General features: G+C 32.4%; 3 protein-coding genes across 3 annotated transcripts; 2 read left to right on the forward strand and 1 right to left on the reverse strand.

The window, feature by feature from the left end:
* The first annotated feature begins 3,153 nt into the window (after positions 1-3,153).
* LOC127733716 (helicase POLQ-like) lies at positions 3,154-34,751 on the forward strand. Its single transcript, XM_052243030.1, has 18 exons — positions 3,154-3,217; positions 3,423-3,746; positions 4,086-4,264; positions 5,192-5,392; positions 5,792-5,867; positions 7,091-7,188; positions 12,320-12,421; positions 13,435-13,589; positions 15,224-15,463; positions 16,556-16,697; positions 17,057-17,161; positions 18,115-18,331; positions 18,798-18,955; positions 21,340-21,438; positions 23,267-23,440; positions 31,813-31,926; positions 32,187-32,321; positions 34,234-34,751. The coding sequence occupies exons 1-18, from the start codon at positions 3,154-3,156 to the stop codon at positions 34,393-34,395; spliced, it is 2,745 nt and encodes a 914-aa protein (XP_052098990.1). The 3' UTR covers positions 34,396-34,751.
* Positions 26,872-30,108, reverse strand: LOC127735754 (complement C1q-like protein 3). The gene is made up of 3 exons (XM_052246043.1): positions 29,968-30,108; positions 29,161-29,211; positions 26,872-27,293 (listed from the first exon to the last, which is right to left on the reverse strand). The coding sequence occupies exons 1-3, from the start codon at positions 30,053-30,055 to the stop codon at positions 26,887-26,889; spliced, it is 546 nt and encodes a 181-aa protein (XP_052102003.1). The 5' UTR covers positions 30,056-30,108; the 3' UTR covers positions 26,872-26,886.
* An 11,242-nt stretch (positions 34,752-45,993) lies between the features above and the next one.
* On the forward strand, positions 45,994-48,357 carry LOC127735753 (alpha-D-galactose-binding lectin-like). The gene is made up of 2 exons (XM_052246042.1): positions 45,994-46,768; positions 48,083-48,357. The coding sequence occupies exons 1-2, from the start codon at positions 45,994-45,996 to the stop codon at positions 48,226-48,228; spliced, it is 921 nt and encodes a 306-aa protein (XP_052102002.1). The 3' UTR covers positions 48,229-48,357.
* The last annotated feature ends 19,845 nt before the right edge of the window (positions 48,358-68,202 follow it).

Consider the following 68,202-nt stretch of genomic DNA (forward strand, 5'->3'; position numbering starts at 1 on the left):
ATATCCTACAGTTTATACTGGAATGGAGCAAATATTGAGACAATTGCTTCATAACATGTTTAGCTGTGCATTTGTGCAAACTTGATGACATTTTGGCGTTTAACTGTTCATACTTCTTTATACATGTACCATCATGACAATAAAGTTAAAACCATGCACAGTGATGTAGATCAAAAGAAAAAGTGAGATAAGTTTGTCAGAAACAAAGTTTAATTTATTATATATTCATTTCCAACAGGAAACCTTAAATGTAAAACTTGCCAAATATTAATACTGCATATGCATGTACCTTGATGTCAGCTGATGTGGAAAAGGGACCATGTCGAAGAGTTGGTAAAACCAGGCGCAAAAGTAGTAGTGATTTGAAAGATGAAATAAATCGACAGAATAAGTATTTCAAAAGTGAACCAATTCTACAAACTGAATGTGAAATAAGTAAATGTGAACTTAATGATAAAAAATCACCAAATGACAATTCTTCATGGTTTGCAAATTCTTTTAATAACGAAAGAAAGAATCACGGGTATGATATTGTTAGACAGCCTTGTGCCAAAAACAATACAAAAATTCAAAGTTCATCAGTTGTAAATCCACAAGATATTACTGATTCTGGTGGTGATGCTAACTCATTAATCATGTTAACCAAAGGTTGTGATAGTAAAATCATCAATTTTGACCAAAGTCATCATCAAATTAAAGTCAATAACAGCATGAACAGTACTGTGGTTATTCCTGAACCAACGTCAGCAATGGGAAAGGTGATAAGAAATTCTGATACAATAACAGAGCCTAAAGAGTTAAAGCAGGTAACATTAATGGTTTATATTTGGTTGAACATGCATGAAATTTATTGGAAATATTTCAGAACCACCTCCATGTCCTCTTGGTAACATTGTGTTTGCTTGTCTGAAGTGAGGGGGTTGTCATTGTTATGATCCGCATTTGAGCCAGTTCAAATAAAAAACTATGTAATTCAATTTGCTGCTTCTCCATTTATTATAAACATTCAGCATAATTTAGAATTTTGGGTAAGAGCAAAGACTTGTCATCATGGTCATCATCAGATTAGAATCATAACAATGTTTTGAGTAGGGTGAAATTTCTTCCTTCAGAATCATTATCCAGATACATGTACATGTAGCTAGAGGGTTTGAAATCCAACTCAACATGTACAAGTACATGTATATCTATTTGTCATAAGCTTATTACATCCTGAACAGATTCTTCAAAGTAGTTGTGACTGGACTTGCAAAACTTGTTTGAAGTACATTGAATCATTGTATGTATAAAAAGTGATGCCTTGTTAAGGTAAAAATTGATTCATCCAAGAAAAACACAAATTTATATATTGAAGAAATCAAATTTATCCGCTGCCATGGACAAAATTTACATCTTCTTAACCTTTGAAAGTCATCAATGACCTAACGAATATCCAATGAAAATGTCGTAATATCATCTCATGGTACTGGATAAGCCAATCTAATTAACACAGATTTTCGTATCACTTTTTCGTATCAGAAAACTGATCTGACAATACTGATAAACCATGCATTCTGCTTAACTGACTTGTTTAAATTTTAAACACAGCTTTCTTACATTTTTGTACATTTAGTAATTAAAGATGTTTGTGTGTCAGTTTAACTCAGCATGCTCAGCAGACCTGTCAACTTTCATGATTTATTTGGGATGTCCCCCATGAGAGGTGTTGACCAGAATTTTGAAATTCAATATTACTTTAACACTGATTTGAACACTTCAATATTAATACAGGCATTCAAATGAGTTACATGTAAAAGGTATTCAGACACATAGATACTCATGCAAACAATACAATAGTAGATTAAAAATTCTTATGACAATATAAGAGGAGCATCAGTCCTTTTGCGCCTAAAATCCCCCATGGAGATTTTGAAAAGTTGGCAGGTATGTAACTGGTATTTGTAGATGTGTTAGTAGTTAATAAATAATAAACACAATGGGAATAGTACAATTTTTGTCATATTTTATCCCTGCAGAAACAAAAACAGAAAGTGTTTGAAGATGAAGCAGAAGATAGTATCCTTGACAGTAGTGACTTCCTGTTGGCAGACATGGATATTAATTGGTGTGAAGGTCAAAATGGTATATACTATATTATATGTATTTAGGATGAAAAATGGAATACATATAAACAAAACCTTCTATGTGTTCAATGAAAAACCAGAAGTTGGAACCAAAATATATATTGTATTTATATTGTTCCTATTCATTGATTAAATTAAAGCTGTTCATATATACTTAAGCTTGCTGATAAATTAGATTATATGTTAATATTAATTAGATATGAACATAAATAATTTTTAAAAAATAGATAAAGCATTCAAAAGTTTATTTCAGTAAAATTTCAAACAAATTAAAAACTATTCACTTTACATGCTTTAGTAAAATGTATATAAACCATTGATTTATTATTTTCAATATATATTTTAAGACTGTGACTAAAAAATTGAAATATCCACGCATATATAATATATTTTTATGATTTCAAAGTTACTAAAAAAGAAAAAGTTCTGGTTGTGCATTTTTTATTTAGCCAGATGATGCTTGATCAAGTCATTTACTGTATTTAGAATAACTGTGTTGACAATTTAATGAATTGAAACTTTGACCTTTGATTTTATAAATCTGCACTGATTCTGATTTTCTTATCCTGATGATTGTTTGTACAATACTTCAGTTTTGAGATAGTCTGTTTTACCGTGTCTAATTTAATTTTACACATAAACGTCACATGATAACATCAGAAATCTATGCAGTGTTGGGATCAGTACAACATCGTCTACATGAAAACATCAACATATGGATGATATCACCTTATTGTAGGTTTTCTTCAAGGTGAGGGTGTCAAAATAGACTGTGTGGTCAACATTTATAAGATGGAAATCTAATTAAATCATAAAATTTCATAATTTGACTGTTTAAAAATCTAGGCATGTGCATAGAAAAATGTCACTTGATATGACTTTTTTAATCTCTAAATTGAAACAACAACTATTCCAGAACTCCCCTATCGAAATGAAGTTTGATACTGTTAATATGAATAAACTGAGATGTGAGCCCCGGGGGTATGTCAGACAGAAACAACAATACAACATCTAGAGGGCAATAGACAATATGTCAAGCTTTAATTTTCCCAAAGGTTGTGGAAAAATAAACAAACACTATCAAAGACATACCAGTAATCCCCAAATAACAAAAGATTCTGTATCACACATCCACGAGTTATTAACTCAAACCTAGACTTTCTCTAAGATTCACTGCATTACTGGCATATCCCATTTAGGATTTTGACAAATTTTTATAGATGAAGTTTCTAAAACATTGCTATAGTAATAATAACTTTCAATACCAGGTTACATGAAGTTATGTTTTTGTTGTTGTAGAAAAGTTTGAAGGGAATTTAAAAACTGAAAAGATAGATATTATCAAAGAGCATGCTAAAACTGAGCGAGCAGTTCCTGTTACACCTCTTAATACTCTTAGAGACAGAATCAAACAGAGACTTCATAATAATGCAGGTGTAAAAACACCTCAGGGACCAGGATCAGTTATACAACAACAACAAGAGGAACAACTACAGAAAGTCCAGGAAGAAATGGAAAGACTTAAAACTAAGGGAAGTTCTTCAGATATTGGTCCATTTTATGGTCTTCCTTCCAAAGTTCAACAGCTTCTACAAACACATAGAGGAATCACAAAGCTTTATGGTTGGTTTACAAATGAATATGGTGTTCATGCATTCCATTATGATCATGATGATGTGCATACCAAAATACTGTTTTATAAACAACTAAGTCATCATTTATTTAGGTTTTACAATTTTCAACTCAGTTTGGTACATAATGTTTTAAATATTATACAAACAAATTTTTGGACCCAATGCAGGCAATGAATCAATAAAGAAAAAAGTATCCTTCTTCCTCCTGTATTATAGTAAAAAAAAACAAATCTAAAGACAAGAATTACTTCAGTTGCATCATATAATTAACTTTCCTACTATGATATATTGTTCATGTACATTTAATGAGGCTCTTTTCTTTATACAGATTGGCAAGATGAATGTTTGAATCTACCAGGTGTGAGAGAAGGAAGAAATCTAATCTATTCCTTACCTACTAGTGGTGGGAAAACATTAGTAGCTGAAATACTGATACTTAAACAGATACTTTGTCAACAAAAAGATGCTATTATAATACTACCATTTGTATCTATAGTACAGGAAAAGGTATGTTCTTTATAGATTAGAATAATAGTGGAATCACCATTTGTTTCAGGTTTACAGGAAGAGGTATGGTTATTAAAGATCAGTGTAATAACAAGCTCTACCCAGGAAAGGTTGATGGATGGATGGCTATCCATAACAGTCAAAAGACTTTTTAATTGGAATTAATGCTTCTCTGTCATGATTGTAGTATTTAGAAAAAAAGAGCAAACATTGGTAAGCTCAGAGTCTTAATGATACATGAAGATGGGGTGATATCAAAAATGTAGATTTGCATGTCAGCACAGCATAGAGCAAATCCTAATAGTTCTCTTGTAATTACTAAAGATGTTTTTGTTAAAGTAGATTATATTTGAGCATTTGTCTCAGGATTACATGAATGACTGTATTTTTCTTCTGACATTAATATTGGTTCAACTATGGCTTAAATTTTATAAGAAGGGATGTCAGATATAAGAGGGTTTTTACAAAGTATATTATGTTTGACAACAGCTGAATTGGACTTTGCAACTAATCAATATTGGTTCTACTAATGCTTGAAATTGATAAAGGTAAAGTAAGAAAGAAATGAAAGTTCTAAGAACTAACAACATCATTGTACATATTGAGGATGTGTCATTTGCCATGTATATTGTTCAAATTTACAAGTACCATTAAGACCTACTGACTGAACAATAAAAAAAAAAAATCCTGGAATGTTTTGGATATTGTACAGTATCCAACGTTTTCATAAAAATGAATAATTTGTTTTAGTCAATTTTGGTTCATCTGGTAAGGTTAAAATTAGCACCCACATAAATAACCAGCTATGACATATTTTCTCCAACATTTTTTTAATTTTCCTTATACATAAAAGTCCTGATTTGGAGAGGTCAAACATTGCTTTATTAGTTAAATGATTATATTCTGTTTTGTTTTCATTTGTCTTAGGTTAGAAGTATATCCACATTTGCATTAGAATTAGATTTCTTGGTAGAGGAATATGCAGGCAGTAAAGGAAGATTTCCCCCGATGAAAAGACGGAACAAACGATCATTATATATTGCTACAATAGAGAAAGCTCACTCACTCATTAACAGCTTAATAGAGAACAACAGATTAGATAGTCTAGGATTAGTTGTTGTGGATGAAGTAAGTGTCTTTGGTTATTTAGTACTGGTGAAATTTGCCAAGTCTTGTCCATTTAAACAAAAATGAACAGCTGGATCTTATTGGTGATATATTTATATCATTATTTCCGAAATGGTCAAGTTTTCTGGCCATTAGCTTTATTTTTATGATAACTCTGAATCAGCACATTTTTCTCAGCAAAATTTTACATGTCAAAGCTCCTTATTATATGCTTTCTTATTTCATCTGTATATCATGTTTATACTATACTATCATTGTCTATATGACTCACTTTCTCTTTGATGTTAACATTAGGTATACTCACAGTTCTTCTTACTTGTAAAAGTACAGTCATAAAAGTTGCATTGGCTGTGAAATATACATTACCTTATGATATTTTGAAGAAATTAAATTTTACAGCTTCACATGATTGGAGAAGGTGGGAGTCGAGGTGCCACTTTAGAGTCAACATTGCTGAAAATTATTCACAAGCAGAGTAAGTCATTGGTATTTGGTAATGGAATTACTGATTGGTACATTTTGGCTTATTCAAATATTGATGTATAAAAACATTGGCTATAATTATTGTAAACCAACTTATTTTTGTGGATACTTAATTTCGAGTTTAGCCCTTTCTAGTCCAATTTGCAGCGATTAAATTCGCGGCTTTCAAAGGACAAGGTTCACTTTAGGCCAAAAATGGCCTTGTATTTCAACTATATCATATAATTTCATGATGACCAGAATTTGGTTCTTAAATGGATCTATTTCAAGAGATTTACTGCTTTTTTAAAAGAAATCTCTTCATAAGAGTACATTTTTGGCTTCAAAATCAGCATATTTTGGATATATGGTCAAAATACAATGATTTTGTGCATTTTTTGGACCTAAAAGCTTGAGGAAACCCTTGGCTGCAAAATGTTCTTCAACCAATAGTTGCCAATGATGATATTGAATCCCTTGTCACAAAAACTTTCTGGATCTTGGGTAGCGGCCAAAGTAAATTATGCTTAAAACTGTTAAGAATTATTGAAAATTTGACCAAAACTGATGTTACATGTACCACTCAAATAATGCATACTTAAAGAGTCAATACTTCATCATTTTTAATATGATGTGCCAAAATGAAGTTATTTTGTATTAATAGTTATGTCATAACTATATTTCTATATGAAATTTGTAGTATTATGGCCTGAATAAAAAAACATCAAAATCTTAGGGCCAATTCTAACCCTTCGTGAACTTACTCCTTTACTTGATGCAGTTAAATAAGATAAGATTCAAGTTTTACATATTTCTGGCAATTTCTATTTGCGTATAATTTGTATAATTATGAAAAAATTTCCAATATTGAAGTTTTAGTTATCTACCAACTAATTAAGAGGGCATCTGTAAGGGCTGTGTTTACATTTGGACATATAATGTAGATTTAGAAGTAAAATTCTTGCATAAGTTTTCTTTCTGTCATTGAAATCATTCTAAGGAGCCTAACTCGTGGAAGGATTAACTACAGAAATTATCTGAAATGAGTTACATCACAAATATAATAGAGAATGGAAAAACACACATGTATTAATGTTGATAAACATGTTTTTCAAATGATTGTAAATGGAATTTTGGTATAAATTTATTACTGCACAATTGATACATTCAGATTACAAAAGTTTGTTTTGTTATGTATGTTGTGAATGTTTTCCTTTAGATTTTCCTATTCCTTAGGTAATACACAGATCATAGGAATGAGTGCTACTTTGAACAATATTGAAGATTTACAGAACTTTCTGAAGGCTGATGTTTACCACAATGACTTTAGACCTGTAAGATTTTAAATAAGAATGCACTAATTAGGCCATATTAGATAAATTATCTTGTCCTCAGACTAAATGAAATGAATGAATTAATTTTATCATGAGATAGAATGGTCACTTGTTTCAATATAGAGAGAGGAATTCAAATACACAGTTCTATGTTAATTTTTAGGCAGTTAAGCTGCCTTATGCGAGCACCCTAGATTTGTGTTCTACCCAATAAATGCTGAAATACGTGCCATTGTTATTATCTAGCTGGATATAATGTTATTTATAACTAATTGAATAGTTTTTTCATACTTTTAATTCTGGATTACAAAAATATGACCAGAAAAAACCTTAAATGATCGTCGAACCACCCAAAAGTTTTGAAGTTGCACATAGGAAGTAGAGCACATTAGGAATCCTTATGTAGTTTATTATCCCCTGTGCTTTTGGCAAAGATGTCAAAGAACAATTGTATGAAATATTTAATCGCCGAAAATCTTTAAAGACAAGTAGTTTAGATTTCCCAAATGGCAAAAGTCGTAGGAATATTGTTTGTCGTCAATACGTGTTACAACTACGTCAGTAGTCTATTAATAAGTTCCACTGTTCATGCTGTTGGCGGCAATTTCAAATTAGAAGACGAAATTTTCGTATCTTTTCAATTTGGAGGCAGGGGTTCAAATTAGCGGTGGTCCGAGGTCCGCGACCTTCCACTTTTGCAATCGGACTCTCGACTTGGTTACTAGCTACGCCCGACGGACCTTTCACTTGAAAGAAAATTAAAAATAACTTTGCAAACCTTTTTACCAAAGTCTCTAAATAAACGATCTCAAAACGTATTTTCATCTTTATTATTCATGACAGCGATGTTCATTTTGTTCAACCGCTAGCTTTATGCAGATAATCGCCTACAAGTAATGTGTAAATTCGAGTAAAATCGTATCTGACTGACAAAAACAACATTGAAAAACAATGGATGCCGTGTAGACAAGTACAATATCGGGTCCGATTCCGGAAGCGGATAAGGGTAATTCCGGGTTTTGGAGATCAACTACAAATAAAATTTCAGGCAGGTGACAAAATACATCTATGCATGGTAAATAAATATAAACACTAGAAATGGAAACCAAAAGATATATGTAAAAGAAAGAAAAAGCAAAAAATATTTGATACAGAAACTCAAAATTACTTTTTGACAAATCTTAATGTCAAAATCCAATACAATGTGACAGCTGGGAACAGTATATCTAACAATATATATGTTCCTGGTGACAGTATAAATCTTCTTTATCAGTGATAAATGTTGATAATGCATGTAAGATGCTTTTAAAGTATAAACATATTACTGCAATTTTTTTCTCAATTTTGAAGGGTCAGTTAACATAGCTGGAAGTTTCTTACTTTGTTTTCGCAAATAGTGCAACTAGATTATATGATACCTGAATGTAAGCAATTCATATGATATATAGGTGGAATCCTTTGGGTCACTCTACCCCCTCCTGTTTGATAACTTTGAAACGGATGAGATCCCCACCCCTAAACCATATATATTCATGTATGGGACTATATAACTAATCAAATGAAATATAGGGGGAAGTCCCTAGGGTTACTCCACCCCTCCTGTTTGAGAACTTGGAAACAGTCGAGATCCCCACCCCTAAACCATATATATTCATGTATGGGACAATATAACTAATCAAATGAAATACAGGGGATTCCCTGGGGTCACCCCAACCCTCCTGTTTTGGAACTTTGAAATGGTCGAGATCCCCACCCCATAACCAAATATATTCATGTATGGGACAATATAATAAATCAAATGAAATATAGAGGGAGTCCCTGCGGTCACCCCACCCCTCCTGTTTGAGAATTTGGAAACGGTCAAGATCCCAAGACAAGACAAGACAAGACAATTTATTTAAACTTAAGCACACGTATGGTGCTACAAGAGGATAACAATTATACATTAACAATTACATATATACTTATACATTTACAAGCAAGACACACAACAAATAAATAAGTGATATCATACAATAAAATTGAAATAAACCATAGTTGGTTGATTTGTTTGCAAAATTCTTAATTGCAACGTGGATATGAAGTTATTGTAACATGCTTTGTATTATGAAAATATTTTTTCAATATGTCTTAGAAACATGCACACTTTTGTTAGCAGTGGCACGTTACAGTGTGATAATAGACCAGTAAGTTTCAATTGGGAAGGATTTTGTGTGTAATATGTAGGTATATATCTTTCTCTTAAAGACATAATTTGTTCATTGGAGCATACAAAAAAATAATGATCCCATAAACCATACATATTCATGTATGTGACAATATAACAAATGAAATGAAATATAGGGGGAGTCCTTGGGGGTCACCCCACCCCTCCTGTTTGAGAACTTGGAAACGGTCGAGATCCACCCCTTAACCATATATATTGATGTATGGGACAATATAACAAATCATATGAAATATAGGTTGAGTGCTTGGGGCCACTCTACCCCTTCCTGTTTGAGAATTTGAAAACGGTCGAGATCCCCACCCTAAACCATATATATTCATGTATGGGACAATATAACAAATCAAATGAAATATAGGGGCAGCTCCTATGGTCACTGTAAACCATCCTGTTTGAGAACTTGGAAACGGTCGAGATCCTCACCCCGAAACCATATATACTCATGTATGGGACTATATAACAAATCAAATGAAATATAGGGGAGTCCCTGCAGTCACCCGACCCCTCCTGTTTGAGAACTTGGAAACAGTCGAGATCCCGACCTCTTAATTAAACCATATATATTCATGTATGGGACAGCAGAACTTATCAAATGAAATATAGGGAGAGTCCTAAGGTTCACCCTACCCCCTCCTGTTTGATAACTTGGAAACAGATGAGATCCCCACCCCTAAACCATATATACTCATGTATTTGGCAATATAACAAATCAAATGAAAAATAGGGGAAGTCACTGGGGTCACCCCACCCCCTCCTGTTTGAAAACTTGATAACGGACGAGATCCCCACCCCTAAACCATATATATATTCATGTATGGGACAACATAAAAAATCAAATGAAACATAGGGTTAGTCTCTAAGGTCACCCCATCCCCTCTTGTGTGTGTTTTAAGAACTTGTAAAAGTTTGAGATACCAACTCCTAAACCATATTCATTCCTGTTCGTCATTTCAAACAGATTTGAATGACATACAAGGTCAATCTCATAGGCATCACATATGCATATCACTTTACTAGACCTAATCAATGTGTACTAGACTTTGCCCAATGTCAGGCGACCATGGGAATGAATAATTATGGCAGCTTTGTTTGGGAGACTTCGTAACAGCATTCTGTTACAATTATTTCTTGTTTATTATAAAATTTTATTGATGCAAAAAATGAGCAGGTTTAAAGAATTTACCTTAATTATATTTTGAATAATTTCTGGTTCTATAAAAAATTTCATTTTAATATGGCTCATTTTAAAGAAAACATATCTTTCAAGCCCAAGAGTGTTTGACCAACTTTATTATAATCACCTGTCATTTTATTCCAAACTTAGACATCATGGACTTGGGGTGAAGGCGGGGGTCATTTACATTTACTATGGGCAGGTCAGTCAGACCTCACCTTTGATCCCCGTAGTAGTAAACATTTGTCTGATTTGTGTCTCATAACTTTTGCACTGTAGAACACAAACTCAGTTTTCTTTCCAGGGAAGCAAGTCCATGCATACTATTACAAGCTCGTACTAAGTCAACTTGAACTACTAACAGTCAACTAATACCAACGTTAACTATCAACTAGAACAACTGCAATCATTTCGAACTTGTACCACTGCAGACACATGACCATTAAAAATATACTTGATATATGCGTTGCTTTTGAAAACCTTGATAAAATATGAATTATTTGCCTTAATAATTAATTCATTAAATGAACATAAATGCACAATATATGAATGTTTAATGTTTGTTCTTTTAAATCTTAAAAAAAATGAAGCAACATAGCCACAGTTTTCATAATTATGTTTGCCTTGGTTTTTGGTTAACTGCCTACAGCGCTTACAGTGCTTTGATTTATTTGATAAAACTACCAGTAAAAGATTTATTATGCAGTATCTTCATCTTAGAACCAGTTATTTACCATGTATATGGCCATATATATGTAAACCTCAGATCTGTGTACGGCCTCAAATCTGTGTCCGTTTCTCAAATCTGTGTCCCATCGTGACGTCAATCGCTAATCTATGTCCGTTAAAAAAGATACAGGCTCAAATCTGTGTCCTATTTTCAAATTTGTTTTCAATCGTGACGTGATTCGCAAATCTATGTCCGTTAAAAAAGATACGGCATCAAATCTGTGTCCTTTTCTTAAAGCTTTTTCCAGTTTGTTTCGCCATGCGCAAATTTACGCCCGTCTAATAAGTACGGCCTTATAGGATTTTTGTTTTATTAAGTCATTTCCCAAAATTCAATGTTAAGTTGGGATGTGTTCTCCGTGTGTGTGCTTAAAATTTTTACATGCGAATGTAATTATTATATGATTTACATTTTATTGTAAAACTACAACATTTTCAAATTGTTTGCTTTTCTTGATCCCGTGTTTATACATAAATTTGAGACAAAAATGGCCATAGATTTGAGTTAATAAAGGACATAGATTTGAGACAATACAGGACATAGATTTGAGACAATAAAAGACATAGATTTGAGACAATAAAGGACATAAATTTGGAACGTCTATGACGCAATATTAAAAAGGACATAGATTTGCGGGAAGGACATAGATTTGAGGCTGGACATAGATTTGAGGCTTACATATATTTACTAAAAAGAAAGAATAATGGAGACACAGACAAATTTAGATAAAGGAAAGACATGCTCAAAAAGAACAAGTTTATTTTACAAACTTGGAAAATTGCTGTAACAAAAACACATGTAGTGAGTTTTTAGATGAAATATACTTTCATTTATGTTATTCATTGGTCTGAAGACAAGAAATAAGTTTGATCATTTATTAAGTATCCCCTTTAAAAGTGATATCAGCCTGGAAGCTGTTTCTATCAAATTGAATAAGTTACTTTTACATTGTTTGCTTGTTTTTTAGTAGCTGAATGCTTATAGTTATACATTGATTTTGTAGGTGAAACTGACAGAGTACATAAAGTTGCAGGACAACATTTATGAGGTGACTTCTAAGACCACAGAAGATTTGGTAGCTCACAGCAGGGTTGTGACATTTCCAGTAAGTTACTCATTAATGAAGGTAATCTGACTATACTAAAAGAAAACGGAAATAATATCTATTGTGGACAATTTCTTAACTTTCTGTGGTTTATTTTCATATTTTTATGCCCCTGTCGTCAATTAAGTGTTACCCTTGTCTCTCCATTGAAAACGAGGCTATTTTTAATATTACTTATATAAGTAACTTTTCTAAATATTAATTTTATAGGTGTCCAAGTATACAGATTTTACTAACTTTAACAAATTTTCACAGTCATCTGGTTATTTTTCTCTTGAAATATAAAATCTAATCCTTCTGAAACACTAAATGCCTTATCTTTCATATCAACGCTTCTGGGTCAAAGATTGGTCTCTCGGGACTATTAAAATATCATTTACCATGAAAATCTTGAAGGTAGACAGATATAAATAGATAGAAACTTGTGATTTAATTAAGACTTGAAGTTATTTAAAATTTGTAACCCAAAACAATTACATATGTTCCTTAAATAAGTGTTATTACTTATTCTTTCAAAGATGTATAAAATGACTTATTCAAGTAATATTTTTGTCATTATATTTAAAGTAACCCTTTATCTCTATACTCGTCTAAAATTTAATAAATTCTTAATTTTATGATATAAAATGATGTAAAAATTCATGAAATTCCATGCTTTTATTGAAATTTAAAATAACTCTATTGAGTAATTTTATAATTTTTAAAAACAAAAATTACCTATATAAGCAACTAACAAAAATAACTTGTTTAAGAAATGCCCTTGACTGTTAAAAGCAGTCATTCTATTTCACAATAACTTGCTTTGATCACTTCTGTCGTACAGCTTTATGACATATTAAAAAATACTGAGAATCACAGAGATAAACAGGGCAGCTGTAAATTACAAAGAATAGATGAAGAAGATAATCTTGTTGGTTCTAAATGGCACTGGCTTCAGAAAGTCTTGTTTTTCTCCATGTAGAAACTGAAAATGTTTTTAGATGTATAAATTTTTGTTTTTAATATAATTACAGTATTCTTCTGAGCAAACCAAAACAGATCCAGACCATTTAATGGGATTGGTATTAGAGGTTATACCAAAGAATTCATGTCTGGTATTCTGCCCCACAAAGAAAAACTGTGAAAATGTGGCCATGATGTTATGTAAATTGTTTGTTAATAAAAGCAGGTAAAATGTTGTTTTTGTAGTACTGTCATTAGACTACTAAATATGTGACCATAATTTTATCTATAACATATGAAGAAAAAAGCATTTAAAGTTATAGATCTGATACTACAGTCAAACCTGCTATAAAGGTTGCATCTAGCAAACTTCACAGCTTTAATTTAAAAATTGAAAGTTATGGTTATGATACCGTTAAATGTTTCAGTTTATGATGATAAGCAAAGATCATAAAGTCAAATGTATTATTTTCAATATGATTTTGCTGGAAAACATGTGAGTGTTAAAATGAGGTTATTTGGATTTCATGTTGCCTTATTTTTAGCTCACCGGGGCCCAAAGGGCCCCATGTGAGCTTATGCCATCACTTGGCGTCCGTCGTCATCTGTCGTTGTCGTCGTCGTCTGTCTGTCGTCGTTGTCTGTCGTCGTAAACTATTTCAAAAATCTTCTCCTCTGAAACTACTGGGCCAAATACCTTCAAACTTTAACTAAATGTTTCTTAGGGTATCTAGTTTAAAAATTGTATCAGAAGTTTTGATCCATCGACAAACATGGCCGCCATGGCTAAAAATAGAACATAGGGGTCAAATGCAGTTTTTGCTTATATCTCAAAAACTAAAGCTTTTAGAGCAAATCTGACATGGGGTAAAATTGTTCAATTGATCAAGATCTATCAACTTTGAAATTTTCAGACAAATCGAACAACCCATTGTTGGGTTGCTGCCACCGAATTGGTAGTTTTAACAAAATTTTGCAGTTTTTTGTTATTATTTTGAATATTATTATAGATATATATAAACTGTAAGCAGCAGTAATGTTCAGCAAAGTAAGATCTACAAAAAAGTTAATATGATCATAATTGTCAATTGACACCTTAAGGAGTTATTGCCCTTTAAAGACAATTTTACACAATTTGTTCATCAAGTTTGCTAACATTTCAAAATCTTCTCCTCTGAAACTACTGGGCCAATTACCTTCAAACTTTAACTAAATGTTCCTTAGGGTATCTTGTTTATAAATTGTATCCGAAGTTTGTATCCATCGACAAACATGGCTGCCATGGCTAAAAATAGAACATAAGGGTCAAATGCAGTTTTTGGCTTATATCTCAAAAACTAAATTTTTTAGAGCAAATGTGACATGGGGTAAAATTATTTAATTGGTCAAGATCTATCGGCCCTGAAATTATCAGATGAATCGAACAACCCATTTTTGGGTTGCTGCCACTGAATTGGTAGTTTTAACAAAATTTTGCAGTTTTTTGTAATTATTTTGAATATTATTATAGATATATATAAACTGTAAGCAGCAATAATGTTCAGCAAAGTAAGATCTACAAAAAAGTTAATATGACCAAAATTGTCAATTGACCCTTAAGGAGTTATTGCCCTGTAAAGACAATTTTACACAATTTGTTCATCAAGTTTGCTAACATTTAAAAATCTTCTCCTCTGAAATACAGGTGAGCGATTCAGGCTCTTGAGAGCCTCTTGTTTCATATGACTAAAATAAAGTATAATCTGTTTGTTTGATAAGAACTTAATGTGGGAAATCATTTAAAAAAGGAACCAATACTAACATCATATATTGTGAATTTAAGGTGTCTAATACATTAATACCCTGGGATATTTGTTTTAGAGAGTTATGTGATATTAAGAAGGCTGAAAAGAAGGTGTTATTAAAAGAATTATACAGTGATGGAGAACAGAGAATTTGTCCTGTACTACAATACACAGTACACTTTGGAATAGCCTATCATCATAGTGGACTGACAATGGATGAAAGACGACTGATAGAAGATGCTTACTCGGAGGGAACACTGTGTTTACTGGCTTGTACAAGTACACTGGCGGCTGGTGTTAATCTACCTGCTAAGAGGTAATGTTACCTGGTCTGTACAAGTACACTAGCAGCTGGTGTTAATTTTCCTGCTAAGAGGTAATGTTGACTGACCTGTGCAAGTACACTGGCAGCTGGTGTTAATCTACCTGCTAAGAGGTAATGTTAACTGGTCTTTATAAGTCTAACTAGCAGCTGGTGTTAATTTTCCTGATAAGAGGTCATGTTAACTGGCCTGTACAAGTACACTGGCAGCTGGTGTTAATCTACCTGCTAAGAGGTAATGTTAACTGAGTTGTAAAAGTACACTGGCAGCTGGTGTTAATTTTCCTGCTAAGAGGTAATGTTGACTGACCTGTGCAAGTACACTGGCAGCTGGTGTTAATCTACCTGCTAAGAGGTAATGTTAATTGTCATGTACAAATAAATAAGAAGATGTGATATGAGTGTCAATGAGACAACTATCCATCCAAGTCACAATGCAATGAGTAAAAAGTAAAAAGTAAACAATTATAGGTCAAAGTACGGCCTTCAACACAGAGCCTTCGCATTAGAAGCTGGTATTAACTTGGAATATAGGGTTAGTTTGCTTGCCGAGTGTTAATGTAAACTGGCTTGTACAAATACACTGGCAGTTTGGGTTAATCTTCCTATACAGAGATATATTTAATTTGGTTGCATTTTAAAAAATTTTGGTAAAAGTAATATAAGGGGATTAGATGGCAAGTGATTTAACTGTCTGTCAAAATATATGAAAACTTAAATTGCCGTAAGATGAAAAATGAGAAAACGCTATACTTTGAAATATTGCCTTACAGCAGACCCCATACACAAGTTGTTGTTTAGCTTCTTTATCATGATAAGAGCATGTTCTCTCCTTTCTGGAAGTCGGAATGTAAAGAATAGATCAATTGACAGCATACTAATTTACGTTAACTTTGAAAGAATTTTAATTATTTTTGCATTTAAAAGACACATGCAGTCATTTGGCAGTGGGTCGTAAATATTTTCCCCAAAAATGAAACAAAACAAAACTTACCCATAGATTTGAGTTTTTTTCTTTTCATCAGCTATATTTTCTCAGACATGGGTAGATTAAATGCATTCAAATAGTGTTTTTTTTGTTTCCAGAGTAATTTTACGAAGTCCCTATGTAGGAAGTACTTTTCTGAGCAGGACCCAGTATAAACAGATGACAGGAAGAGCTGGGAGAGCTGGTATTGATTCCTCAGGAGAAAGTATCCTTATTACTAAATCAACAGACAGGGATAAGGTAAAAATAACTTTCAAAACAAAGACATAATAAAACCAGCTAAAAGGAATTTTTTATGTTTTAGCTAGATAAATGTTTGACTATAGTAGATAATTCTCTGTTAAAGAAATGGGAGTTTCAATATAGATCTATTTTAATGGAATTTTGGTTATAGCATTTTGCTTTTGATTGAAAGAAAAAAAAAGTAAAATGCACAGGGGTGGTTGTAACAAGAACCCTTAGTTTTGTGCATATTATTTTAATCAATTTGTATTATCTTTATACAGCCTGTTCAATTTAATTGCAAAAGCTAGTATGTTACTTAAAATGAGGATAGATAAATCATTTATATATACACTAAGTTACACTTTGTTGTTAAGGTACAAGAATTGATTTCTGGACCAAATGAGATGTGTTACAGTAGTCTGATGTATGATGGAGGAAAGGGAATTCGTAGTCTCATATTGTCTGTGATAGGGTTACAGGTATGTCACTCAAAAGTTCATAGCTAATAGAATAAGGTTAAGTAAATAGAATAAGGTTAAGTAATATTTATTACTTACCCTGTTTGAAGCGTATTGGACTGTAGATTGGGCAAGTAAAAATATTTGAAATAGTTGGAAATTTAGTAGTAAATCAATGAAACATACATTGTAATTTGTATTGGCTGTATTTCAATAATACAAGATGCTTGAAGGTTTAGATATTCATTTTCTTGTCCTGATATCTGAAGTAAGTTACTGTCTCATGCTTATATAAACAATATCTCTTTTCAAATGAAAAGCACCATATTTTGTTTGTAAATTAAAACATTTCATACCACATAGCAATCACCTTGTCTGTCCATAGGTCTGTTTGTCCATCTGTTCATCTAACAAATATTTCTGTCACACTTTTCTTAGGAACCATAGAACAGAGTGATTTCATATTTTCAGATCTGTCAGACATCCACTTCCTGTTTGTCCATACTATAAATATTTCAATAGGTTAATAAACTTTGAATTTTTCTCCAGTACTAATGAACAGAATGACTTCATATTCGGTCATCAGCTTGATTACTGACGAGTTGTATAGTGTAAGCTCTTTCTGAATCATGTGGGACACCATCTTCCTTTTGCCAATACTTTGATAATTCAACATGCTGAATTGAAACAAATATTTTTGTCACACTTTAATCAAAAACTACTGAACTACTGAACTACTGAACTGACTTCACAGAAATGAGTCGTAATGTATGAGAGCTTTTTGGATCTGTCGACCACCTAAAATTTCCTACTATAAAGTAATGAATTTTGTAAACGAGAAAGCATGGAACTGAAAGCCTATCTAAACTGAACTCAGAATTATTATTAAAAATATTCTTTTCTGATTTAACCTTCCTAAAATGAAGACATGATCATTTAGTATAACAGGTTTCTACATGCATTTATTCTTCCAGGTTGCTAAGACCACCCCTGATGTGTTTGAGTTTATGAGTAAAACTTTGCTATCAACTCAAGGAACTACATGTGATGTTACTATGGTAACCAAAGATTCACTTCAGAAGTTAATTGATCTTAGTTTAATTGTCCAAAAGAGGTCAATGTCTCAAGGAGATGACAATTGTGATGATTTCCATTTGGAAGTAACACCCCTAGGAAGAGCGACATTTAAAGGTAAATTTTAAGATTCTTTTCTCTGTCTTATCAAGGAAATGGGCAAACATAATTGTAAAAGTCCTGATAATCAGTGGCTCAGTTCTTTATGGATTTGTCATTCTTTGAATATGATTTTTGGCATTTCATGTAGGTGAGAAAATCACAAATGAAAATACAAAACAAAATATCTCATAGCAAAAGGTAGAATTTTGAAATGGAAAATTCATGACAAATAGCTGTTGATAAAAAGGTGATAAATGAAAAAAAAACAACCATGAAATTAAAAGACTTCACAGCAGTTGTAACTTATCCTTTAACAATTTATTTCTCTCTTACCTTTTAAAAAAATGTGTTGTTTGGTCTGAAAACGTAAAAATTAGGACTAAGGAGCAGTGAATAAATGCTATGTTTATTAAGATTTCAAACATTGTCGAAACTTTCAAAATTGTGTGTAAATATATGTAAATGTATCTTTTTCTTTCAGGATCTGTAGATATTGATAATGCCTCACAACTGTATAACGATTTGAAGAAAGGTGAGGAGTCCCTGGTACTGGCTACCTATATACATCTCCTGTTTCTTGTCACTCCTTATGATATGGTAGATATGGTCAAACCATCATGGATCATTTATTTCCAGCAGGTAAATACTAAAAATTATACAGAAATCAGTGGTTTTCATGGGGCAAGTTTTGTTGGTTGTGTATATCAGCAACACAATTTGAAACTTTTACATAAGTTATCAGGGGGGATTGTGCCATTTTACACCTATTAGTTTTTTTATCCAAATTATTTTTTGGAGTTTCTCTTACCAAAGCATGGACTATGCTGGTACATTATTTGGAGGTACTCCATTTTATTTTCACAACTCCTCCATGACCACTTATAAAAATTTATTGAAAATTTATTGAAACTTTCTCATAATATTGACCTTATAATACTAACGCGTACCATCTATATTTTTTTTTAATCAGAATAATTTTCTTCCTTTCTTTCAGCAAATCATATGCACAATATAAAACACATTTTGTATCCCCTTTTCTGCTAATGCCCTTATCAGAATTTATAGAAATTTTCTCAGAATCTTTTTAGTTTTAATGTCCAAATTATTTTTGGGGTTTCAGTAAGCAAAACATGGTTTCTGCAAGGGGCAGGGGGTATCATTTTGGGAGCTTTGTTTGCAGATCCTCCAGTTTAATAAGTAAGATTTTACAATTTTAGCTAGAAAATTACCCTATGTTTTCTTCATTAACAAATGAATCTTATTTCATGGTATGCACTATTTAAGTGATAAGATTTTCCTAATTGTTATGATAAATTTAGTTAATTATACCCCACGCAAGGAGTTGCGGAGGTATAATGTTTTTGACCCGTCCGTCCGTCTGTCTGTCTGTCCGTCAGTCCTGTTTCTTGTCCGTCAGTTCGTCAGTCCTGTATTTTGTCATCGCAACTCCTCTCAAAACACACAACAGAATTTCACGAAACCTTTTTAGATAATAAGGACATACTATGTAGTTGTGCATATCGACAGGAAATTACAATTCAATTTTTTTTCTAGGAGTTACGCCCCTTTTAACTTATTTACTTTAATGTACTACTGCAACAGTTTGTCATCTCAACTCCTCTGAAACCACACAACAAAATTTCATGAAACTTTGTAGATAATAAGGACATACTACGTAGATGAGAATGTTGACAGGAAATTACGATTAAATTTTTTTTCCAGGAGTTACGCCCCCTTGAACTTATTTGCCCAATATACTTCTGCAACCTTTTGTCATCACAACTCCTCTCAAACCACACAACAGAATTTCATGAAACCTTTTCAGATAATAAGGACATACTACGTAGATGTGCATATCGACAGGAAATTACGATTCAATTTTTTTTCTAGGAGTTACGCCCCTTTTAACTTATTTGCTTCAATATACCTCTGAAACAGTTTGTTATCGCAACTCCTCTAAAACCACACAACAGAATTTCATGAAACTTTGTAGATAATAAGGACATACTAGGTAGATGTGCATATCGACAGGAAATTATGATTCAATTTTTTTTCTAGGAGTTACGCCCCCTTGAACTTATTTGCTTCAATATACCTCTGCAACAGTTTGTCATCGCAACTCCTCTGAAACCACACAACAGAATTTCATGAAACTTTGTAGATAATAAGGACATACTATGTAGATGTGCATATCGACAGGAAATTATGATTCAATTTTTCTTTCTTATATAATTTTTTTTTCTTACAGTTATTTTATTTCTACAGTGCCAATGTGGGGATGTGGGGTATGTGAGCGCGCTCACTATGGTTCTTTAATTATTATTTGAAATTACTTGTTTTTGTATATTGGTGATATCAGAACAAGCAGTAGCGAGTTGTACTGTTTGTTTAAGCTTCACCATACAGTAATCATGTATTTTGTTTTCATGTCCATAAGCAATATTAGTTGCTTGTGTAGATTTTAAACAAAATAGACACAACCCTTTAGGATAAACATCTTTACTCTGAACTGTGTTCAAGAAGAATTGAAATTTGATATCATGCATTTACATACCTGGCATCCCCTCACTCAACAAAGTTGGAGATGCATGGGATATAGCATTTTGCAATTTACCGTATTTGTTAGCGAGAAGTTTGTAAGTCTTTTAGTAGATTTGGGAATAATTTAACTATTATGTAGTTTTTCAAATTTTCATTTTAGAGAAACAATTTTACTGAACAAATTTTATCTTAAAATTTTTATTGAAATTTAGCCACCAGAGTCTATACAATATATCTAAAAGCCCAGATAGCAGATACTGTCCACTGAGAGTTCATAAGAATTTGACTCTGATGTTTGATTTTTTTTTAAAGAAATGATGCATTACTTGGCATTGACATGGGACAATCAATGTTTTGTTTCTCAATTCAAGTTTATTACTTTTTTAGCAATTTAGCTTATAGAAAATTATATATCTTGAACAATCTTCAGGTTAACTGTAAGGTTTTTATACGTTTCTTTTTAAATGATTTCTTGTTTTAAGCTGTCAGCTTTAGATGGCATGGAATTGAAAGCAGCATCCTTGATTGGTGTGCCTGAGAGTTACATAGCCATGAGAGCTTCTGGACAAAGTTCTAGACAGGTAAGATAGGAAATCTATGAGGCATGAGGAAAACACTTTTGTGGATGTTTTTTAATTGTTATCAAAATATTTGAAAACTGTTTTTTCTCCATCCAATTTTTAAAGATCCTCTTTTCAATGGCAATATTTAGCTATGAATGATTATTGGTTGGTTTTTATACGACCGCAAAATAATTTTGCGGTCGTATATTGGTATGATGTTGGCGTCGTCCGGCATTGTCGTCTTCGTCCGAAGACACATTTGTTTTCGCACTCTTACTTTAGTTAAAGTGAATGGATCTCTATGAAATTTTACCATCAGGTTCAATACCACAAAAGGAAGGTTGGGATTGATTTTGGGGGTTATGGTACCAACAGTTAAGGAATTAGGGGTAAAAAATAAGCATTTTTGTAACTTCCAGACATAACTTGTGTGTTAGTGTATGGATCTCTAGATCTCCTACATTGTACCACAAGGTTCCATATCACAAAGGGAATGCTGGGATTGATTTTATGGGCTATTGCCTCAAAATTTTAGGAATAAGGGGCCAAAAAAGGGGCAAAAAACAAGCATTTTATCTAGTTTCATGACAATAACTTGTGTGTAAGTATATGGATCTTTCTGAAATTGTACTACAAGGTTCCATATCACAAAGGGAAAGCTGGAATTGAGTTGGGGGGTAATTGCCCAAAACGTTTAGGAAAAAGGGGCCAAAAATAAGCATTTTTCTAGTTTCCAGACAATAACTTTTGTTCAAGTGTATGGATCTCTCTGAAATTGTACTGCAAGGTACCATACCACAGAGGAAAGGCTGGGATTGAGTTTGGGGGTAATTGCCCTAAAGGTGTAGGAATTTGGGGCCAAAAAGGGGCCAAAAAACAAGCATTTTTCTAGTTTCCAGACAATAACTTGTGTTCAAGTGTATGGATCTCTCTGAAATTGTACTGCAAGGCACCATACCACAAAGGGAAGGCTGGGATTGAGTTTGGGGTGATGAATCATAAGGGGGTTCAAAATATTTGGGGGGGGGGATTTTTTTTCCTTTTTTTCCTTTTTTTTTCTTTAAAATTTTCCATTTCAAATTGGTTATTTCTGATTTATATGTAAAAGCAAATAATAATGATATGGTTTGAATAGGTAAATTTAAATTTTTTAAGTTCTTAGACCACATTCATTCTGTGTCAGAAACCTATGCTGTGTCAAATATTTAATCACAATCCAAATTCAGAGCTGTATCAAGCTTGAATGTTGTGTCCATACTTGCCCCAACTGTTCAGGGTTCGACCTCTGCGGTCGTATCAAGCTGCGCCCAGCGGAGCATTTTATTAAATGTGCATTTGTAAAATAATTCACTAATATCAGGAATTCATAAAATATGTTTCATAAGCGCTTATGGTTTATAAAAACATGATTATATTAGTTAGCATTGTTGTAGGATTTAAAGTATCATCAACATTAATTTCTCTCTCAATTATTTATTAAAAAAAAATAAGAATAATGAAATTTTAGCTTTTATTTAGAAAAAGAGCTCAGGCATTATTTTTCTTGATTTGCAAATTATTGTCGAAATATACACTTTGAAGCTGAAAGAGAGATTTCATTAAATTTGATCAAAATAGAGAACTCAAATGAAATTAAAAATTATCACTTCAAAGCTAACAATAATTGACATAATACTACTACATAGTTATGGAATTACTTTATCAAAGAGTTGCTTCAAAGCTAACAGAAATTCAGATAAGTCTACTGCTATAGTTATGAAGTTATGTTCATTCCTTGATAATCACTGTTCATCAGGTGATACATGTAGTGTGCACTTACATGTACTATCAAATGTTTATGTTTCAGAAAGTAAATGATTTTATATTAAATCGTTTCTACCTCACCCTGATGTTGTATGAGTTATGGAAACAAAAAAGTTTATGGGAAGTAGCAGATAAATTTCAGCAGCCGAGAGGATTCATACAGAATCTATTGTCTAGTGCATCAGGTTTTGCATCCTGTGTTTTTCATTTCTGTCAGGTAAAAGTCATACATATGATAGACTGAAACTCAGATCAGGAGATTGGGAAAGTTTGGTCAAGTATACATGTTTAGACCTCTGAACAGGAATTTATTAGTTTTTTAGGGAATGGAATAGAAAGATATCTTTTGAGTAATTTTTTGCACTATTTCATGAACCTGTGCATCAGCAGGAAGCTTATTACAGTAGATGAGTCCTATCATCATTAAAACTATCCTTCAGCTGTCAAAAAGTATCAGAAAACATGCTGTTTATCAATTTTTTCTAACCAGATATTGACTTTCATGTTCAATCATTGCTGTGGGTAATTATAAAACATGAGAGGTCAGAAAATAAATTATGCGATCATGATCATGTGATTACTGAAACCAGAGGAGATAGAAATTTATTTACATTTATGCATCTTTACCCTTCAATGTAATAAATTTTAAAGGAACTAATTAATTATCAAATGATCATGAACCAATAAATTTGAATCAATAATTACATTATGTAATACACTGGAAATAATGTAAACAATTGTAGGTGAAACATGTTGGATTCATTTGGCAGAAAAAAAAATTTTGTTGACAGGAAATAAAGTGAATCTTTAGAAAAATATGAAGTTAAAAAAACAAGTTACAGCGTATTTATTGTTAACAAAATGGAATTTGTACAGCTCATTGTTTTGCATACTGAGTACTTTTCATTATGATAATATGACATAATTTGATAAAATGTACTTTTCAAGAAATGCACTTATAATAAATAATATACTGTTATGGGGAATGATTGCCAATGAGAAAACTATGAATGGAAGGCCTAAGGAAAAGGATGCAAATAACTACAGGTCACTGTACAGCCTTCAACAATGAGAAAAACCCACACAATTATTTATGTTTAGATTGGGAAGGTACATGGATTTGTTTATTGTATATTATGTACAATGAACCTTACTTATCCAGAATGGCCTGTGTTCATGGTGTTAATGATTATCATTCTATTTGAGAAATCCTAATTAAGGTAGCTTGGGTGTCTTCCTCAATCTTGGATTTTGAAATAGCAGATAACAATCGATCTAGGTCTTTAATGAAATGTGCAAATTTCGAGAGTAGTAGGTAATTCATGTGTAAGACTTTTGATGTTGATATAGAAAATTATGTGTTTTATTATATTTTCCGGCTGTATTTTATTTTTGTTTTCAACTTTGCCACATAAGGGGAGATGATTCAGACAGAGTAACTTTCATAATAGAATGTGTTGTGAATTTACCTATTTTGTAATGTAGCAAGAAAATTAGTGCGGTGACCCCTTTTTTTTTTTTTTTTATATGAAAGCATATTATTAGAGCTATCCTCTCATATTCTATCTTAAAATTCTGTGATGTAGTTTTCTTTTTATCACACAAAATTGGGTTTTCCATGCATAAACTATTTAAAATCTGACAATTTTGCACAACCTGTAGTGTGAAAAAAAGCCCAGTGACCCATATTTTTTCTTATATTTTTGAAAAAGGCGTGATATGAACTACATTTTGACAAATTATTAAAACATTCTATGGATTTTAATTAAGACCCCCCCATCTACCTTAACAAATTAAGAAGTCATTAGATCAGAACTGTATGAGGACTGTTCATTTGACACATCAGTAATACCGATTCTTATATTGTTATTTTTGATCCTGTAAAGAAAGTCACAGGAGAGAGAAAAAGCAATCTCACATTCCATTGTTGTCAATCTATAGGTTCCGTCTGTGGTAAATAATTTCTTTGTAACATTAATAGTTTGATGTCATTCATCATGATTTATCAACTAAATAAATACTAGTACTTGTATATGAAAATAAATTCATAATAACAATTTTCATATGTTGCTACTGATGACAAAATGGAGGACAAGTTCGACATTGGCATTTTTCCCGTCTGCCATTCTGGGGTGATATTCCTTGATTGTTTGGCGAAGGCACTTCCTGTCACCTATGTACAATAACTAGAGAACCACTCAACTAATGCTTTTCAAATTTTTATATATTGTTCCTGATGATAAAATGGTGGTCAAGTGTGATATTTAAGATTTCCACTTGTGCCATTTAGGAGTTAAGTATAAAAAGAAGATGTGGTATGAATGCCAATGAGACAACTCTCCACAAGAAAACAACAATGAGCAAATCCCATACCGCATAGTCAGGTATAAAAGACCCCGAAATGACAAATGTAAAACAATTCAAACTAGAAAACTAACAGCCTAATTTATGTACAGAATAATGAACAAAAAACAAATATGTAACACAGCAACAAATGACAACCACTGAATTACAGGTTCCTGACTTGGGACAGGCACATACAGAATGTGGCGGGGTTAAACTAGTTTGAAGGCGCCAACCCTCCCCTAACCTGGGACAGTGGTGTAACAGTACAACATAAGAACAAACTATAAAAATCAGTTGAAAAAGGCTTAACCCATCAGATGGATACAAATAGAAATACATCTAACAAAAACACAAAGTGGACGTGGACGGGTACTTGTACATCCCAACAACAAAAAGACACTTAGCACAGATCTGAGAGTACTCGCAGTTACTGACAGCTAGTTCAAAGCCAATAACAACTTATCATGCATCTAAGACTAAATTATCAATCAGTACACATAAGGTCTTGATTGATTTGAAAATTGTGCTCTTTTAATCTTTGTGATATCTTCAGAATACTTGATTCAGTCCTTTTCAAATTTAAGTATGTTCTTTCTCAAGACAAAAAGGAGGTCAGGTTTTGTTTAGATGATTTCATTTTAGCGGCTTAGGAGACATTGTCATTGATAGCTTTAACAATGACACTTATTAATGTAAGAACAACACAGCTTGTTGTCAATATGGCATCCCCTTGCTTGTTTTGATTGGCTGCTGTCTTATTGATGTACACCACACATCTCCTTTTATTCATAATACATACATATAGCAAGAAAACCCAGGGTACAGGACCGAAAATAATATAGCCTAGCTTACCTATCACGAGAAATCTACCAGCATTTGAAATCACTTTTGTGTGTATCAAAAAGACCAAATGATTGCTTCATAAATTTACCAAAAAAATGTCCACAACAGAAAATATAATTGTCAATGGAAAGTAATTGACTGTTATTTGCTAATCTTTAATCTAGTTTTAATATGTGTTGACATCACAATAAAGTTAACTACAACAACAACAAGGCACAGTACCTCCAATTATTATTGCATATTTATTTGTTTATAATAAGTACCAGCGAACTAAAAAGTTAAAATTTTGTATGATGCCTTTTGGTACTTTGACTTGACCTTAAGCTCTAACCTTGACAATAATTTATGAAATTGTAACTAATAGCTTAGATGGCTACATAGCCTTCAATCAACAACTAGCAAGAACTAGAAGGCCTATACAGAAACAGATCTTCCTCTGATCGTAATGATAAATCAATGAAAATTTAATATCATTTATTGAGAAATCAGATTGCCTGAAAATGTGCTGTAATGATATGAGCCGCTAAAAACAGTGTAACTGGAAATAGTCTTTACAGCTATTTGATCCCCTTTCTGTAAATCCAATACCATACTGAGTGTCCCTGTCTGATGAGTTGAACCTTTTATATACACACTGGATACTCTGGTATTATTGTGCCAAATACTGACAGCCAAGGATTTTCCATTATTACTCGTAACAACTGAAGAGAATTGATATACTCCAGCAATAGGTGCAGTAAATATACCAGTGCTTGGATTGTAGCCATTTAGTTTGTTAGTAAAAACTTTGTCGAACTTTATTATATCATTTGTTGAAAGAGATTTTGAATTTGTTAAGCCAGCTGAAAAAGCAGGTATCTTGAACAGTGCACAGCCTTTATCTGCAAAAGTAATGCATATATATATATAATCGTTAAATATTGAGCCTATTTAAAATACAATATGTGATTGAAAAAATCTTTGAAAGTTGGTTTTTAATAAAGATTGTTGGTTTTTACAATGTTTTTGTAAAGTACTTTTACTAGACCATTGATATTTTTGTCATATTTTTATTATGATGTGAGCTTTTTAAAATATGTGCCGAAGTAGAGTTTTGTATTCATTTCATGGGACAATAATCAGGTAAAAGATTTGGTTTTAAGTAGTTTACCACAAAGTTTTGGTCACATCAGGATGAAATTTAGTGCACATTTCAAAATAAATACCAAATTAGTGTTATAACCCAGATTTTGAAGTTGATTGGGAATGTGATTGTGTGAGTGGGGTATGGTGTTCTATGGACACATAGTGGATTTTTTTAATAAAAAAAACTGTTTATGAGTTACTGAATATGAATTCTGTGCAATTATTGAAAGGATGTTAGTTATGATGTCCTCAAATAAAAAAAAAATCATCGAAATAAACTTTTTTTCCATTCTGAACACACTTGATAACATGAACATTAACCAATCGATGGGCATTTTGACAATAAATGTCTCTTCAGTGATGCTCATGGCCAAAGTGATTCAAAATCCAAACCTTATTTAAAAAATGAAGAGCTGATATACCAAAAAGGACAAAAAGTGTACTGTATAGTCAAAGCCAGGCAAGGAATCCGAGCTTGCATGAGGGAGATATATTCCTAGATTTTAAATAATTTTTAAAACTTTTTAACAGCAATTTTTAATAACACAATATCCGTATTTTCATGCCAATAGTGAAGAACTGGCTACTGGGCTGGTGATACCCTTGGGGACTAACAGTCCACCAACAGAGGTAGTGACCCAGTGGTATATTAATATCATGAACATGAATGGTACTACCATTTGACTGCAGCAGATAAATTTCTCTCGAGGCTAAACTATTAGAAAATCAAAACCTTATTGTTTAGAAATAAATAATTTCTTGCTTGAGATTTGACAATAACACAATATAAATGTATTACAAAATTGTTGCCAATACTTTCTCCACAGCCCCAATATACAGAAAACCCTTCTGAAGTATACATTTTTAGCAAATTTGGCAGGGGTTTACTTGACCACGGTTTACCTGCCAGGTGTGGAGGCACAGGGATTATTGCTGCATATCAAAGCAAGGGAAACTCAAGTTAGCTTCCAGAAACCAATATTTTCCAAAAGTTTCAATACCTTGAACTTTGACCTAATGATTTAAAAAAACCAATAGGCATCTTTCCCTTTTCTATATCATCCATCTGCATAAAAGAGGGACGAAAGATACCAGAGGGACAGTCAAACTCATAGATCGAAAACAAACTGACAACGCCATGGCCAAAAATAAAAAGACAAACAGACAAATAATAGTACAGATGACACAATAAGTTTCATACCAATCTAGTAAGGGAAATTCAAAATCATTTTAAAAAAAATAATATCAGTGACCTTAATCTTTGACCTTGAAATTAATAGACTCAAGTTATAATTTGGAAATCATTTGTTTTGGACACACAGACAGACTGAAGGACCGATGGATGAACAATTGACAACTATATGCTTTTGAATTTTTTTCAAGGAGCATAAGGAATGATGGATATGGCGCTGAATAAATGCTCCTAAATTTTAGCTTTTTGTTCATCATATAATTAGTTTAGGACTGATGAGCCCCTTGGTTTTCTTATTTGAACATTGAAATACCCATCAAAATGTAGAATAAAAATCCTGTAACATATTCCTAGGTTAAACAGATATATGTTTTAAGTGTTGATACATTTTAAATGAAAATGGTTTAATATATCAAATATTTTAACCTTACCTGAATCTTTCTTTAACAACACTTCAACTAGATCCTTGAGAAGTGAACCCTCTGAAATAAAATAATTGTAAATATAATGAAATATTTTATGTTTAGAAAATGATAAAATTTGTATTATAGTCTTTGTCCACAAGTTCACTGACAAGTATTAAAAGTTTGGTATAAGTATTGAACACTTTTCCTTAACTTTAATGCAAACAAACTTTAATATTTTATAGCCAAACAACTTCCTATATGTCCTCATTACTTGTGTTAACATTGGAAACAATTTGAAAACAGACCATGATGATGATGATGGATGACTGCTTAACGTCCAGCAGAATACTAAATGCATATTAAGGATGAGAACATGTTAGTTTAATATTAACCCTGCTTTGTACTAGACCCACATACTCAGTGGGATTTTTTACGTGCTAGTTCACAAGGTAACTCTGCAGGAAGACATATCACCCTACCCAGACACATTATTCTGACTCCGAGCTGACCAGACTTTGCTCTTACTCCTTAATGCCAAGTGCTTAGCGGAGAAGCAGCAAATACCAATTTTAAAGGCTTTCCTTTAACCTCCCTATTTGAAAAGAGAAATATTTAAGCTTTTGCATTGAATTATGATGTGTTATTGTTGGGAGAAATTATAGTTTCTTTGAATGTTTTTTACTATTTTGTTTTGCTATTTTAATTTTAAGACATTGATGAAAGAAATAAAAGATACAATATCATAGTGAAAAAAATCTTATTTAAATATTGAACCTTATGTGTTAATTCAACTTTGCATATATTCTAACAAAAAACCATCAAATTATTTACCTAGTTTAACATCACAAGATCCCATGATCATCTCTCCACATAAAACCAATGTAAGAACAGAGATGCTGTACATTATTGCTAGATTCATGATGTATTTAAAGGGAAGTAACTCTGGATACTTGTAATATTTCAATTATTTAGTATTCTTTTATATACTTGTATTTAATATAACATCACAAAGCCTTTGGAAACGACTTGAAATTTAATATGTTTAATGAGTTTTTGTCACACCAACATTTCTGATAAAAGAATCAATTTAATTCTGGATAACTTCCAAAATGTTAACAGTTTATATCTGTATGTAATAATAAATGGTCCAAGAAAAAATGCAAATGATCCCAAAATAAATCATTAACATTTAAGCTTTTCTTTTTTACCTCACCTGGCCCAAAGGACCATTGTAAGCTATTGCCATCACTTGACATCCATTATTTGTCTTCCATCAAGGTCCACTTACTTTAACAAAAATCTTCTCCTCTGAAACTACTTTGACCAATTGGAACCAAACTTGACCAACATGATCCTTTGGGATTATTTAATTTTGAAATGTGTTTAAGGTTTCGACATGCAAATCAACATGGTAATCACTAATATCCTAAAAAACATTATTGAAAGAGAAAATCTAACAGGGTCAAAAATATTCAGAATGTTATAATCTTTCTACTTTCCATTTTGACCAAATTTGTCCTGCAGGAGTTACTGCCTTTTACTTAATTTTTTAGGTTTGGCTATAATCCTGAAAATTATAATAGATAGAGTGGATCTTTACATAGCAAATGGGATCAGTAATATTGATTGATTGATTGTTGCTTGGCTAGTGACAATACAAGTTCTACAAATAAGTTTACATACTCAAAATTATCATTCAAGTTCTCAAAGGAATTATGACCCTTAAAGGATAACTTTACCAATTTTGGGTGAGTTTTGCTATAATTTTGAAAAGTATTTAAAAAACAGAGACATTTTTACATAGCGAAGTTGATCAGCTAGACAAGATCTACAACTAAGGCAACATGGTCAGAATTGTCAGTCTATTCTTATAGGAGTTATTGCCCTTTAATGTCAATTTTGTAACCATTGCTACATTTTTGGCCAACACTCAAGTAGATAGAAATAAACTGTTTACAGCAAAATAAGATCTACAAAAAAGAAAAAAAATGACAGAAATCTTCAGTCAACTTCTTATTCTTATTATTGCCCTTCAATAAAAGGTAATAACAAATTTTTGGTAATATTGGATACTATTAGTGATAGAAGGAAACCTTAAACAATAAAATTTATCATTCTTTTAAGTCAAATAACCTAAATAATAAGTGAAAAATGCTGAGCAAGACAAATTTTTAGTCCACTTAGTTTTTATTCAACACAAATATTCTTGCTGCATTGCATAATTTTTAAGTAAAAGAGCCAGGTTAGCAACAAGGGCACCTTGAAGACTATAGTTCAAGTATCCCATGTGATTTGTACATTTAACCATCCTATTGTTTTAAATTCTGATATTGAATGTGAACTTGGTTCGGATCTGTTGTCCTGAATGAGTCGTTGTGAATGTTATGAACTTTCATCAGATATAGTGGGAAAGCAGCCCACATGGTCATGATAGGTTAGATTTACTTTATAAGTCCCAATTCAAACAATTATAAGCAGTTTATTTCCTTATACACAGTCATGTGAATGCCCTTGTAGGATAGATCTTACTACTGGAAGGTTGAAAGACAAACAATTATCTTTTTACATCCCATCTATTCTTCGTGACTTACATAAAAACTGTGAATTCACCTTTTAGAATTACAATGTATATGAAAAAGAAGTAGTTTATATTAAAACATAGACATATATTTTAAGGAATTGGAAGAGTTTTGGGCTTACCAGGATTTACTAGGAAATTTTGTAAAAAGACTATCATATTGTGTCACAACAGAGTTAATTCCTTTGATGGAAATTCCTGGAGTCAAATTGGTAAGTTCTTGCATATTTTATTTTCAGTTGATAGGATGCCTGAGATTGCTTTGCTATCTGTTATTCAATTTTTTGTGTGCGACAGAACTCCAATGAGAAAATAGTATATAATTGTCTAATGTGACAATAAGTTAACACAAAATATAAAGATATAATACCAATTTAAATGTGAAATTGTAAGTCGTGAATTCATTCTCAAAAGAACATTGTGAGATCTGTTAAAAATCAGTTCATCATTTACTATCAGATATTTTTTGTAGGGAAGAGCCAAACAGCTTCATTCCAGTGGATATAAAACACTGTCACATGTGGCACATGCTGATCCAGTCAACATTGTTAAAAATATAAAACAGATATCCAAAAAGGCTGCTACACAGATTGTCATTTCTGCAAAGGTAAATTATGCTGTAGCAAAACTCCATCTAGAGTTGAGCAACAAGTTTCAAAACATTGAAATCTCTGCTTATACAACATATTTCAATCTCATTTAAATGTACACTCTGAATAGAAGTGATTTTTGTATAAAATAATGCCTGTCATTGTTTTTAAAAACAGTACAAAGATCTAAAAAACAAAATGTTTAACCACATTAACCTAATGTTTTATACACATAAATAGATATTTTTAATTTGGCTATTTAATGGTCCCGTGTAAAATTATATTAAAAAGAAAATAATTCATTACACATTGCTATTGTGTAGTATGTGATCAACATCATATTTCTAACTTTTCTACTTTATTTTAAGACAAATAACTGAGATATCATCTTATATTAAATAAGAAGATGTGGTATGAGTGCCAATTAGAAAACTATCCATCCAAGTCACAATGTGTAAAAAGTAAACAATTATAGGTCAAAGTACGGCCTTCAACACAGAGCCTTGGCTCACACCGAACAGCAAGCTATAAAGGGTCCCAAAAAGACTAGTGTAAAACAGTTCAAACAGGAAAACCAATGATCTAATCTATATAAAAAACGAGAAATGAGAAACACTTATGAACCACACCAACAAACGACAACCACTGAACAACAGGCTCCTGACTTAGGACAGGTGCATAAAAATGCAGCGGGTTATGTATTTATATCTCATGTGAAATATGATATAATATATTCCTGAATCACTTCATACTACTGCATTGAACTAGGCATAAACAATAAGTTTGTTTCCCAACCACAAGTAACATTCTTCTTGTTTTACAGAGTGTTAATTTGTACTTTGAAATATAGTTTTCATTGTACAAGTATTAGTAACTGTGATTCAGAAATTATGTCTGCTACAACTCGGAGGAGAGTACATAGAATGCCTGGTGTCAGTACATGCATTCACATGTCTCCATTGCTAGCACTCACACTGTAAAAGTTCTTAAAGGAATCTTAAAAGAGGGACCTTTATTGCCGAGTGGTCTAAGTAGATCATCCACTGTATCACTAGCCTGTCAACACTGAGGTTGTGATTTCAAACCCCACATATGGTAGGTGTGTTTGACTCAAATCTTAATTAACTAGGATTGTCAGTACTCCTGATGAAAGTCGTTGTTTCACTTTGGGCACTCTGGCTTCCTCCACAATAAAAATTTACCGCCACAATATAGCCAATAATGCTGAAAGTGTCGTTTTTCAGGAAGTATTTTCATCAGAAATGCTAAAAATCTAAAAATTGAAAGCCAGCAATGTATAACTACTTGAAACAAAACTTTACAACAAAATGATTTCAGATTCTCAATGAAAATACTTCATCTCTTTCACACCAATATTTAAAGGAATCAGTATATTGAACTTTTGATATCAATGTATGTGCCTTTAGCTTATGGGTTCTAGTATCATAACTGTTTATGGCCAGTAATTAAGGAATATTAGTGCACAATCTAAAACATGAAGTAAATTTTAATTTACATATTAAAATGTCATATTCAGGTCTGCTGTTAATATACTATTAGATGAAATTGGGACAGATAACCAATTTGATAAAGTAAAGACCTTCATTTGCTTTACTCACTGATTTGTTGCATGAATATCACAATGTCTGGGATCCTGTGTCAATTCATGCCCTGATCATGAGTGGAGAAAATATCTTTTACATCTTGTTGCAAAATATCGTTTCAAATGATAAAACTTGATCATATCTAAATTTAAATGACACGATCTCCTCATACTGAGCCTATTTAAAATCCAAAATGTCATAAAATTACCTATACTTCACATCAATTCATGTATTGTAACAAAACACTTACACGTCACATTAGGATGCATGAAATCACATTTTTATTTGAACCAGATTTTCATATTTTGTTTGTGACATGTTTTAGGTTCTTTTGAATGAAAAAGCAGAAGCATTGAGGGAAGAAGTTGAAGAACTTATAAATGTACCTGAAGGAAGTGTTTCCGTGACAACAATTAGTTCCCAAAAATCTGACATTCTACCTCCTACCCCTGATGGTGCAAACTTCTCACAGGAATCAGTTACATAATGTTGTCTAAATGACATGATAGTGTTGAAGCTGAAAATTATGCCCTTTTCAAGTGTTTTTATAATGTGCAATCATCAATTGGGAAATATTGATATTAAATTTAAAATTTAATATACATGTATATAAAGTATTTCATGTTGGTGGCATTTTACTTAAGATAAATTATGATGTCTTCAACCTGAGGATATAGTGTTATTACTTGGTAATTCTGTATTGGCTCAGTTAAAGATGCTGACTCATAATTCCATTCATTCTGTAAACTTGTTGTTCATTTATAAATTCAGTAATGAAAAAATATGTATCCTCATGTTATTATAAGGTTTACAATATTAATAAAATGGATCATATCTGTTAAATGATGGAGGAATATCTATTTCAAAAAATTATCATTCTGTACACAAATCAGCTCTCACAGATAGGACTTAGTGGCTGAGGGGTCTAAGTAGTTCATCTACTCATCTACTGTATCACTAGCCTGTCAACACTGAGGTGTGAGTTTGGACCCTGCACATGGCAGGTACATTCAACTCCTATCTTGATTGACTAGGATTGCCAGGTTTCCTGCTGAAGGTCGGTTGTTTTCTCCGGGCACTCAGGTTTCCTCCACGAATAAATATTTCCTGCCACAAAAAAGCCATTTGCACTGAAAGTGATGTTAAACACCAGATAATCAACCAATCTCTTGGAGACTAGAATTCCATAATACAAAAATGGGATATCAATAAAGGAAAACACCTAGACACATAGACATTAGAGTACGACAATCATTTAACCCCTATTTGATCTTTTTTTCAACAAAGCCATCTTGACCTAAGACATCTTTGTCAAAATATATGCATCCATTTGGAATAATTCCGGATAAAGCATGCATTTTACTCTTTCAGTAAATTTTAGATGCCTATATGATAGTTGCTATTGAAAACATTGAATGCGTTCAGCACAAATAAGTGCACTTAATTAAAGAGAACAACCATTCAAGAGAAGTAGGTACTATATATTGGCTGCTCAACGAATCCAACCTTCTAACACTACAGGATTAAATGTATGTAATCTTTGTATTTTGCTTTGGCTATCGCTCAAATAAGTCAATGGTCACTCCCATCTATCTTCAAAGTTAAGAACAAAAGCCATATCAGAACAGCCTTAATTTTAAATGGACAGGATTGTTGCTGGGATATTTGGAATATATCTGTGCTCGTCTGTTGCACAGATATTCCATGACTGTCAAGCAAATCAGATGCCTTCCTTAAAACTTTCGGAAAGACAACTCAATCATCACCAAAAGAAACTCTTTGATCAATAGCTTCTATGTAAGCAGGAACCCGCTATCAAGGAAATCTTTATAGCAAATACAAGTTCCGGAATATCGTATTAAAAAACACATCACAGATACATAAATATCAGACATCATTTTTTATGCTAGATGTGGGTTTCGTCTACAAAAGACTCATCAGTCATGATGGAATCAAAAGAGTTAAAAGGCCAAAGCAAGTACGAGTTTGGAGAGCATTGAGGATACAAAAACTGCTGGAGGTAGATCAACTGGGAGATATATACTTCATATGAAGACGCTGCAGAACTGTTGCTAGAAACTGAAACTTCACAATAGGAAAGCTTAAATCATCTGTTTTGTCGTAAAGTTTACTTCAACCATATCTCATTGTCAACTTCTAGCGATACATGTAATTATATAAGTTAAGATATAAATAAATTCATCATAGATACCAGGATTAAAATTGTGTATGCCAGACGCGCTTTTCGACTTCAAAAGATTCATCAGTGACTCGAATCAGAAAAGGCCAAATAAGTACGAAGTTGAGGAGCATTGAGGACCCAAAATTCCGAAAGGTTTTGCCAAATACAGCTAAGGTAATGTATTCTTGGAGCAGAAAATCCTTAGTATTTCGAAAAATTCTCAGTTTCATATACAATTAATTCATAATTATGACCAAATCAATTATAACTCATGTCAACACAAGAGTGCTAACTAATGGGTGGTGATGACATATTTTTTAAGTTTGGAGGACGTGTGTTTCAACAAACAATCTGCCTTTCCAACTGTGCTCCTCTTCATGCCGACTTGTACCATTATTCCTATGAAGCTGACTTCATACAGGAGTTTCTAAGGAAGAATGAAAAGAAGCTACGATTATCCCTTAACTACACTTTCCGCTATATAGATGATGTCCTCTCACTAAAAAGTAAAATAACAAAAATACCGAACTCCAAGGGAAATTCAAAACGGAAATTCCTTTATAAAATGGCAAAATCAAAAGCTCAAACACATCTAACGAATGGAAAACTGTCATATTCCTGACTTGGTACAGGCATTTCCTTATGTAGAAAATGTTGGATTAAACCTGGTTTTAAAGCTAGCTAAACCTCTCACTTGTATGGCAGTCGAATAGAATTCCATTATAATGACAACAATGTGTGAGCAAAACAAACAGACATAATAGGTAAAACATTCAATGAAAGTGTGTTGAAAGCATCTATCCCATCGCGATTGAAATTAAGGATACAAGAGATACAGTTAAAGACTTCCTCATATCTTGACTCACATCTAGAAATTGACAATGAGGGTCTGTTGAGAACAAACTTTACAACAAAAAAGATGATTTCAGCTTCCCAATTGTGAACGTTACATTTCTTTGTAGCAACATTCCAGCAGCACCTGCATATGGAGTATATATCTCAGAGTTGGTACGATATTCCAGGGTTTGCATTTTCTATCATGATTTCCTTGATAGAGGGTTGCTGTTAACAAGGAAGCTATTAAACCAAGAGTTCCAAGTGATGAAGTTGAAATCATCCCTCCAATCACGAGTTGGTTGACCTTAATGGAATATCTGTTTCACAGATGACGACGGATATGTTCCAATTGTCGTAATTCAATCCCGTCCCCTTTTCCACGTATGTTACCTACCGAATTAGACTTATCACCTGGTTTGTACTTACATGAGCAACACGACGCGTGCCATATGTGGAGCAGGATATGCTTACTCTTCCAAAGCACTTGAGATCATCCCCAGTTTTTGGTGAAGTTCGTGTTGCTCAGTCTTCAGTTTTCAATGTTGTGTTTTGTATACTATTGTCTGTCTTTTGGTCTTTTGCAATGGCGTTGTCAGTTTATTTTTCGACTTATGAGTTTGAATGTCCCTTTGGTATTTGTTGCCTCTCTTTTGTCGTTATCAACTGAGGATTTGATTGTTGTAATTAACCGTTATACGGTTTTCCTTTAATTCCACACTGATAGTGAAAACTCGTAAAATATACTAACAGTTCTATAATTCAATGAATATAATTGTCAATATTTAAACTAACATCGTGGTTTGTGAATTTGGGTTCTATACAATGTTTTAATGCAGGTGAACTGGATCGAACTCACGGCTTCTCGCACTCGAGGCAAGCATTCTACCTCAAGACCCACAGAGAAAATAAATGTTTTTAACAATATAATATAAAGTGCATGATTTTGTAAATGAATCATTTATTTATGTATATTTTAACAAGGGAAAGATATTTGATATATCAACATAACTTTTCCGAAACTGCAACATTATCAAGAAAAAAGTTGACGTAATTTTAAAATATTTACATTTGAAAAAAATGGTAAATATCTTTGTCTTGTATATGTGACTGGATTACACGAAATGTAAAACAGGCTAAATGTATAATGATATTTGAAAAGTAGGTTCCTATTTTGTGTAATCAACTAAAAATCAATGGTATTATACACAGACACTCAACATATTGAAGTTGCACACCTTATATAATTGAATTGTTAGGGGATATTTCGCACAAGTTTTCACTAGGGAACATATTCTCTCTTCACAAAACAAAAGAAGGTACCTATTCGAAAATGCTAAAAAAAAAAAGCAGCCAACTATGTGGTGGTGGTATGACGTAAATACTACACGGAACTTCATAAGAATGATATAATAAATTCTTCTGCACTCCGGTTCATGCGCTTCAGAGAGTCATATAGTAAACAATCCTATCATTGCCACTTCTCAGAGTAGGGCCTCTTCTGAACATTTGAAGGTCCCCACGATGTATTGGTTACCTAAACTACAAACGAAAAACCCGTAAAATATCGTTTCATCTCGGCCTCTAGTAAGTTTTCTACTTCTAATCTTTCGGTTCTTTTAACTAGTTCCTTAACTACCATCAAAGAACTTATTATTAATTTTTGTAATAAAACATAGGAAAATAGTGGAATTAACTATTTTTGAAGTGTAAAAATTCTTTGGATATTTTAAATAAATTGCGTGCTTTTGCTGGTCCTTTCGACTCGGTTGACAGTTTTAATTTTTCAACTCCTTATCCTACACTTCCACACAGTCATATAAAAAGAAATTTCCAAATTAATCAAATTGTCGTTTGAAAAATCTAATTGCAAAATTTTTTTGCTGCAACTCATATGAAGTTTTTTCTCTAATGAGAAAGGTAAATATACTAGATATACTTACTGGTGGTATGATGAGATCATTAAAGCTGTAAATTTTCTTACTGACAACATTTATGTACGTTTCGGCAATAAAGTATATTGACAGGTCGTAAGTATTTCTATAGGGACCAATTGCACTCCTTAAATTGCAGACTTTTTTCCTGTACTGTTATGAATCACGGTTTATGGCCAAACTCAGTAAAGACCCGTCTAAATTCTATTTAATTGATAAATTCAACAATACTTACCGTTATTTTTCAACAATACTTACCGTTATTTCGATGAATTTTTTTCGTTTAATAATCAAGAATTCTCTAAATATACCACCAACATTTACCAAAAACAACTTATTTAAAATATATCAAATATTAACAGTAATAGCTAATGTCCTTTCCTAGATTTAGATTTTTCAGTTTTACACGGGAACTTCTACACAAAAATTTACGATCTAAAGGTAGATTTCTCGATCCTTATTTTTCATTTTCTTTTTGTGGACGGTGGTGTTCCTTTGACACCGTCTTACTGTGTATATATATCCCAACTCGTTCGCTATGCCTGTGTCTGTAGTGACGTTTTTGGATTTCAATGAATGTGATCTATGTATCACTGGTAAATTCTTAAGTTGGAGATTTCGTTACTACAAATTTCTTAATATCTTTACTAAATATTTCCTGTATACAAAGATTTAATTTGGAAATTTGGCTGTACCCGAAAAAAAACGTTTTTGAAACAAGATAGCACATCCTAATTTGTACGGTGATGTTGTTTACCGAGCCCGGAAATTTAGATACGATCCAGGTAAACTTTTCGATCCTTATGTATTATTTATGTATTCAAATTCTATGATTTTTTACAACCATTCAAAGCATGTCTCTGTTCTGTATAATACTGGAATGCAGTTCACTATACTTTGCATATATCATCTAGAACTGTCGGTGTACACAGAATGTCTTGCTTTCTTGAATACTAGTATGTTAAATAAACTTTTTCTCAAAGGTTACCAATTCATAACTGTAATTATATCTTTCATTATCTTACCTCCTATACATTCTAGGAATATCATTGGTTAAAAGCGACCGCGTGGAAACCGTGTATATTTCATATGGGGTTAGTAGGCGTGGTTTATTTCAATACACGGTTAGTAGTGGTGTTGCGTCCCTTTATAAAAACAACACGAAAAATCTGAAACGTTTCGCCCCGACAACAGACGAAGAAATTGATGATGAACGATTGAAATAAATGCAGAAAACACATTAAAAGCTAACAAGTTGTTATTGTCACTAGCACACAATGTAACTAATAATATTGTTTTAATTGGTATAAATATAGATTTTGTTATCAGTAAATTTAAACAATACTAAATATGATTGTTATACAGATATGCACATTCACGATTCGACAATCTCTCGATACCTATATTTTGGCATTGCACAAGGTTGTGTTTTTCTCTGACTGTTAATGACGTCTTTAAACTAAATCCGTTGCATATGTACTGATTGATATTTTAGTCTAAGATCATGATTCATTTATTTGTTGTTATTGGCTTTGAAAAGCTGTCAATAACTGCGAGTACTCTCAGATCTGTACTTTGTGTTTTTTGAGGGATGTATGAATTCCCTGCCACGTCCGGTCTGTGGGGGTTAAGCGCCAGTAAACATGTTAAACCTGCCACATTCTGTATTTGCCTGTCCCAATTCAATGGTTGTCGTTTGTTGCTGTATATCATATTTGTTTTTCGTTTATGGTTTTGTACATAAATCAGGCCGTTAGTTTTCTCGTTTGAATTGTGTTACATTTGTCATATTCTGGCCTTTTATAGCTTACAATGCGGTATGGGTTTTGCTCATTGTTGAAGTCCGTGACCTATAGTTGTTAACCTCTACGTCATTTGTTCTCTGGTGTTGAGTTGGCTCATTGACAATCATACCACATCTTCTTATTGATATAAAACATCAATACATGTATATGTTACAATAAATGTGTATAATTAGGGATTATGTATAATCACCAAAATTTTCAGGAAATATGCATAATCACTAGAAAAAATATCAAGGATTATACATAATAACTGGAATGAAGAGACAATTGATAAAAGTTAAATAATTTATTCTTCGTATTTAAACATCTTTAGAAACATGAACAATGTTAAGCACAATACCCTAATATAAATCATTTATTTTTACAAACGACATTGTAAATTCGGATGGCATCTACTATTGCGCATTTCTCAATCAATCATTTTCAAATGCTCTCCTTTTCGTTTTTTTTTTTGCAACAACATTCACTTTAAAAAAACCTTGCCCATTCACATATTGAATGTAATTTTACCGTTGAAGAGAAAATAAATGTTCATTAGGGACTGGTCATTTGTAACCCGAAGGGGAGGGGGAGGAAAATAAGGGGGGCCTTGAAGATTTTGGGGCATTGAAAGGGGGGTGTCCAATTTTTCAATACTTCAGATGGGGGAGCATTGAAAAATTTTGGTGACCCACACCCACCTCTTCTCCATACAATAAAAAGTATATTTTTTGGCACAAGAGACATCAATTTTTTTCGCCACGCTACGCTCGGCTAAATTGTTAAGATTCAAATCCTAAGTTTCAACATATTCTTCCAAGAATGCATTTTTATTTAAAGTTCATTTACCAACTTCTTTAATAAACGATATATATGAACAATGTGCTGAAATTGAATGAAGGTGTGGTAAATGTCCATGAGACCATAACAGGCTTATTCCTTTATCCCCTTCTGACGGTGTTATAATACATTTCACAACTTGGCCGCTATGCCCGTGTCTGTTGTTGATTTTAGATTTCAGTGATTATAATTTATGTATAACTATTAAATTAAAAGGCACCACATATTAATTAAAACCTTTACCAATTTCTTTCATATATATAAAGATTTGGTCCGAAAGTTTGGCTGCACCTGTAGAATTCTTATTACAAACGTGATATCCCATCCTCATTTTACGGTGATGATGTTTATAAAGCCCGTAAATTTAGACACATTTCATGTAAACGAATTGATCCTTTGAATACAGTTATTCTTAAAACCAGGTTATCAATTTAACACAGTAGTTAAATCTTTTTAAAATTTGTTTTATAGGACTATTAACATTGTTTTTGGTTTGAAAAATTAAAACATAATTGACTATATGTTGCTATATATGTACAGTTATAATAACTTATGATACTACATCCTGTAGATGTTGTTTACTTATATTTTGGCATTGCACAAGGTCCTGCGTTTCTTAGACTGTTTATGACGTCTTTACACTAAATCCGTTGGATGTGAACTGGTTGATACTTTAGTCTGGAAAAATGATTTATTAGTTGTAATTGGCATTGAACTAACTTTCAGTAACTGTGAGTACTGTTTTTTTCGGTGCTTCGTGTCTTTTTTTTAGTGCATCTTACCGATCTTTTGAGTTCCAAATTGCAACTGAATTTTAAAGTTTGTTCGTGTGTTATGGTGTAACACCGCTGTCCCAGGTTAAAGGAGGGTGGAGTTCTCACTTACATGTTTAACTCTGCCATATTCTATATGTGCCTGTCCTTAGTCAGGAGCCTGAGTACAGTGGTTGTCGTTGGTTCAGGTCTGTCATACATGTATTTATGTTTTTCGAAAATTGTTTTGTTAGAAATTAGTTTTTCTCGTTTGAATTGTTTAACATTTTTCATGTCGGCCCTTTTATAGCTGACAAAACAGTATGATATTTTCTCATTGTTGAGGCCGTACGGTGGCCTATAATTGCTTACTACCCCTTCATTTTACCTCTGTTGAAGGCTGTACGGTGGCCTATAATTGCTTACTACCACGTGTTTTTTTTTTAACTCTGTTGGATAGCTTCGGCAATAATACCACATCTCCTCATTTTATATATATCCAAAAAAAGTTTCCTTAAGTCACAATAAACTCATCATAGATACAAGGATTGAAATTTTGTATGCCAGACGCGCGCTCGTCTACAAAAGACACATCAGTGACGCTCGAATCAAAAACGTTAAAAAGGCCAAATAAAGTACAAAGTTGAAGAGCATTGAGGACCCAAAATTCCTTTAAGTTTTGCCAAATACAGCTAAGGTAACAACTTCTCCCATTTTAAGCTCTAGATCCACTACTGAAGCAATATTTTATTGAATGATAATAATATAAATATAAATTATATGCATGTATTTTTGTTATAAAAAATAAAAGTATCGAGAATTTTTTTTGGGGGGAGGGGGTTCTTGAATTTATTTTATTTTCTGAAGGTGGGGACATGAAAAAAATCAGAGAAATTCCACTGTTTCCTCCCATCCCCCCAATGAAAGAAAATGACCAGTCCCTTAGAAACTTAATTCTGAAGTGCCAAAAAAATTAATCAGCCACCTAAAACTGATATCTTGTGTAGGATCCAAGCAAAATTCTATGTTTCGTAGCCAGGCAATATAATTTTCAGTTCGTTCATGAACAATGGCCATCAAACTTTGGGATCTCCCTTTTAGCGATCAAATGCGGAATGTGTATCAAAACATTACAGCCAATGTTTGCCTCCTTTAAATTGTGTTCAATCTGTCAAGCATGCGTTGGTTGACATAGTCTAACGTTAGATTTTGTCAGGTTGGACTTTCACGGTTTTGAATTTACCTTGGAGTTCGGTATTCTTTGTAAATATTTTTTTTCATAGCAAATCTTTTATAAGTATGTTTTGATTAAATCTGAGAAGAAAGGAAGGTATGACAGGTGGTAAAAGACAGGACGGACGCCCGGTACTTCTGGCGTACAAAATTGTTATCCTGGTATCTTTGATGAGTTTAACCACACATTCTCCTGTTCCTGTGAATAGTGAATATGAATCACATTCAAAACAGGGAATAATTTTAGGTTTGATTGTTCTTTAAAACTATTTTCGTCAATACCGGTAATTTATATAGAGTAGGTATACTAAGCACGTCCTTTATTTCTATAACAAATGTTATTTTTTTCTCACGATATCTTAGTTGACATTATCTATGACCAACTTATAAAATCAGGAAATACTTTAATAGACAATATCCTATTCTATTGGACATCAACATAAAGTAACATTAAGTATATTTCTGTATTGTTAAATTAAGTATTTTTGAACATATGACTAAGAATATTTTATACCCATAGTGTTTTAGACCTTTTAAATACAAACCAGGTAAGACGTATCTGTTTTCGTACATCAGAAAAAAAAGTTTATATAACTAATACATTTTTACGCATCGCGATTGTTGCAATTTGGTGTGAAGTCTATTTACATATCTACAATCTTCACAAGTAAACCGATTTTGATCTTGATATCATCTGAAGTCTGAACAATAAGTTATTTAATCATATTCAGTAAATTTTCAGACTGATCTGCTGCGGTAAATTCAGCACATTTCGCTTGCAGTCGATTCAGTACTGTTCAGTGTCTTTTCAGTATTTTGTTGATGTGTACAGCTAAATAACAAGTACTAAACAGTCTGAACATAGACTACACATTTTTTAATTGACTGCAAGCGAATCTTTTAAACAGTACTGAATTTACCGCAGTGGATAAGATTGCCCAAGAGACTTAATGATTAAAAATTATTGTGCAGTCTTTTTAAGAGCTCTTGAGATCACATTGACCGTTCCAGATCAAAACTGGAAAACTAGTGCATGCAGCTAAGGAAAATTTATGTTACTAGTTAACTTATAAACATATCATTGGATAATAATTGTATATTTTATTTCAATATTTAACAATTATGAATTACATTGTATCTCTAACATAACATTCCTCACATATATACTCCTGAATACGAAATTAACACTCTGATCAGCGATTAAGTTATAATGGAAAGCCCCGATCTTACTATTTATATCTTTAAAAAACAGACTCTTCTATTTATCTGAAATATTGAGATTTCTTTTTCCTTCATCCTCATCAAAATTGAAGACTACACACAGATTACACAAAATATGTAGAGCCTTTGTAGATTTTGCTGGATAATCTTCCGGAAGTTGCTTACAAATAGATACCTGCTTTTGTTTTGTGCCCCAAGAGAGAATATGTTCCCTAGTGAAAACATGTGCGGAATATTCTTAAATAATTCAATAATACCAGGTGTACAACCTTAATATGTTGAATGTCTGTGTACAATATCTTGATTTTAGTTGAACACTGTAGGTTGATAACACAAAATGGGTACCAACTTTTTAAATATCATTATACATCTAGCCTGTTTTACATTTCGTGTAATCCAGTCACAAATGGAAGAAAAAGATATTTACCATTTTTTTAAATGTATATATTTTTAAATTATGCCAATTTTTTTCTTGATAATTTTGCAGTTTAGGAAAAGTTATGTTGATATATCAAATATCTTCCCCTTGTTAATACATTGAAATATATATATATATATAAATGATTCATTTACAAAATCATGCACTTTACATTATATAGTTAAAAACATTTATTTTTCTGTAGGTGTTGAGGTAGCATGCTTGCCTCGTATGCGAGAAGCCGTGGGTTCGATCCACGGCTGGGTAAAACCAAAGACTTGAAAACTGGTATTTCCTTCTACTCCGCTAAGTAGGAACAAAGACTGGTCGGACCGGAGTCTGAATGATGTGTCCGGGTATGGTGACATGTCTTTATATGGACTGTTATTTCGTGAGCTAGCAAGTGTAAAATACGCGCAGCGTGTCGCAGTAGTAAATATCAAGGTTCATTATCTGATCATACCACATTAACATGCTCTTTTCTTGAATATACAATTACCACTGGAAATTAAACAACCATCCATCATCATAATCATTTTTTATTACTCGTTCTAGTCATAGAGTTATATGACTGAATTCTGAAAATCATGTACATTTTTTAAAAGCCTCATTACTTTGGAACGCATTAATATTTTTTAACATGTTTTTCTGCATTAAGGTCCAGTTTAGCTTTAAATTTTTCTTTTAGTTGTATACACTACACTATACTTAGATCTTTACAATGTGATCTATCGGTAAGCTACTTTCTTGGTACAATTTTGTTTCTTTTGTTTGGTTGCTGTCTCTGTTACGTTTCTTTAACATTATATAAAAGTAGTTAACTTCCTTTAAAGGTTATCCAGTTGTTTTCAATTGTAATGATCAAGTGATTTAGAATGATCTAATTTATGTGTTTTATATATACTTCAGATTATAGGGTTTTGATCATGGCAACATTTGTTATTAAACACAAGTCCAGCGGTAAATTTTTCCATCCTTACATGGGCCATGCAAATCCGGCCAACAATACCCAGATAGTTCTATACGACGAAACACACGAAAGGATGCATTTTACATTTGACCTTGTAGATGGGCAATGGGGTTACATACAACACGTAACCAGTGGCAAAATAATACACCCTTATGGCGGCAGTATGCACCCAGGAAATAATACTGATCTGGTCCTACATCAGGATCGTCATGGAGGCGCCCTCTTTTGCATCGATAGTGCAAATGACGTCATAATTCACAAAGGAGGAAAATTCGCTCATCCAAAAGGCGGCAGCCATAACCCAGGAAATCAAACTGTGGTATGTCTCCATCAGGATCAACATTATGCGATGAAGTTTGAATGTGTATCTCCGTACAATACCAGCGAAGAAGTTCTAGTGTACGGTAAACCAACCTTAACTGGAAAGTGGAAAATTGTCAATATGGTAATTGATCCGGCAGCAGAGCACAAGCAGACTATCCAATACAAAGTTGGAAAGTCCAGAACTGAAAGTATTACCTCATCTTTCTCGTTTAAATGGGAAATGACAGTAGGAGCAACAGCTGGTGTAAATTATTTGTTTGGATCTGCAAGTGTTTCCTCGTCAATGTCAACATCTTTATCAACTATGTTCCAAAGATCTTCTTCAGCAACATGGTTGGACGAAACAACAGTTACACGAGAGATAAAAGGTTGATTTAACATTTATTGAGTTCACCTGTACAGGTTTCCACTATCGGTGTGGAACTAAAGGAAGACATTATTACGGTCAATTACAACAATCAAATCCTCAATAATAACGCCAAAAGATAGGTGGAAGATACCAAAGGGACATTCAAACTCATAAGTCGAAAATAAACTGACAACGCCATTGCAAAATACGAAAAAGACCAACAGACAGTATACAAAACACAACATTGAAAACCAAAGACTGAGCAACACAAATCCCCTCAAAATCCAGGGGTAATCTGAGGTGCTCCGGAATGGTAAGCAAATCCTGCTCTATATGTGACACCCGTAGTGTTGCTCATGTAAGTACAAACTTAGAGAATTGATTTCAAATTCACCACTTAGAACTCTTGGTTAAATAGCTTTTTTTTAACAGCAACCCTCTGTCACTCTACGAATGTTTATTGAGAGGATATTATCTATGTAGCGGACAGTGAAGTTAAAAGATAATGCTAGCTTCTTTTCGTTCTTCCTAAGAAGCTCCTGTACGAAATCAGCTTCATATGAATAATGGAACAAGCAAGACAAGGGGCACAGTTGGTTCCCATGGGAATACTGATTGGTAGTTTTAAAACACGTCCTCTAAATGTAACAAATATGTCATCACCAACCCATTTGTCAGCACTTTTGTGTTGACATGAATTATACTTGATATGGTCATAATTATAAATTAATTGTTGATGAAAATTTTAATTTTTCGAAATACTACGGATTTTTACTCCAGGAATACTATACCGTAGCTGTATTTAGTAAAACCTTTCGTAATTTTGAGTCCTCAATGCTCTTTAACTTCGTACTTTATTTGGCCTTTTTAACTTTTTTGATTCGAGCACACTGCTGTGTTGTTTGTATCCGAAACGCGCATCTGGCGTACAAAATTTTAATCCTGGTATATATAATGAGTTTATTGTCAATCAGGAAATCAAACATCTTGTAAATGTAAATTACAGAGAATATTTTGTTTGAATCAGAGTGACAAATCTACAGATACAATACTACTCAAATTGATTTCAAGGAACAAATACAATTGAAATTAAATATATTTTCTTATATTGTGACGACTAGAACTCAATACGGACTTTCCCCTAAAATTGAGAACTTATATATATGCCACCCATCAATTGTGTAAGAATATTGTTTTAAAATCTATTTTCATTTCGTTAATACAGCTGTACATGACAAGGAATTAATTGACTACAACATAATAATGCATTAAAAGCTTTAAGTACATCTATAATAGTTTTGTTATAAGTGACAAAAACGTCTTTCTTTTTCAGTTTTACCTGGAGAAACTGTAGTCACGTGGCAATTTATATTTGCATGTGAACAGCATGGACACAGGGCCGAATTTAATAGCAACATTCTAGCCGATAGTCGCAGTCCAAATGATGTTCCTGGCGAAATTGCTGGAGCAGGATTTTAGAAGGATAAATTTTAGTTTTAAAGTTTATGATTTATATTATTATGTATTTCTAATCATTGTTTTAAAATAACTACAGATTTATTATAGATTCAATTTTCAAATACATATGAATAAATATCTTTTTGAATTCACGTTACCATTTTACATAAAGCAACTTCTGTTGTTGTAGGATATTTGTTATTCAAAATATCCAGTTTTGTTATTATTATTCAATATTTCTTTGTTTACTTATTTTTGGTGTTGTACTATTTTGATATATATATATATATATATGTGACAATATGATGTTGTTCCCATTCGTTCCGTTGGTTGATAATCTATCGTTTAATTTTGTCAGTTTTCATAGACGTACCCTTTTGAATTTACCTTAGAGTACGGTATTTGCTTTAATACTTTAATAGAGGCAGTAATAAAGTTTCGGGAAATCGCAATATAAAATGAAAAAAACACATATTCGACGATTTAAAAGTTTTAAATATTATTTGTAAATATCTAATTGATTGCATATATTGAAGTATGAATGCTGCAGATTTTCTTCCAGCTCAGTTGTTAGTACTGAACAAACCTTTCTAAAATTATCCGATCATAAAGTTAGAAGCTATTAAGAAACTATGTTTCAACTCCCTTGGATACATTTGGCTATTATCTTTATCTTTCTTGGTGATATAGCTCTAAAACTGTTTGGTTCCTATACATCCGTGGCTTCCTTATGAAGGTAAATTCAGAAAAAGCGATTCAGATGCTTGAATTTAATAAAGTGTTGTTTTCATTGTTTTTCTAATCTTAATAGTTCACAAGTGTTCAATCCTCATTTTTCTCGATCAAAAGGCACATTGTAGAGGAATGTAACATATGAATCAGATAAAAAAAAATGACTTTATTTACCGTTTTATACGAAGTAGAGACGATTAGTAGAATAATAATTGAAAAGAGTGAAAAAAATTATTCGGAGTTCATGATGGTAAGCTCAAATACGATAGCTGTTCAAACTGACACCGTCCGATTCTGATTTATTATCCGCAATACTCCCGCGTAGATTCCATACAACAACAGTATTGACCGTGTATCTCTGCACAAAGTGATAACTATAAACAAACTTATTTTCGTATTTATCCATTTCTTGTCGATGTAGCAATTCGCTATCTTTAACGATGTATTCACATTTGAAAAGATTCTAGTTTGACGATTCGTATCTACGACATTTGTCGTCTAAGAGCAGTTATTGTTGAAAATGCTTATATTCAAAGTGGCGCCTCATTTTGTACGTAAGGAAATTTATAGGATGTGTCTCCTAACAACGTCAATGCGTTTCTTTGCATGTTCAAATAGTGCAATTTTTTTAACAAAACATTAAAAGTACATGTTCATCTCTTTTTATCTTCATGTCGAAGTTGAACAAAACCGGCTTTAATCATAACAAACTAACATTTTATCAATCTAAAACCCGTATGAAGTGAGCAGCGTGTTGAGTTTCAGTTTCAATTGGAAATAATTTTGGCTTTAAATCAATTTTGGCACAGCCCTTTCAAATTTGACATCTATGATGTCCAAGGCAGCTACAAAACTTGTCTTCTTAATATGTTCATAATAACATAAACACATTTTCACCCAGTTTTATCTTTATATGAATACAAATAAAGAAGAAAATTGAAAATTGTTAATTTCATTTGATGGAATTTACCAGTCTATTGGGACGTATTTTTGTTTGGGGCACGCCGGGAGTGAAATTAATTTCATTTTTTATCGTAATTTAAAGCGCGTCGATGACAGTTCTGCAAACCTTATAACCAACTTAAAATAAGAGAAGAAAACGAACAGACGTCCAGATCTTTTTCGTATTCATTAGTTAAAATTTCTATGGTATAGGCCGATATAAATTTCTGATATTTTATATGTTAAATGTGCTAAAAGTGGATCGTATTATAATGCTTTTCTGTGAAATATGTTTTTAAACAAACATATATAACTGATACTGTGGTGTCAGACAATATATGTACGCTTTCAGACTTGTTAATTCTAGCAAACATTTCCCCTCTTGGATTGTGTTAATATGTGTATTATTCTTTGACAACACCCCGTGAAGGTGTGGTTAATTCACGGTAATTAAAAAAATGATATAATAACAATAAGAAAAGGTTAAAATGAAATAATTGATTAATTTGACAATTAAATTGAAAGTAACGTATACAAATTCAGAAATAAACAATTTAAATGAACCTCGGGAACCTAGTATTAAACTAAATGTGTCAAGAAAAGTTATAAAAAAAGCATTCAGTAATTTGGTGCATCATATGCGCTTTTCACTAACTTCATCGTAAACGCTGTACTCCAATTATTTGAAACTTCGCCATGTATAAATGCTTGATTTATATGAACTAAGAAAAAAATTCAGAAACTATCTTAGGTCAACTTTACCTAATTGAAATGAAACCGAAAACAAAAGACAAAATAAAATTGAATATTATTTCGACTCTTTGTGTATTGAACTTGTGACGTGTCCGTCTTTTATAAGTCACCAAAATACTTTTTTTTTAGCAAAATGCCGATGTTTATCCCAATAATAGAATAAATTATAAATACAAGATTAATTTATAATAAAGTTTCATTTATAGCTTAAAGTTTACGAAATAAATTCGTGATCAAATGGTGCCAATTTTGCTCATCCGATTAACTCACATTTTTGTTTTCATATGATTGGAGAGTATTTTTTATAACAAGTTTTGTATAAGATCGCTAGTCTCATACTATCATTGCTAAATTATCTAGTTCAGAGAGTGAAAGTACTGAGGGTTTCCATTCCCTCAAGTAAAGAAGATTTCGTCAAGAAATAGTCATATAATTGAGATAACAATAAAAATGTAAATCAAGTTTGTATGTTTTTGAATCAAACATGAAAAACAAAAACGTATTGGTAAATAATTCATTATGCTTCTACAATTTCAAAGAAAACAAGCTGTCAAATATGCTTCATGGTGCCTTCTTACGATTCAAAATTTATAGATCTTCATTGAACAATGGTAATAAAAAAGATTTTTGTACTTTTGAATGAAAAGATGTAACAAAAAGACTGAGAAGTTTCTCTTATATGTTTGCAAACAAAAGAACTTTTAGTTGTTTCGATCAGTAACTTTCTATCCGTTTACCTTATGTTGACTTTCTGACATTTGTGTGCAATAAATATATGTCTTATGTCTTATGTCAAATTTAAATATCGATATGCTAACCAAAATCAGTCCTACGATTTGCAATATGTCCGAATTTGTTGATATCGGGTAAATACTTATTCGTTTCCAAATTTAAGCGTAAAGAAATGTATAAATATATTCCTTTCATTTCTATTTTCAGCTAACTTTTAATGCCGATCATTTGCATTCATTTTAGTAAATGTATCACTTGGCTACCACATCGTCAATGAACGGGACTTCTGACCTAACTATGCAAATGACACACGTTGACGTCCCGCCGTCTATGACGTAACGTTCGCGCCAAATTTGATTAATTCTAGTTTTTCTGTCTCTGGGTTAAAAACGTCTTATATTTGAATACCTGTAGGTTTCTTCCAAAAGAAAGTTCTACCTACACTCTGTAAAAAATATGTCAATTTTCCAAATTTCAATAAAACCTTTTTGAATAATAAAAATTACGTTGCTTTCACGTTACACTTTGTGTCCGGACTTCTCCCAGAATTTCTCGATTCGGACTAAGACCGGGGATAAATTCGATATCTACGTTCATATCCGTAGATATAGGTCGCCTAAGGATATACTTGGGTACTTAAGGGTGTTAAAATACCCATATCTACGGATATGAACGTAGATAACTTATAATATCTATGATTGTATGCATATTTCTTACGAATAAACATAATATCAATTTTTAATTTTTTTGCGAAGTTTCCCCTTAAACTTTAAAATTGATACTTAAAAAATACTTCCTATCAATGTCATTGTATTCAGATACAATCACAACCTACATATATATTTATATGGTAATGGCTGTTGTAGTCCACTATTATATAAAACTGTATATATTTTAAAGGGGCATTAGCAGTCAAATCCATGTTCACCGATTTGACTCAAATTCTCATTTTTTATTTTTAAAATTCTAAAACGTATATCCAAATCATAAAACGTCTTAAATAAACAATTTACAATGCATGGATTCGATACTATGTATCAGCATTTCGTGTCTATTTTAGTCTAGACGCCATCTATTTAACCATCGAGGGGACCTCCGAAGACTACTGTCGGTCATATAACCAGATATAAACATAAATATAGAATATGGTTTTTTCTAGGTCTGTTTGATTTCATATTATACAGTGGGATATCCAGTGAACGAAAACAAGAGAAAATTCACTCTTCTTATAGAGTCGAGAAAATCATTAATAAAACAATGACGGTGACGATACTGATCAAAAGTTATTTCCAAATAATAATTGTTCATTTTAAATAAACTAATTGTTAAACTGTGTTATTAGAAATATACATGTAAATACACGATGTTTTATGTTCAGTATTTATCGAGATAATTGCATTAGAAGCTTGTGAAACTGAAATTTAAAAACTGCCAATCTTTGCTGCATATTCATAAAAAAAAAATGGAAAAAATCAGGAACATACAAAATCTAAAGATCTTTCGGGTCACCAATTTTCGGAGTGTTCCACACAGTCCTTAGCATGTTACAAGTTCCCAAAGTATACTTATTTTTTCGCACCTACGTTATCGAGCACACCGGTCTGCTCTTGTCACATGTACATTCAATAGAGAAATATTGTCTTTTTGTGAATATAAAAATTTAAAAGTCTGTCTGTGCAGGTTAAGAAATTAAAGATAACTATTTTTATAAAGTAGGTATCTTTCTACTATATTTCATACAATTTTAAGAAAATGTCGTCCCGATTTTTGTACAAGTATTTGCGGTCTTCTCGATCTATTCACATTCAATGTTTACATCGAAATAAGGTCCGTTTGAATTTGCTTAGTAACTTAATTCCAAAAGTGCCAATCTTTGCTGCATATGAATCGATTCCTTTGGAATTTTTTTCCTGACTTTCTCTGATCTAGCTGTATATATATTCGGATAATTAGCATGTTGCAGAAAGGTATACAGCCAGTAGAAAAATAAATTGAAGATGGTACTCCAGGAATTTATTCGCATAGCAACATTTTAAATCAATTTTACATCAAGCTTCTATAGCCTGCTGTACTCGTCGGTTGCTACTAAAGGAGGGAAGTGATAACATTGAATGGAAGTTTTGTTTTTATTTCAACTTATTTCTATTTTTGCTATTTACCATAACGTTTTCTTGTGAATCCATAATTGATAGGGTCCTTGCTAAAATGGGACAAACATTAAGAAGATCTAGTTTTCAATATTTACATGGGAGATAATATTTTGTCACTAGATATCCCAATGTATAAGTTAAGAAAATATAGTAATCATCGTTTTCACCTGTATAAGAATGAGTTTATGTGGATCGAATCAGTCAACCAAATGGTTTACCCTTCTTTCACTTTCAATGTTGACATTCTTTTCCTTTTAGTAGCTGAACACGCCTAGTTTATACGTAACCTGTCTTTAGCAAGATGAAGGTAAATCCAGAAAAGCGCTTCGGACGCATTAATTTATAACATATTGTTTTCATATTTTTAGCAAAGGGTTGAATAAAGGTCACATGAATACGGATTCAAGTAGGTCGAAATATTCACTTGCAAGTGCATAATTCATCAGCGATGTTTCAAACCTTATTTTGACAAAATTGAACCAAACTGGCTGTTAAAAGCGAATTATTATTTCACTATTTCACTTTCATTATTGATTGAACGAAAACAAAATCATAGATTAATTTTTCTTTTCTATCTCGTATCCAATGCTCCTTTAACATTAGAGTCATCGTTAGATATTATTGGGTTTGCTGCTAAGAAATATGTGTTTTCGTTGTTCTTGATGCGACAACATGGTAAGCAGTTCCAAATAAGGTAGTGGTTCTAGCATTTGGTCACTTCATTTTAATACTTGTGATCAGTCGCAATCGGTGTTATCAATTAGGTTTGTTACTATGACAAGTGCAACGCAATTGTGACGCGAATATTTGATCAAGATCACAACATACATGGCGTTCTTAAACTTTGGACATTCATGACTAGATTTTTATCATTTAGTCCGGTTGTTTTGAAACTCCCTTTTAGGCAATAATCATGTATTAAGCAAACGATTATAGGAAACGTAAGGCCTGCAGTATCGCATCAACTGTTTTTTTTTTTGGCAAATGGTATCCATGATATGAAATAAACCTAACTGTATAACCATATCAATTAAGAATATTAAGACCTGAAATAAACAGTTAAAAATTAATTAATTAATCTTTATACTAGTATGTTATAAAGGTATTAATTTTATATTTAGCAGCAATCTGAATTAAATCACAAAAAAATAATAGAACGATACATATAGATAGCATATATGATAAAAAAGTAACTAATTAATAATAAAATACCAATATGCATAGGAAATTTTTGTTATTGTTTTTAAAGAACATTTCTTCAATGATGGCGCATTCAATTTTCTTCTTAAAAACCTTCACATTTGAGTTGCAACTGCTAGATTACAATTTTAATAAGTTTTCGTAACCTTAAATGATATAAACATGTATTAGACAAACTGTACAGTTGATTTTAAAGATTTTATGATGATTTGTATTGCTCAAATACAATAGAAACTATAGCACAACTTCAAACTATGCTTTGGTATCGTCCTTGTTGAATGTGAAAATAACAAAATGTATTTGTTTTACAGTGCAAATGTTCATAAAGCTTCAGTCTGAAATAAGCTATGTTTTTAAAATATAATTTTCTTAAGTATATATGTAAACTAATAACACACTATAAAAGAAAAAAAAAGGCGTCCACCTAGGGGACATTTAAAACTCATGCGTCTACGAAAAGCTGAAATCGCCATGGGAAAACACATATTTTATAACGATATATAGCAAGTCGCCTAGATGTTTGACTAAACATATTTTTAAACCTGTTGCTACCATTCCTTCTACGGTAAAAGACGGCCTTCAAATAATTGTGATGATATAATAATATGTTCAACAGTGGTGTCAATTAGATGTACATTCTTATAAATTCTAAATATCTACTCCAAAATCTTCAGTAAAAGTCTTTACAATTTTGCAGTTATATAAAAACTACTATTCATCATGCTCGATTGAAATAGCGACTACATAGTCTCAAAACAGATTTTCTACAAAAATGGGAATGGTACATACAAGTTCTTTATTTTAGGGAATTAAAAATTTTACTTTGTTAAGAACCATACAAATTCTAAAAATCAAATACACCAAAGATGGTATTAAAATGTTGGACTTTTTAATCAATAGCATAGTTGTTGAGTGTGTTGGGTTGATATTTGAACAGGCAGTCGGTATTCCAATAGGTACTATTTCTGTACCCCTAGTGGCCGACTTGTTCTGTACTCACATGAAGCAGTAATCATACAGAACATCAAAGGCATCTTGCAAGTTCTTTATTTTCCCATTATATCGGGTATATTGATGATGTCTTGTAATGAAGTAACCCATACTTCAGTGAGTGCTTGGATCTTATATATCCCAGTGTGCTTGAGATTAACGATGCTACCGAAACTAGAAGGTCTGCATCATATCTTGATCATTTCCTCGATATTGACTTAGATTTCCTTGATAGAGGATTGCTGCTCACAAGGAAGCTATTAAACCAAAAGTTCCAAATGGTGAAGTTAAAGTCATCCCTTCGTAAATTTTACGGACGCCATCACGAGTTGGTTGACCGTTATGGAATAACCGTTTCACAGATAATATCGGATATGTTCCTTATGTCGTAACTACAATACCCTCCCTTTTCACGAATGTGACTTACCAAATTAGACTATTTACCGGATTTGTAATAACATATGCAACACGACGGGTGCCACATGTGGAGCAGGATCTGCTTACCCTTCCGGAGCACCTGAGATCACCCCCAGTTTTTGGTGGGGTTCGTGTTGCTTAGTCTTTGGTTTTCTATGTTGTGTCATCTGTACTATTATTTGTCTGTTTGTCTTTTTATTTTTGTCCATGGCGTTGTCAGTTTGTTTTCGATCTATGAGTTTGACTGTCCCTCTGGTATCTTTCGTCCCTCTTTTAGAAGGACGACTTCAAACTAAATATGTCAAACGCGATTAATCAACTTTGAAATTGTCAACTTCCAATTTCTCAGCAGTAAGATAACCTCATCTCCATTATATGGGGTATACATATTTCACTTAATACGTAGCAGTCATGCATGTTCACACTAAACAGATTTCATTAGGAGGGGTGTGATCTTGACACTAAAACTGCTTTAACCAAGTTTGAGGAGCAAGGACTGAAATTGACACATAAGGTGTTGACTGCTCTTGTCCTTTTGGAGTTCGTGAGATTCCTTCCATTATTAATTTTCATCTTGATTTGTACCATCTAAATAGATTGATGAAATTTGTACATCGCTATATAACAGATGCCTCTAATTCATCCCTTTGCCTGAATTTTTTTAAGATATTAAAACATACATACTGTAAAACACGTATTTAGTATTCAATTTCGTTCCTTAACCTATATGAATAACCTTTATTTTAAAAATGAAATACACAATACACAACTAAACTAAGAGGAGAATAATTTTAAAAAAGATATGTATATGAAACTAACTCGGGAGTTTTGAATCAGATTTTGCTTGAATTTTCCTTTGATCACCTTTCCGAATTATCTTGTTTGGTTAAACCCTGCTGACAAACTAAATGTCTACCTTCACTATGGATATATAAATATAGGTGAACTTGGTTTTAACAAAAATAGTTCTATAGTTGTTCCCTTTCTAATGTTGATCCTATCGGATATTGAATATGTCCGCCAACATTGAACCATTTTTAAAGATCTTCTCAGAAAATGCTGGTCCAATTTTAACCAGCAAGAATCTTCCCTTTCAATTGCTTAAAAACATGTATGCCTCATAAAGAAAAGTCGGGAGCATATCCATTGATCCCTGTCAGTCAGTCTATATATGTTAAAGGTTTGTCTGTCAAACTTCTCTTACAGTTTAAATGATAGAACCGTTGCATTTGATGAACAGTTGTATGTATACTGAAGGTGTGTATGTGAACTGGCATGGATTTATGTTAATCAGTTTTTCATAAAATTAATAGTTATGAAACTTCAGATATATGTAGGTAGGTGTTTACAGAATGGAACCTTTCTAATGCGCTCACCATGTTCAAAGATCTGTGTGAGCTTTTCTACGATTTCTGGCGTCGGCGTCCGTCAACTTTTACAAAAATATTTCTTCTGTAACTATTGGGGCAATTTGCACCAAACATCACCAAAATCATCTTTACGGTATCTTGTTAAAAATATGTACTTACCATAAGGTCTTGTTTGGGTTTACGAAGTATAGAATAATGAGCAAAGAATAAGGAATAGAGAAAGATGGGCAACAAAATAAAAACGAGAATTATGGGGTGCTAAAATATAAGGAATACAGAATTATGACAAAATCAAATGAAGAATAAAGAAAAATGTCCTAAAGAATATAGAAATGAAGACCCCAAACCAGGCCTCAAATCAGACTTCTCCAAAAGATATTCTATTTGCTTGTTTTAAATGGCCATGAAATGATTCTGTCTCGGTTTGGTTCATTTAATTCACAGTAAAAATAAGTTTCGTGAATCTGCTGTCAGCAGGAGCTTCATTCAGAATGCCATCAACAAAAACATTCTTCAATCTGATCTGGCGGTCAAAATGGTATCCAATCTGTAGTGATTTTTGCTTTTCATTTTTTTGTTGTTGTTTTTTTTTTTTTAACATTATATAACTTGGTTCAATTCTTCATATCATTGGATAATCTGTATGTGTGGTCATAAAAAAATACGGACTTATTTCTACTGTACGTCTCAGATTTAAATTTGATTATTTTCATCTTGTCACTTCAAACATGTGATCACTATACTAGTATACAATTAAAAACTAGACAAAGTGATGCCCCCGCACTCCATGCACACCTTCAATATATGTACCAACAGCCATCAAAATTAAAGCTTCCTAGCATTCAAACTGTAGGAGGAGTTATGTGGAATAACTATATACCCATAATGGGACGGACGGACGGACGAAAGGACGGACGCACGACCAGGGGTAAAACAATATGCACCCCAACTTTTAGTAGCGGGGGCGTAAAAAGCTCATCAATGATACCAGGCTTATAATTTTGTACGCCTGAACGCATTTCGTTCATATTTACATGCTTTTTTATTTTATTTTTATTTTTATTTATTAGTATTAGGTACGTCACAGAAAAATCATAGCTTATATAATCAGTTTAAATGATATTTATAATTTACTCTCTTTGAAGCGTATTGGACTATAGAATAGACGAGACAAATATATTGAAAATTATCATCAGTATGTCCATAAAGCAGAACTTTTATTATGTTCTTCATTGAAACAATGACTGAAAGCAAAATGTGCTTTTTGTCATGATCAACATCTTAAGAGGTGGACTGTCTCGTGCATCTCTTTTTGTCGAGCCGGCGATCTTACATTCCGCGTCGTCAGAGTCGTCAACATTAAATTCAGTCTGTAGTTAAACGTTTTTGTGCCCATCAATGTCTTAGTCAAACCTTCAAGGAATTTTATGAAACTTGGACAGAAACTTTTTGTGATCAAAAGACATGATCCAAAGCAAAATTTTGAAAATTCTTTTTATTTTCATTTTTACGTATTTTTTTTTTTATAAATGGACTTTTTGCAGTTATCTATATGATACAGTTAACAGTTAAAGTTTTTTCTGAGTTTTGCTTGGGCTGCAACTCCAAAGAAGTAAATGGAAAATAACACTTTATTAATATCGTGCGTCCGAATGTTTGTAAATGTTTAAAGAGGAATATAACATGTACAGTGAGCACACACATAACATTTCAATAGTCACAGTTTATGCTGATCTCCGAAAAGTCAATCAGAACACCAAAACATATTTCGTTTGAAACCAAGTTATCAAGTTTATTGATTATGTGATTACGCAATCATGAAACGTTCAAATGTATATCCAGTATGATAGTTATATCCTTATGCTTAAGGTTCATGTGGACCTTTTGGCTAAAATGGCTGTGTTTACACTTCAAAATTTACTCTGAGTACAGACAAACCTGTGTATCTAGAATAGTTGTAAGGCATAGCATGCGCTAGATAAATAAAATACAAATGCATTTTATGTTCTAAAAAATTTAAACTTTTTTTCGTTCGTACAAAAGGTGCCAAAATAAACAAAGTTTGGAAAGAGGTTTAGGAATTTCCCCATAGGTAATAATTGAAGTGAACTGTATTGATTGACATGGACAATAGAGGGACAATACATATCTGACAGTAATGGGTGATTTAAACGGTTTCACTGTGTGGACCATATCAAGTGAAACTCTCAAGTATTTGTTAATTTTAGCATCTTCTGCAGGGACAGAAAAAAGTGCATAGCAAAATCAAGTTTAGTTTTTAATTTTTTTGAACATAAAATACATTTTACTTTTATTCTTCTAGGGTACGCTATGCCTTAAAACTATTCCAGATGAACAGGTTGTCTGTACTCAGAGTTAATTTTGAGATGTAAATCCAGCCAGTTTACTCATAAGGTCCACATGAAACTTAAGCAATACATTTACCTGACGCTTTAAAAAAATATGTTGTTCAGTCTGTAAAAGTGAGAAAAAAAAGAACAGTAAACGAATGCTTTATTAATAAAAAATTTATGCATTCTTTCAAAATTATGTTTAGATATATTTTTGAATAATTTTTCCATCAATGAGATTTACAATGCTTTGGTGAGAGATGAATTGAGGAGCACCTGATCTTGTCAATCCTTATGCTGTGGTATAATTATTAAGCAAATGTTATCACATTTACTTTGATAATTCATAAACAAAATTCTGTGTGGTGTGCATATAAGGTACACTTTTTGAAATATTTTGGCCTTGATCATCGCTAAAGAGACATTTATTGTCAAAATGACCATGTGGTGCAGTAAAATTGGTACAGTTAATATTATGGATTTGGTTTCTGATAACTGAAATATAGATTTGTCTTCTTCTCAAATGATGTGATAAAAAAAACCTTCCAAAAACTATTAAAGATTATATTTATTATTATTGTGTTGAACTGACTTGCTTCCTGTACTAGAACATTTCTTTTATTATAGGTAAAATATATATTCATTGTAGCTATTTTGAAAGGTTGATTTAGCAGTCCTTATCTCTGCATGTGTTTTGGTCAACAATAGAAACAAATATTCACATGTGCTCAGCTCGCTAACATGTTTGGGGGAAAAATATAGTCATATCAACAAAAAGACAAAAACAGTCTACAAAACACCACATATAAAAGACACAAACACCAACAAAGAGAAAAACGGGGTGATCTCAGGTGTTCCGGAAGAGTAAGCATGTTCTCTTCCACATATTGCACCCGTCTTGTTGCAAGTACAAATTCGATGATAAGTCTCATTCGATGATGTCACACTCAGAGACAAGAGGATGGAATTGTGGTCGGGACAACCAACTCATGAAAATTTTCGAAATAATGACTTCAACTTTACCATTTGGACTCCTTGGTTTTTGTGCTACAGGTCGGAAGTAGGTGTATAAAAGGTACATATTCATGGAGAAGCAGCAGATATTAATTTTAAAAGTATTTGTATTAATTCCATTATAATCAGCTGTTAAAAATATATATAAGTAATTACGTATACAAGATTTTTATTTATGAAGAGATGCAAGCAGGACCTGTTGCTTTTTAGCTAGATAATGTTGAGTGATGGTGCTGGTATTACCTCATAGATATATGTTGGAAACTAATTAAATTCACCTTTTGTTTACAATTTAACCTACAAGAATTAAAAGTTTAGTATAAGTATCAAACAACTATTTAATCTTAACTCGTGTCCAACTCTTGAAATTAAGTATAAGTTGTAAAATTGCATGTTATCCATACAAAGTTGTCTCATTGGCAATGATACCACATCTCCTTATTTTATAAAGACATAAAATTATTGACCTAGTTTAACATCACAGGATCCCATTATCATCTCTCCACACAAAACCAATGTAAGAACTGAGATGATGTACATTATTTTTAGATTCATGATGTATTCCAGGGGAAGTAATTCTTGATACATGTAATAATTCAATATCTTAGTAAGCTGTTATATACTTGTGTTAAATATAACATATCAAGGCTAGAGGAAATTTGAGCACTAAATGAAACGAGATACAATTAATGAGTTTTGGCATGCAACAGTTCTTGGAACCAAACCAATTAATGTGATTCCTGGAATATTCCCTGAATAATTGCAGTGTAAGCCTACATGTAGTTGTAAATTATAGCACAGAAACTATATAATATGGCAGAAAACCTAGACTAAGTGGAGATGTTGATTTGTTTGAGGCTTAAATAGCTTTACACTAATAGACATGCGTTGGAATAAGAAAACCAACATAAAAAACATGAATACAGAAAGAAAAGGTTGATAATCCCAACTGTTATCACACTTTGTTACCTACTCTAAATGTAGAATATTTTTCAAAAAAAAATTACATTTCGAAAAGGGCTATTTGATACCTAACTGTGAGAATCATACACCTGTGATCCCCTTTTAGAATTAGTGTTGGCTATCCCAACCACTATCAAATATAGAAAAGAACAAATTTAAAAAAAAATATATCTATAAACAACTTATTTTGGAAGTGTTATTCGGGAAAACAGTATCTTTATTTTGTGAATTAGTTGCCTCAAAACTGTAGATTCACGTTGCTTTTAGAATTATACGTTAAAGAGATACGAAAGATACCAAAGGAACATTCAAATTCATAAGTCGAAAATAAACTAACAACGCCATGGCTAAAAAAAGAAAAAGACAAACAGACAAACAATAATACACAAAACACAACATAGAAAACTAAAGACTGAGCAACACGAACCTCACCAAAATCTGGGGGTGATCTCAGGTGCTCGTAAAAGGTCATAGATATTAAATCGCTTATAGGAATCGGGAGAGTTTTTTCTAAAAAAAAACTACGTTAAAAGACAGAGCTGTTTCCCTTCATGCGAATTCCAGGAGTCAAACTGGTGTGTTCCTACACATTTTTACATAAAAAAGAGAAGAATTGATATGTTCTTGTTTCATTTGCATTTTAAAAAATTAAAGTGATAGAAAGGCTAAAATTGGTTTGTAATCTGTTATTATTTTTCTTTTCTTTGCAGCAGAACTTTAGTGATATAATTAAATGTTTTTAGCCTCAGTAGCTGAGTGGTATTAGTAGTTCTACAGCGATTTCTACCCTGTCAACACTGAGATTGTGAGTTCGAACCCGCTTGTTTCAGGTTCATTCTACTCATATCATAATTTACTAGGAATGTCGGTTTTCCTGCAGAAAGTCGTTGGTTCTCTCCGTTTACTCCAGCTTTTTCCACTAATAAAAACTAGCCGCTGCGATATAGCCAAGCGTGCTGAAAGTTGCGTTTAACACCAACAATCAATAAATTAAATGAGTGTTGCTTAATGCAATGTTACCATATACATTTTACTTATCGAGATGTAACCTTATTTGTTTATTTAATTTCTCCCATAAAAATAGTGAAAAAAAGAATCTGAATTACTTTGCACTACTGTATTTTTAATCAGATATAAAAAAAATATATATATATTAACATATCACATTATTTAAGATTTTTAGAGTTTTACAATTGAACTAAAAACTTTCGTGGTATCATAAGCTGTGAATCAAAAACAATTATCACCGACCAAAACGGGAGCAGGGGAAATAGAAATGCCTTCTGTCAGTCCGTACATCCATCTGTCTGCCTTTGAAATAGAAATGCCTTCTGTCAGTCCGTACATCCATCTGTCTGCCTTTTGAACATTCTCAACATAACAGTTGAAATTTATATGAATACGTTTTAACAATATATTTATCAAGTCAAACTACTGTGCCTATCTAAAAAAAATTATGGGAGTTATGTGCCCAGTTAAAAAAATATGTGAACATTACATTGAAAGTGCTCTAATGCCTGTATTTTTTGATGAACTTTTATATAAACATAATTATGAAATGTTTAGACATGTAAAAACGATATAGAGATTAAGTTTGAAAGACAGTGCTTTTCGGAAATTCCTTTGGAATAATTCCAGTTTGAAAAATAGTTATGCAAAAACATCGTTGTAAGTGCTGCCATTTGCATTTCTTTGTGGATTTTCAAAAGTTCATATGAAAGGTTTCATTCAACCAAACATTGATTGAAGTTGAAAACCATTGCCAATTCAAAGTGTTTTAGGAAGTAATGGCCCTTTGAAATATATGAATTATTTTTAATTGCCTCATAAATACATTTCGTGACAAATTTTGACAAAATTTATATGAAAGGTTTAAATACACACAATTGAAAGACCGTTTCTTAAAGCAAGTGTTGACTGAACATTTTTCGAAGTTTGAACTTTGTAACAAAGTTTCTTTTCAAGCACTTTCAACGTGCAAGTCTTATGATTTTCTTTTTTCTATGTGTAATTTTGTTTACGTTTCGAAGAAGCTAGCAAACCCATGAAATCAGATGAATGTTTTGTTATCCCTGGCTTTCATAGCTTACTATACAACATGGTTTTCAATCATGGATGAAGGCTGTATGGTAACCTTTAGTCGCTTTTATCCTTGTCCTGTCGTCTTTGACAATCATGCCTCATATCTTTATTTTTTATATTCAATGAAACTTCACATAACGATTATACTAATTTGATTTATCATAAGATATTATATTTGCTAGCATAGCTTATCCTAAAAGAGGGGCGAAAGATACCAGAGGGACATTCAAACTCATGAATCGAAATAAACTGACAACGCCATGGCTAAAACAGGAAAAGACAAACAGGCACACAAATAGTACACAAAACCCAACACAGAAAACTAAAAACTAAGCAACACGAACCCCACCAAAAACTAGGGGTGATCTCAGGTGCTCCGGAAGGATAAGCAGATCCTGCTCCACATGTGGCACCCGTCGTGTTGCTCATGTTAGTACAAACCCGGTAAATAGTCTAATTCGGTAGGTCACATTCGTGAAAAGGGAACGGGATTGTAGTAACGACATTAGGAACATATCCGCTATCATATGTGAAACGGATATTCCATAACGGTCAACCAATTCGTGATGGCGTCCGTAAAATTTACGAAGGGATGATTTCAACTTCACCATTTGGAACTCTTGGTTTAATAGCTTCCTTGTGAGCAGCAACCCTCTATCAAGGAAATCATGATAGGAAATACAAGCTCGGGAATATCGTATCAATGGGGAGATATATACTCCGTATGCAGGCACTGTGGGAATGTTGACTGCTGGTTAGAACTTGCGGTAGAAGTAGTAAACTGTATGAAGATTAGTCTGAAGCAGTCTCACGTTAAAAGAAATGATCGAAATCAGGGTTTATGTCTGACGTACAAAATTATAAGCCTGGTATCTTTGATATGGTTTTTTCAATCACTGGGTTGATGCCTCTTTTAATGGAGGTTTCCTTCCCGAGGATTTTACCAGCCCAGTAGTCAGCACTTCTGTGTTGGCATGAAATATCATTTATATGGTCATATTTATAAATCTGACGAAAGCAAAAATGTTCAGAATGTTGAGTTCTACCAATTGTCCGTACATATCAAAACTGTCAAATGACTTCTTACAGGAATTTTACCATTTTTTTTTCATTTTTGCCTACTATCTTGAAAACTATAATAGATACAGAGAAACTTTAAAATGATCAGCAAGACAAGTTCTACAAATAGATCAACATGGTCGAAATCGTCAATCGACTCCTTATTAGAGTTATTGCCCTTTGATGATGATTTTGACCATTTTTTTGTGTTTTTGCCTTATATCTTAAAATTATAATAGACAGATAGAAACTTAGCTAGGCAAAAATGATCAGCAAAACAAAATCTACAATGAAGACAATATGGAGGAAATGGTCAGACGACTCCTTATTGGAGTTATTGTCCTTTAAAGACGATTTTCACCTTTTTTTTTTGCGTTTTGCCATATATGATAGAAAATTATAATAGATAAAGATACACTTTAAATCACAAAAATTATCAGCAAGTAAAGATCTACTAACAAGTCAAATTTTGCTTTGCCGATATAGCTTAGTAGACAGTCACTCTTTATAGGAGTGATTGCCCTTAAATGAGGATTTTTTTTATCCTCTTTTGTTTTTTGAGCAAAAACTAAAGAAGATAGAGAGAAACTAAATAGGCTAAATTATCAGCAATACAAGATCAACAAAACAGATTTTTGTCATGAATTCTATTCCTGTCTACAATGTTGGAGAGTGTCCTTTGTTGAATATGCACATAGACCAAGGTGAGCGACACACGCTCTTTAGAGACATATAAACTGTAAACAGTAATAATGTTCAGCAAAGTACGATCTACAAATAAGTCAATATGACCAAAATTGTCAATTGACCCCTAAAGGAGTTATTGCCTTTATAGTCAATTTTTAACAATTTTTCGTAAATTTTTGCAATCTTTTACAAAAATCTTCTCCACTTAATCTACTGGGAAAAATTTAACCAAACTTGGCCTCAATCATCATTAGAGTATCTAGTTTTAAAAATGTGTCCGATGACACCGCTTGCCAACCAACATGGCCGACATGGCTAAAAATAGAACATAGCGGTAAAATGAAGTTTTTGACTTATATCTCTGAAACTAAAGCATTTAGAGCAAATGTGATATGGTTTAAAAATGTTTATCAGGTTGAGATCTATCCGCCCTGATATTTTCAGACGAATCGGACAACCCGTTGTTGGGTTGCTGCCCCTGAATTGGTAATTTTAAGGAAATTTTGCAGTGTATGGTTATTATCTTGAATATTATTATAGATAGAGATAAACTGTAAACAGCAATAATGTTCTCAGCAAAGAACGATCTACATATAAGTCAAATGACAAAACTTGTAAATTGACCCCTTAAGGAGTTATTGCCCTTTATATTTTTTAACAATTTTGCGTAAATTTTTGTAATCTTTTACAAAAATCTTCTCTACCTAATCTACTGGGCCAAATAGAATTAAACTTAGCCACACTTTTAATAGGGTATCTTGATTGAAAAATGTATCCGATGACCCTGTCATCCAACCAACATGGCCGCCATGGCTAGAAATAGAACATAGGGGTTTACTATAGAAGTCTATGGGTAAATTGTAAAAAAACAATATCAAATGGTCACAACTTGAAACTAATTTAAATAATGATAAGGGGTCTTCAGTAACTATTGTAAGACTACAATGGGATGACATGCTTTAAATTTAACAACTGGGCCAAATTAAACCAAACTTGGCCTCAATCATTATTATGGTATCTAATACTATTTATTATGATTTTAACCTTATTTTACATGATTTCCAAAACCACAGTAGATACAGGTGAGCGACACAGGCTCTTGAGAGCCTCTATTTTTAATATTTGATCTCTTTTGTAGACGAAATGCGCGTTTGGCGCACAAAATTACAAGCCTGTATTATTGATAAAATGTTTTTTGACATTTACGAAAGATGTTCATTTGAAGATGTCTTTTTGTTTGTTTCATTTTTGACAAAATTTGTGGAAATTTTCAATATAGGATACATGATGTATACATTCAAGTTCACTTACATTTTACAAGGTAAAACTTGTATGTTTTGTTGAAGATTCATAGAACAAGTTGAATGTTGACGGATGTATAAAGAAATAATTTTCTAAGAGGATATTTTACGCATCGTAGTCCTGATTTAAAATATAATGTTCACGTATAAAAAAAAATGTAATATAAGTGCTTTTCAGTTTGGAAAATAATTATTTTTATAATTTAGCCATACAAATAGTACTGGATGTATGAATTACATCTTTGCAAGCGTCTTCCTATATATGATATCTGATCGGCAAACATTTATATGTTGATTATTAAAATTCAAAAGTAATTTCTTTTAGAAAGGAACATGATATATACAAATAATTTTCAATAAAAGACATATACATATTACATGCAGTCATTTAAAGGTAACCAAACAATTAATAGGTTGTAATAAAATCATAAATTAAATGAACAAAATTACCGATAATGGAAGTTTGTAAAAATCATTGATTGCGTGAGATTATATTCAAAATATCCTCGTTCCTTTCTTTTATTCTTCCGTGAATATTTAAAATCTATATGAAATGTTTTTATTCAGAATTTTACTTTGTTGAAATAGAAAAGAGACAAAAAATATTCAATATTCATAATCAACTATGACAATATTTACTCCAGCACTGTAAATTCATATTGACTGAGTGAGTTCTTAGTTTATGATCATAGTTATATTGCTGTTCTGCATAATCAACCATTACAGTGGTGTCTCAGATTTATGAAAATTTTGTATCAGCCGTAAGTTTTTTTAATCAATTAATGGTACGATATTGATTTTCTTGTCTTATACAGGACATTCCTGTGTCCTTTGGCACTTTTCTGAAGTTGTGTAATGGTATTCACATTAAAGCATCAGTCATTTTTGTACTTTTTGGGATATCATAGGTTCAAATATTCAATCTTGAATATAAACTAGACACATGTTTATTCGAACATGACATAATTTACTAATGCATTAATGAATGATTTTTCTCATTAGTTTGGGGGGATTGGGTGAATGTCATGGAAGACTTTTTAGGGATATTATGTTTGTCTTTCCAGACACAACATGCATGGAATATTTGCCACTATAGATAAAACAAACAACTAATCAATCAATATGGACAGAAGGCAAGACGTAGTGGTTGCAGCACAAATTGTGAAAGACTATAGCCACATAAGATGCTAATGATATGTCGTATACTCTTGCGTTTTTTCATTATTTAGACACTGTTGTCAATTAACTTCAA

This window comes from Mytilus californianus, unplaced genomic scaffold (genome assembly GCF_021869535.1).
Source record: "Mytilus californianus isolate M0D057914Y unplaced genomic scaffold, xbMytCali1.0.p SCAF_3, whole genome shotgun sequence".
In the NCBI taxonomy this organism is placed as follows: domain Eukaryota; kingdom Metazoa; phylum Mollusca; class Bivalvia; order Mytilida; family Mytilidae; genus Mytilus; species Mytilus californianus.

What these genes read in the sequence shown, in the direction of transcription:
- LOC127733716 (XM_052243030.1), top strand. Translation starts at nt 3,154, where the DNA reads ATGTCAAGCTTTAATTTTCCCAAAGGTTGTGGAAAAATAAACAAACAC. An exon ending in AATCAACAGACAGGGATAAG is followed by an intron (nt 16,698 to 17,056) that starts GTAAAAATAACT and finishes TTTGTTGTTAAG; the next exon opens with GTACAAGAATTGATTTCTGG. An exon ending in GGATCATTTATTTCCAGCAG is followed by an intron (nt 18,956 to 21,339) that starts GTAAATACTAAA and finishes TCTTGTTTTAAG; the next exon opens with CTGTCAGCTTTAGATGGCAT.
- LOC127735754 (XM_052246043.1), bottom strand. Translation starts at nt 30,055, where the DNA reads ATGAATCTAGCAATAATGTACAGCATCTCTGTTCTTACATTGGTTTTA. An exon ending in ATCTTGTGATGTTAAACTAG is followed by an intron (nt 29,212 to 29,967) that starts GTAAATAATTTG and finishes ATTTTATTTCAG; the next exon opens with AGGGTTCACTTCTCAAGGAT. An exon ending in GTTGTTAAAGAAAGATTCAG is followed by an intron (nt 27,294 to 29,160) that starts GTAAGGTTAAAA and finishes TTACTTTTGCAG; the next exon opens with ATAAAGGCTGTGCACTGTTC.
- LOC127735753 (XM_052246042.1), top strand. Translation starts at nt 45,994, where the DNA reads ATGTGTTTTATATATACTTCAGATTATAGGGTTTTGATCATGGCAACA. An exon ending in AGTTACACGAGAGATAAAAG is followed by an intron (nt 46,769 to 48,082) that starts GTTGATTTAACA and finishes TTTCTTTTTCAG; the next exon opens with TTTTACCTGGAGAAACTGTA.